Genomic DNA, 72089 nt, shown 5'->3' with positions numbered 1-72089 from the left:
TGTAGTAAAGAAAAAATATTTTTGACCCCCCTGTCAGAGTCTGTAGGTGGATGCTAGGGTGGTTAATTGACTGGCAGCAACTTAGGGCAGCAGAGTTATTGAAAAGCCAAAGGAGAGATGGGAAACATTTGCATATTGTGAGGGTGTGTATGGTTCTGTATGGAGGAAGTAAAGCAGTGCAGCTTAACTGCCTGAAGTAGCTCAACATTTGTGACATCCTTGAATTGCTTGTTTCTTGTCTTTGCATTTACTTTGTACGTAATCTCGAGGCACAACATTTTTTTTTTGCAGCATTACTCTTACATTTTATCCCAGCTGGTCATTTACAAGCAGAATTTTAAAAGCACAAGTGTCTTCATATTAGTCATATAGAAATAGTGTTAAGCTCCTTCATCTGTCATTGGGACACTTGTGTCAGTGTGACTGAGTGTATGTTTACTGTATATCAGTATATTCAGTATATCACTCTGTGTTATGCATGTTTAATTCATGCTTTCAAATACGTGACAGAACGTTTTCAGGAATATTCTTGCGCCTCATTTGCAGGTTCCATAGTCTACAATGAGACAGACCATGATGGCCACTGTTACCTGGGGTACTGCGATGAGAACTGTCATGTAGTGCAGAAACACTACAAGTGTGCTGCATCTGGGAGAGATTGCAATGATGAAACTCCCCCAAGAGAGGTGATTCTTTATTTCCACTTTGTTCATGCACATACTTTTTTTAATGCATTTGTTGAACTGCTATAAGCATCAATAAATAATTTTGTATTCTATGGGAATACCACCCCCTCCTTTTTTCTTTAATTCCAACCTATGATTCTCCTCACAGAATGGCGAAACTTGGAAGGGAAAGAACTGTAGTGTAGGAATATGTGATAATGGCTCTGTGACCTATAAACACACACAATGTCCAACTCTGGAGCCTCTAGTATGTGCAAATACCTTCCCTGCTATCGAAGTGAAGAATGATGATGAATGTTGCTCCCACTACGAATGCCAATGTAAGTCTGTCCTACTTCACTTTGTTCCCAGTTCGCAACATTTTTAAGTTCAATATATGGTAGATTTTGAACTAGTGACGTAGTTATTTGATTTGACTTACACTATCTTATAATCTTATTTTTAACAATGGATGTTGTGTATTAGATCATTTCAGATGACTTGAAATCTTATTTTTAAAATGTAATATCTTCATCCTATTCAGGTATATGCTATGGTTGGGGAGACCCCCATTATGTCACCTTCGATGGAACATACTATGCTTTTCAAGGCAACTGCTCCTACTGGCTGGTGAAAGAGATCCTGCCTAAATACAACTTCAGCGTTATGATCGATAACGTCTACTGCAATTCACTTGATGACTTGTCCTGTCCTCAATCCATCACTGTCTTCTACAAAAGCTTCAAGATCTTTATTACACAGAAGGATATTAAGGGCATTTTCACAAACCAGGTAATCAAATGGCACCATTAACATAAAAAATGTATTATTCAAACCTTCAGTGCAAATGCAACCATAGGTTTGGACTTGCTAAGTTGCCATAACTGACCTGATCCTAATTTTTAAAAGCGTCCAAAGAGGGGATTTCATACAATATAGAGTAAATGCATCGAAAAAATGGGTGGGTTATAGAAGGGTTATTTGTGACATTCACTTCTTTATGCATTTGTTTTAGATTTCTGTGAATGACAAGCCTGTAAGTCCTGCATATCAGAAGGATGACTTCCGCATAGTCACCACCGGTATTGATACAGTGCTCGTCATCCCGAAAATTCATGCCAAGGTCACCTTCTCAGGGCTCATATTCAGCATCTCCCTGCCCTACAGTGAATTTGGTGGCAACACTCAGGGACAATGTGGTAAGTCTAAATTAAACGAGATGACAGTTGTAGTTTTGTGATAATTTCAACAAACCGATTCTACCTATTTGACACATCTTCAGTATGATTCATTGTTGGGGGAAAAAAGAGCTCATATAATTTTTTTTATTACATAATCCTTGTGATTCAGCAAGAAGACAACACTTGAGTTTGAGTTGTATCAATGTTTTACCAATTACTAATGATGAGGATTTCTCTAGGCACATGTGACAACAACCGGACAGATGACTGCATGTTGCCCAGTGGGAAAATCGATCCTTCGTGTCCTCATATGGCGCACAAGTGGCACAGTAACAACAGTCACTGTGAACCTCCAGTTCAGCCCCTACCAACACCAACGCCAAATACCTGTAATACCACCATCTGTGAGATAATCAAGAGCAGGTAGGAAGAAAATGGAAACAAGTGTCAGAAATGCACCAGTCATCTCTAACATCTGGTTAAATCATCAGTTAATGTTAATTCTCTGTTGTAAATTTTATAATTTACATATTCTTTAATTTACATGTTTTTGTATTGGTGTATTATACGAGTAATTACACACACCTCTGGATGGAAATATAAATGTCCTGTGTAAAGCCTTACAAGCAAATATAAATTAAATGAATGTCCAAACTTTTACATCTTGGCATGCCTGTGTAATGCCAAGAGGTGATGCATTCAGTTTGTGTCCTCTTTCTATAAATCTCCAGTGTGTTTGAAGCTTGCCACAAGATCATCGACTACAGTCCATTTGTTGAGGGCTGTGAGTTTGATGTTTGCCACATGCACATTCATCACATTGGCTGCAGTAGCTTAAAATCCTACGCTGAAGCCTGTGCCGATGTTGGACTATGTATTGACTGGAGGAATGCCACGAAAGGACTCTGTGGTATGCAAATCAAATATGCAATATTTATTTCAAGCACAATTACACACAAAAAAGAAAATCACCAATGACATCACAGCAATGACCTCTTCTTAAAAAAATCTTGTCTTGCCTTCTCCTCATAGAATTTAAATGTCCAAGTCCCAAAGTGTATAAGGCATGTGGCCCTCTGGTGGAGCCTACCTGTGATTCCTGGTATATCAGTTTACTTCCAATTTATTTTTGCCCATTGCAATAATCACTTTTTATTGATTTATGAATGTGCTGCCTCACACTGTATACTGTTGTGTCTGCCAGGTACAACAAGAAATTCATAGACACTGTCAATGAGTTCAGTGCCATGACAGACGGGAAGCTGGAGGGTTGTTACTGCACAAGTGGCAGCTTACTCCTCTCTTCCAACTCACAAGAATGTGTGCCAGACTGCGGTAGGAAGAGATGGCACGGCTGTACAGCGAAAAGCTGTGTTGCACTTATGAATGTTGTGATCTGCTTGATGGCTTTTTGTGACTAAATCAAAACCTCATTAGTTTTTCATCAAAATCACTGGTTTGTAGATACAGTCATTTAACTAACAAAAGAGAATTTGGACATGTACTTTAAAACATGAGCTCAATGCTAACCAAATGTTTTTCAATATGAAGAGGCAGTATAGTAGGTAATATTATTTTTAAAATCACAATAAATGAATTCAAACTTGATTCCAGAGAGGATATATTGACTATTAACGTATTAACCTGAGCCCTTGAGGTCTATGATGGAAATAACTGTATACTTACTTATTTTCCTCCAAACAGAAATTTGTCGGCTGCCAAACAAAAAATGGGTGAAGGTAAATAATTTTTCTACACTCAATTATTACATAATCTTTTGACCGGCCTGTGATTGTGCCATGGTCCCTGCCAGAATAGTTAAATAAACACTGTGTTCTCAGGCCAATGCAACATGGATAGAAGGCTGTGAGGAGTGTATATGTGAGGAGGACTCCAAGCAGGTCACCTGCCGAAATGTGTCCTGTCCAACGCAGCCACCACTCACCTGTGACCAAGAAGGTCAGGTCAAGGTCACTGACACTACCGGCTGCTGTCAGAAGGAGAAATGTGGTAAGTGAGAACCAAGAAGGAAGCATCTCTTAACACTGTAGTCACAGCTTTCCTGCTCAATTCACAGTGATTCTACTTATTTAACATATACATTTGTATTTGTGTTTAGCCTCTCTCAGTATATTCTGAGGGAAACATCCTGAGCAGCACTTTATTCTGGATTGATTTTGTATTTATCAGATGTCCACTAACTTGTACTACAGTGGGACAGACCTCTGATGCAGCTGTTGTAAATTAATGTTCCACCAGTAGACTCTTTCCTGCTGTTGATTGTGAAGTAGAAAAAACTAAAAGAATAGGGTCCATGTGATAGTATGAAGTATGAATGTGATAGTATGAAGATGACTGATGACATACATATTGTAATTGTAATGGACCACAAAAGTGCAGCAAATGACAAATGACCACATCGTCCTGTTTTCATGCCTGTATGAATTTTATAAGCACTTGTTTTTTAGTGTCAGATCTCCTGGATTGTTATTTGATGGTGTGAACAGTCCTTTCTGAACTCATCTATCTGTGTCTTTGAACAGAGTGTGATGTGAGGCACTGCCCTGATTCTGTGCCGCCCTGTCCTGCTGGTCACACTCTAAAAACCGTTAAGGGAGTCTGCTGTGTCAAATACTCCTGCGGTGAGTGTGCTCATGTGTGTGAATGTTATTTTGCCACTGTGATTGTTGCAGCACATTCAAAAGGAATTCAATGATTGGTCCTTTTCCTTTACAGAGCTTAAACCAAATGTGTGTGTTGTCAACAACCAAGAATATGAGGTGAGACATATCACATCTACATCTGTTTTTTTTGTGTCCGTCTGTGTGTGTGTGTCTTGAAATTACCACTATGTTTTTAACATATCATAACAAATGATATTTGCTACTTAAATGTTCAGTGTGGAGGATTTAGTGGCATCCAGTGGTCATGTTGCAGACTTACCCTCCCTTTCCAAGTGTGTAGGAGCAGCTACAGTTGCCTTTGGGTATCAGAAAAACACAAAAGAAGCAGCACTAAAGCCAGCATTTGGTTTGTCTCTTCTGGGCTGTAGCTACTGCCATTCCATGGAACAGAACCCAGTCCTGAGCTGTGTCCAAAATCATCCACTCACTCACCATCCCCTACTCCACTATATAGGGACTTCTATGTAAAGGACTATATAGTGAACTCATTGGCAAAAGGAAAAAATGCGTTCGAACACTACTTAGTGCATTTTCTTTCCACTGATAAGTACATGATTGTCACAGGATTAATTATTTATTGTGGGAAATCCCACAATAAATTTGTTAATGTTAATTTTACACTACCCTATCATCTCTCTGACATGAGTGCATTGTATGATGGTATATATGGCTTGGTTAGTGACCATTGTGTACACTATTTTTCCCGATGCATTCTGGTAAGAAATAATCCACTATATAGTGTATTAAATGTTTTACTTAAATTCAGACAGCACTACAAAATGGTGAACTCACTATATAATGAACTATATATAGATTAGTAAGTGCTTTAGGACACAGATGTCAGGTCATTATAAACTAATTAAAACATAATTTTGAATATTATATTCCATTTCCGCCAAAAAGATTTCCCTAAATCCTTCACTCATAGATACACCTGCTACATATAGTGCAATCTAATGCGACTGCTCAGCGACAAATTCTCCTTTTACAAAGATCAGTTTTAGACTGACACTGTGATTTTAACCATATGTTTATAATTGAAGCTGTAGTTTACAGTGGTGTTGTATTGGACTGTACTATACTGCATAGTGTTTCTAATGTTCTACCCACCCCATTTACAAACATATGTATCTGTAACCATGCCGACTCTCTGTCCATCCAGGTTGGAGAACCAGTGCTCATGAACCCATGTGATAACTGCACCTGTAGTGATCAGATAGACACCAGCAGCCGTCTGCACTCGATAAAATGTCAGCCTCTACCATGTGACAAACACTGCCCTCTGGTAAGACTGCTCTCTTCCCCCCCCTCTATCAGTTCATTCTTACATATGAACGCTCTGTGAATTTATGGATGAGCAGATTCACTGACCGCATTCTCTTCTAGTAGTTTTTTTAAACCTTTCAACAGTAATGAACCATGTCTTCTAGTTGCTGTTTAAATCCATTCTGCCATTATTGAATGAGTAAATCCATCGATAACTTCAATTAAATTTCTTACATATATGGAAGTGCACCAATAACAGAAAATCTGTTGATAGAGCCATACTGTGAATCCACTGAATACTAAGCACAACATTAAATTCAATTATTCTCATTTAGACTTGATCTTTTTGCTGTTTTTACATTTTGCTGTTTTCTTTGTATGGTGAGTTTTTTTGTCTGTGTGTCTCTCCTCAGGGTTATGACTACCAGAGCGTCCCTGGTCGGTGCTGTGGAAAGTGTGTCCAAACAGGCTGCTTTGTGACGCTGTCGAACAATGAAACACACACCTTAAAGGTTTGTGTATATGAGTGCACATGCAATGTATGTGTGTTTGGAGAGAGAAGAGTAGAAAAAGAGATACAATTTTATTTTTAGATACAATGATAAGGCTGCCAGATCACATTGTGTTAATTTGTGCAGGTGCACCTTTATTAATTCCTCCGCACTGGTGATAGCCAGTGGTCAGAGGCATTATGTTTTCAGGTTGTCCCTCCGTCACATTCTTATGAACAAAATATCTCAAGAACGCCTTGAGGGAATCTTTTCAAATTTGGTACAAACATTTTGTTTGACTGAAGGATGAACTGGTGAGATTTTGGTGGTCAAGGTTCAAGATTGCTGGGACCTCACAGAGGAACTTTTTTGCCTTGTGAACACGATATCTCAAGAACACCTCCAAGAAATCCTTTCAAATTTGGTATAAATGTTTGCTTGAACTCACAAATGAACTAATTTGATTTTATTGGTCAAGGGTCAAATGTAAAGGTCAGGGTGCCCTCATATAAGTCCAGAAAGAAATGTATGTAGGCTGAAACTGCACTGGTTGGTGAGGGCATACAACCACAGGGCGGTAATTCTAGTTTCTGTGATTTCAGTATAAAATAATATACAGTATAATGGCAGATTGAAATAGAACAAGCCTATGGATGTGGAGTTTAAAAAGGTCACTCTTGGTATAGTTCCAGGGATTGTGCGCTTTTCACAGGATAAATAAGAGAAGAGAATCAGTATCATATTTTAGATTGAAAATCTGCAAGTTGATACATGATTATCAAACAAACGCTGTCTGAAATAGAGGCAAACATAATAATAAAAAACTCCACTATGCTGCATTTTGGAAAGTGATTAACAATTAACTAGTTGGAAGTGACGTTGTTTCTTCATATTAAAATGTTTTTGGCTCAGAGTCAGTGCCTTGATGTCTGAACAACATCAGTCCACAGAGTAGATATGAAGATGGTAGTGAAACTGATGCAGTGCTGCCTGATATTGTGCACTAACATTCTGTTATGTTATTCCTCAGCCTGGAACCACTTGGATCCCCACTGGGAACCCCTGTGTGAAGTTTGAGTGTGTAAAGATCGGTAATCAGTTCATCACCGTTGAGGCCAGGACTGTGTGTCCTTCCTACGACCCCAATGAATGCATACCGGTAGACTGAACACACACACACACACACACACACGCACACAAACACACCCCATCATCATTATGACATTGCTTCTTAAATATGCGAACAAACTGCCTCCTATTGTCTAATGTGAATCTTTACAGAATGAAACATTCCCCAACAGAATGCTGATGTGAATCTGTTTATCTCCACACAGGGAACAGAGACCATAGCTCCAAATGGATGCTGTCATGTCTGTATGTATTGCTTCCATTAGGTTTTCATAGCTGCATAAACAATGACATGGCCACACTGTTCTTACATTCTGGTTACACTAAGCCTCAGGATGAACATTAGAGCATTTAACCTTTCATACAAAAAACGACAGTCACACTGCTGGCCTTACAAGCATGTGTCTTCATGACTGAGGATTAATGCCTTATTACATTTTAAAGCAACTCTTAGAATGCATTTAAAAGGTATAGATAAGCATAATATTGAGCCTCCTCTTATTTTCACAAATCTGCCCATGCGTTTTTATACAGTTTAGTGTTGATCGAGAGCAATTAACAGACAACTCAGAGAGGTTCTTACTGCTTAGTTCCATTAAACTGTAGCATTATTTGTTTTACTTGTAACAGCAAATACAAATACACCAAAATAAGTCCAGAGCAAAAGCAAAAACAAAAGCCAAAGAAGTTATCATAGTGCTCTACCATAATCTTCACTGTCCACACATGTAAAGATAAAACATGAGTAGAACAGGATAATTGAGATGTTATTCCCTTACAATATATGTCTCCTGGCTGCCTCAGGTGTGAAGAAGGTTCGTCCATGCAACGTGTCCACCACTGCTGTGCAGCTGGAGAGCAAGGGCTGTCAGTCCAAACACCTGGTGAATGTCACATCGTGCAGTGGAGCGTGTGGTACCTTCAGCTTGTGAGTCCCCTTTGCATCAATTTTCTTGTTTTCAGTGTCATGCAGAACCCTTAATACAATGGAAACCACTCCGGGCCAAATTGATCACTATAAGAGGTAGATTATTGTAACCAAGTTGTGTAGCATCTGTATGATCATCCCAGAACCTGAGAGAAAGGTAACTGCACTTTTTAAAATAAGGGCAATGTCAAATATCACATTTCAGATTAATACAAATAATAATAATAACTTTATTCGTACAGCCCTTATCTAAACAAGGTTACAAAGTGCTTCACAAAAACAACCATGGCAAAAAGAAGAATAAATTATAGTAAAAGGTATTCCATTGAGTTAAATTTGAAGGGCCAAATCTTAACATAATAAGGTCAAGACCTTATCAGGGTTATTTTCTCTCTCTTTATTATTTTCTCACTCTTCCGGAATACAACTCATTTCACCGGCTCAGTGGTACTAACCATGAACTGCTTTTTATGAGTGAAAGTGCCAGAAAACTGAAATTACAGATTGAAAAAGAATTAGCTAAATTCCTGTATGAATATAAGATGAACTGTCTAAACAGCTCTGAATTCTCAAATTTAAATTTAAATTGATTTCATTACACCCGTCCTTCCACTTTCCTCACACCAGCATTTCTCTCTTCTCTCAGCTACTCCACCAAAATGAGATCCTTGCAACACATGTGTTCCTGCTGCCAGGAGTTGGCCACGTCTGAGAGGCAGGTCCAGCTCTTCTGCCGTGACAACACTGAGATCACCTACACCTACATCCACATTGACACCTGTGGGTGCCTCAAGACGGAATGCTCTGTGCTTGGCCGCAGTGAAATGGCGAACACTCCCTCCAGCACCAGGTCCCGTCGACGCAGGAGATGAGGCAAATATGAGGACTCAGCCCCTCGTAGTGCTCATGAATACGTAGGAGCGTGAATGAACAATCAGCTTTATTTGCATACCTGATTCCTCTATTTATGTTTTATGCATTAGCATACTAAGCTTATGTTTGACAAAATTGTAAACTTACACAATTTTCATTAATAAAGATCATACTGTAGCTGCAGGCTAATCAAATCTGTTTCTGCCCTGGTTTCCTACTGAATGTACAGTGTGTGTGAGTCTGTACATGTGAGTATGTAACTATTTAAATTTCACTATTAGTCATGCATTTCCTCTCAGGCTGTGTAACAACTAGCTAGCTGCCACAAATTCAATTTAATGTGTGTTTACTGTGAATTTCATTACTGTTCTAAATGAAAGTTCATTAAACACACTATAATGGCATCTTGGTTTCATTTTTCTATCCATTAAGAATGCCATCAATCTCATTCACCTGGTAGGATACATAGCTGCGCTGGCCAAAGCCGGGCTAATCACCAGCACTGTCGAAGAGAACCACTCCTGTGGTTTTGGAACTTCTTGACATCAAGCAGACAGTATGTCCTCTCTTCCTGGAAGGTGACAGGAAATTACGCCTATTGCCTTAGCCGACCTGCGTAGGAGTGATCTTTATTTTATAAGTCAATGTCAAAGTGAGTGTTTGTGTTTAGCTGCCTCCACCTTGATCTTTGTTAACACTCAGCTGTGGCCACATCCTGCTCTCAGTTTACTCCCAAACCCAACATGTAAGATAAAGGTCTCACAGAAACATCATGGAAAAGCTGAGATGACAGAGCAGCCAAACACAACACATGGGAGCAGACAACCGCACACAGTCCCATACAAATACTATCAGTGTGACACAGTGCCTTTGGGAAAGGCGGTGCCACACAGTACACATCCCCAAGTCAGAGCACAGAACAAGGGGTGGAGAAAACAGGTATTCATAGGAGTCTTGGTAAACAAGGATGTTTACTTTATTTAACATTTGTATAACTCAATACGTCAATGAAAGCAATTTTTTGTGACTGACCAATCAACAACACTCTGATTTAAAGACCAAGCACTTAGAGAGTAGAGGCAACAGTGTATCTTGTGAAAGACGCAATCAGGACATCTGAACAATTCCCACACTGACTGAAAAGGAGTCTGATAACAAGTTAGCAAACTGGAATGACACTCTGTAGGCTTGTACCTCTGCAAAGGCCTAATTGTCTCCTTAAATTAAATCAAGCTACACCAAACTGCACACAATCATAGATATCATACCTTAAATATGCCTAATTTTTTCACCAAAGTCCATGCTCTATTCCCATGGGACACTGGTGAAAATTGTCAAAAAAAATGTTCCATATTGCAATGTTAAAGAAAATGATTTAGAAAATAACTGTATCTGTCCCTTTGTCTGAATCCATGCAAAAATGTAATAGGTTCTGTCTTAGCACATGTCCTGTCCTTCTACCAAGTTTCTTGGTAATCTGTTTAGTAGTTTTGTGTGATTCTACTGATAGACCAACAAACCGATGGACAGGGGTGGAAACCATCTTTAAGAAAACAATCAAGGTTCTGTGGCTGTTCAACTTTTAGACCCACAGACAAAATATTCAACATCTAAACACTAAGTTGACTTAAAAATCAAAAAGCCTTGAAAAGATATAAACTTTTAAAAATGAAAATATAAATCACTTTAAAAGAAGATATCAAATTCAAATTCACACAGAATGGGCCACCAGAGCAGAGCAGCGAAAACACAGGTATATCATCATCTGTCATTATATCCTGGCGATGTTTTATTGTATATTGACAACCAGTGCAATGCTTTCCACAGAAATTATTTTTGAGCAATACAGCAAGGAGGCTATCTGGTTTTAAAGTAAACTGGCAGACATCGGCTTTGTTACACTGAAACATGGGATGAGACCTACCCCGGCCTCCATTCCAGTTACTAAAACGTATTCACTTATTTGAGGATAGAAATTTCCCCTCAATTCAGACAATAAACTAAATGTTTGCAATACACTTGACAAAGTTGATTCAGGATTAGAAATGTATTGTCCAAACAGCTGAACTCACTGTGAAGCCATGATAATTAAAATAAACATCCTGCCCAGGGCAAATTTTGGAAGCTCAATGCTTCCTCCCTCACCATCAGCAGGGACAAAAATCCAACAGGAGGAGGCTGTTATTAGCAGCAGAGCTGTTATTTTGCTCCTGACTATTTAATAATGTCAAACTATTGATATAGATGGTTGCCAAACAAAAAACAAGAGCCTTCAAGCAGCTTCAGTCTTCTGTGACCAAGTTACTAATATTATTAAGATGTTTAAAGTCCTTTGGCCTGTAGCCAACCTCCATTTCTCCGACCACAAGAAGGAAATGGTCCTCAGATTGAACAGAGAAATAGTTCAAATGTAAAAAGAAAACTTGAAACTAGAAACAAACTGACATCAAATGTCAAGATACAACAGTGTCCAATCAAACCATATATTGCTGTCTGAACTGAAGTGGCCTCCATAGAAAAACACCCAGATGATAGTTTTCTAAAATACTTCATGGAGACCGTCCTTTGGACAGATCAAGCACAATGAGAGCTTTTTTGTAAAGTCATATCAGATCTGTGTTCACAGAAGAAAAATGAAGTTTTCAAAGAAAACAGTCTACCTATTCTGTGAAACATTTGCTGCAAAATCTGTACAGGACGCAATGAAATCATTCTGTGTCAGGGACCTCCAACAGGATAATGACTATATAGAATATACTGTACTTCTAAAAGCAGCTGAGACTGGAAGGGGCCTGATCTTAGTCCTGTCCTTAGTCCAACTGAACATTCATGGGACGAGCTGAAACCCGTTGCTGGGAGAGGACCCATCAAGATTCTTACAAAATGGAAAGATGACAGAACAGACCACCCCTTCTGATCACTGTACTAATTAGTCACAACATTAAAACCAGTAACTAGATGTATTGTTGTGTCTTATCAGTGTGTTTTAGTTTAATTCAAGCCATGAAAACATGCAAGATCACCGACTGAGCTCTTTCTTAACAGACCACAGGCACATAGTTTAGCGTGGCTGATTAGTGTAGGCTAATGCATGTGCAAGAATTCAAACTATACATTTGAATTGTTTTGTAAAAACTTGCAAGACTACGTGACATTTTATGCATAGGCACAATTGAATGAATGGCATTTGGAAGAAACCTTAGTAACACAACACAAACACTCTAGTTGGTAAACAGAGTAGGGTTATTAAAGATGCACTACAGGATGCATATCCTGGACTTAGGGAGCTTAGTCATTCATCAACACAAGCCTAACAAACCTTCTCCTCCTTAGAGCAACACAGCATCATGTTAACCTTTGAACAATACTGTGTGCAATACTATCGCTGATTGAGTGGTGGGTGTGGGCCGCTGATAATTAAGTTGTCTTGAATACTCAAAAAGCCATTGATATAGATATAGCCATAGATATTATATCTATATTATAGATATTATTTATTATATTTGGGTAAATTAACCAAGACAAATTTGGGGACAGGAGAATTATACAAACATGTAGCTGCTACAGATGATGTTCAGATTTGTCTGGTCTGTACATGAACAAGTCCCTGCCAAAATTAATTTGTAACAGGTTTTTAGGTTTCTAAATTGAATCTGTTTTTTCTTAGTAGTAAAGCAAGAGTTAAAGCAATGTGCATCATTATCCTCTATAAGTGAAGCTCTAGGATATGAAAACTGAAAACTATGGTGGCCCTGAGGGTCTAAACATGACATTTCATAAAATACAATACAAAACATTGCACAAATCACACAAATTCTGAAAACACATATTGCGAAAGACAATATGACAACACACCTGAAAACATTTCCCAAAATACATAATTTCTGAATAGACAACAGCTTTGTTGTGTTTTTGTGTGTCATCAGACAGGACTGCCTGTAGTTTGTGTTGTTTGCAGTTGCTCAAATCTCTCAAAGTGAGAAACCACAACCAAATGTTTTACAGTGTGAAAACTTATTCCTACAAGTGTCTAAGTACGAGTTCTTATTAGGCTGCCCTAGTGTTTAGAATGTTGAGTTTGTAGCCTGGGCTCCGGCATGTTGCTTGAAAGCATCTTCAGTTGGGGGGATTTGCGCTGTTGATGCACTGCTTGTGGATGCCAAAATAAAGTGCTGTTATAGGAGTTCCGTTACCTTTTGTGTTGTCTATACAGATGGAAGGCAATTTTAAATGCAATGCTTCTTCCAAGCTGTGAAATAATCCAGTTAACGAGGTGGGTCCTTATCTGATAAAAGCTAAATGTGGTGTCACTGCCTTTGAGTGTGTGGCATGCAGGTCGCCCATCACAGAGCTGAACTTGAACAGTGCTGAGCCAGGTACATGTGTCCTATGGGCTTTCAATATAAACACAAAACACACACAGGATCACATACCGTGACCTATGGCAACATTAAATTGTATCCATCTGAAGTGATCCAATCAGAAGTGGACTGTTTGAGGTTGAAGTGTGAACACGCCCATGAATCATTGAGGACACAATTGAAATATGTTTATTTGCAAAAACATTGTCAAAGGAGATCTGATCACAAGTGGTCACAGGACACAACACATTCAGGACAAATTCTAATACCAGGTGTGAACAGACCAACTTAAAGATGTTCACTTGGGATCGAATCTGTCAGATATTAATACTGGGTCTGAGCAGCTCCTTAGTGCCTACCCCTATTCTTAACAATGTTTCTTCTTAAGTCTAATTTGACCTGACACAGTTTCAAAATGAACCAATACACCTAACATAATGTTTTGTCCTGTTGCTCTATTGTAGATGCCCCACTCTCTCTCTCTCTCTCTCTCTCTCTCTCTCTCTCTCTCTCTCTCTCTCTCTCTCTCTCTCTCTCTCTCTCTCTCACACACACACACACACACACACACACACACACACACACACACACAACCAGAAGCACTGGGAAAATTCCACACACATCAGTGGCTCAGTGGACCATCAGACAAAATCCCTAAAGTTCATACTGTCCACAGCAGGCAGGCGGAAGTCGACATTAACAGTCCTCCTCTCTGTGTACTTGTCAATCAGGTGCACATCAGTGTGTTGTATGTGTGTGGCACTCAGCTGCATCTCGTCCAACTGGGGAAAAACTTGGCTGTCTAACTGGGCGCTTCAAACTGAGCAATAATAATTCCTCATTACTATATAAAGATAGTTATTGTTATTGCACCCAACACTTAGTAATACTGAATACCATTTGGGGAAATACAGTAACTCAGGATATTATTTTGCGTTTGGGCAGATCCAGAAGCATGTTTTCCAGATGTGGATCAGATTTTTTTTTTAACCAACATTCACAGTCTGTATCATCTTTCTCTAATAAATGAAGTTTTTGATCCATGCACACTGTTGCCAAAGATCTTTCAAATCATTCAGATGGCTTAAGATTTTGTTTGAAGAATTTCTTCTAAATTGAAATTTGAAGCATCCCATGTCAGTGTAAATTCTCAATTTTTGGGATTAAACACAATTTGCCATCCAGATAAAACTCATCTCCAACTCATCCTAGCATCTAGCAGATGTGGCATCCTTATAGTGCATAATGCATATAAAAAATGCCATTCTTTTACTCTTTAATTATTCTATCTCTTTTTATTCTCAAATTCTACAATACCCATGCATGGTAAATGAAGTATACAGTTAGGGGCAAGGGACAAAAAAGACAGGACTCAGGATAGTGGTTGTGGATAAATACTGAAAAACCTTTTAAACGTCAGCATTGATTATTCTTAATAACGTGAACAAAGATATGAAGATTAGACAATGAATTGAGAAAAGCTCCATCACCAACATATCATGCCAAACATTTTGTGCAGTTAATCAGAGACCTGAACAATCTGCTTGGTGCGGTGATGGAGTTGATGACATGTTTGATGAAAAAACAAATAGTAACCTTTTGCACATTTCTATATTTATTTAAGAGGTGAGTCTCTCTCTCTCTCTCTCTCTCTCTCTCTCTCTCTCTCTCTCTCTCTCTCTCTCTCTCTCCCTCTCTCTCTCTCTCTGTCTCTCTTCCCTGAAGGAAGCGGTGTAGCTCCACCTTGACTGACAGGCTATAAATGGATCCATCCTTCAGGTGAGTCCTATCATACTGGGTCAGTCATTGGGATCAACATGGGGACTACAGGACTCCAATGCGCATTAGGGCTCATATACCTAAAGCTGCTGGTCGGCTCCCTCACTCAGACTGGTGAGTGATTGAAATTTAAAAGACGATTGGAGCTAATCATTGAGAAAACAAGCGACTGATTCTATTGATGTATATTTTGTTGAATGGTGAAAAAAGAGAAGTTAGTTATCCCATTTAAACCTGTAGCTGTAATTGAACCTTGTTTGGATAACTTCTACATTTACTTTGTATTTGTCTATTAAATAGTATGAGAAACTTTAGAAATATTTATATAAAATACATTATGGTATTTTCTCATTTATTTCAAATATCAACAATAACTTTTCGATATGGAATATTAATGAATTGAAGATATCAACAATAGAACCAGTTTATTGAATAATATGTAATCTCTGGGTTGATTATAATATTCAGTATAAGTTTTAATGGAGTGTCAGAACAAGCAGATTCAGAATATCAGATAATAACTGTGGTAAAATTCAAAATGAGTATCTCTTCTGTTCCCTACAGTTAACATCATTGATTCTGCAAACAAGATAAGCGTGGATTCAGGTAACTGTGCAAATACCCAAAATTGATGTCTTTGTAATTCTTCAAAATGATGTTCTAATATTAATGTTGTTGTAGCTAATGCATCTCACATCGACCGAGTCTGTTCGACATGGGGACACTATCACTTCAAGACCTTCGATGGACATTTCTTCCAATTGGCCTCCACCTGTAACCATGTCCTGGCCTCGCAGTGTGGGGACAACTTTGAAAATTTCAACATCCAGATGAGGCGCAAGATAGACGGCACATCAGTCACCATCAGCAACATCATCCTGAAGCTGGAGGGCACAGTGGTGGAGCTCTCTAAAAAGGCAGTGATTGTCAATGGCAAGATGTAAGTTCAGTCCAGACAAATGAAATGCATCCATCCGGGACACTCGGTACCCAATATGTTCAGTCATACTTTGTGTTGAATTTCTGCTACAATTCTAGTGTTGCTCAAAAATTCTGGTGAAATTCATCATTCAAATTAAATGCACATGATGTATTAGTGTTTAAGAGGACAATATTTGAAGTGGGATTCTAATGTCTAGTTATTGATTATCACAGTAATCAATCAGAGTCAGTTAAAAGGAAAAAAACTCAGTATTCCATTGGGGAGTAAAACGGAGCAGAATAGCCCGAAGAGGAGTAATAGAGACCAATTTGAAATATCAACAATCAGCATGTCTTGTATAAATTATGTTGTATTGATGTCAATTTTTATATTATAAAAATAAACCATCTTGTTTATAAAGGGCGAAGAAGCACGTCAAGAGAGGACATTTGGAAACCACTAAACTCAATCACTTGAATAATAATCATAGATCACTTCAAAGTAAAATTTTTGCCAAACAATTGTTTTTTATCGTCATTGATCATCAAGAGTTACAACCCACACGTCACTTGGACAAGTATTTTATGCGATTGACAGGATTTCAGTGTCTGCCAGTGGCACAGAAGCAACAGCAGTAGACTGTGGCACTGTCACTACTCAAACTCATTTCAACCTACAGGCGGATTTTCACACTGTGATAAAGTAAAGTGTGCATAGAACTTCTCAGTTACTCTTCATTTGTCATCATTTCAACCTGATTTGATGACTATTTTAGTAGTAACATTGAACTAAATGATCTGAAGTCATTTAATGGGCATTGGCATTAATGACAGTTTACGACCTAGAACTTTTTTAACATTTTACATTTACTGATATCTGCAATCATTAATACTGTGAGACTATTCGCTGCATGCAACAGCAAATAGAAGTAAGAAAGACAAAGTTGTGTAGGTTTCTAACATTTGTTTCTGACCTGAAGGATGGAGACCACTGTAGTGTTCAGTGATCATTGAAAAAATCTTTTAATGATTTGTTCTCACCCACAGTTGAAACGAGAGAGGTTTGCCTCTATGTGTCAGCTGCTGCTCATTGTCACACTAACTCTGTGCGTTTTGCTGCAGAGTGTCTCTGCCGTTCGTCACGTTCGGGGTGACTGTGAAGGGAACCATGTCTAGTATCACTGTCGAAGCCAAGCTGGGAATCATGGCCATCTGGAACTTGGATGACTCCCTGGATGTATGGAGAACACCCTCGCACTTGCACACATGAACTTTTGCGCTCACGTGTATTTTGATAACATTTTAAACACAGAGGTTACACACTGTGACCCTGCTGTAAACAGCTTAGCAGGATCTGAATGTTTTGAACTGCATACGCCTGGGGCATAAGTCAAGACGTATGCATAGAAAAGAACATATTTGGCCTCAAATCAATTTACTTGTTAGAGGAATAAAGCTGATGTTTTCTTTTCATGACCAATCTATCTCTCTAACAAGTGTTATCTGGACTACCACAGTCTGATAAAGCTTATCTTTGCAACAGAAACTCTACTCTTATCCAAAGCTTTTAAAACCATATATAAGAGCCATTCAGCTCATTGAGCCATTGAGAGCCACCGCAGTTGTTCACAGACCAAGTTGATAAAAGTAGACAATTAGATTAGGTGTGCACAGCAGCCTGCACTTTAAAAGAGTCTGAATGTTTGCTTTATGTCAGTAGGTTAGAACCTGTATTTACCACTGTAGTGCTGTTTTATGAATGTAAAGACATATGAGAGCCATGACTGAGTCTTGAAGAATAATGTTTTATATGAAACAGTCTCCAGGGCTCAGAGAAATATTTTACACATGACAGTTTTGTTTGAGGTAATCAGTCACTCGCCCCTGTGGCAGGGCTCACTAAGGTCTGTTTTAACACAGACAAAGTTGGCTGAAAAAAACAACAACCCCGGTAGCTGAGGTAGCAGTGAAAGGTCTGACAAATATTGATCAAGGCTCACTCAGAGAGTCACTAGGTGAGTTTATGGAATACACATTGTCCTCGGCAGATCCACAAACAACATGAAAAACTTGAACCTGAAAACCACAATGCAAATAGCTGCTTTAAGTTAACATGTGGCTGAGTGCATTACCTCATGAGGACATCGGCGATTAAAGGATTTTCTGATAAAGAAATGAGAGATTTTTCCGAAAAATAGAATTATTTCACGATGGTTACATTGGAGTCAATTATCATTGCTTAATTGTTCTTGGTATTGTTGGGATTGGAAATTAGTGAAATTTACAGCTGACTCCTTTTATTTGCAGAGTAAATGACGCACTAGCTACAAACTAAATGTGTCTCTCCTCTATGACAGACACCACACACTGCTAACCAAGAAGGTGCTGTGTGATATATACCAGTTTCCCTTCTTTTTCTGGTACATGAGCTGTTTGTTTAATTCCCAAATGGATTACACAGAAAAAATTACACAATTCAAACTTTTCTACATACTATGTTGCGATCCTAAAAGACATCCATGAATCATAAATGTGTAAGTCTAAACTTGTGATCTTGGCAATCACTACTATATGTTTGGGCTCTGTTCACAGATCGAGATTGACGACAAATACAAGAACCAGGTCTGTGGACTCTGTGGAAACTTTGACGGCTCATCCAATGATCTTGAGAAGGAGGGTAAGATTCTTTGCAGGCTTATGGAGGGGAGCTATATTTTCCATTCTGTTTGTGTGTGTCTCTCTTGCCATGGCTGGGCTGTCACTTTCCTGTCCTTCTCCTCTGTCTGTCTTACAGCCACAAAATAAAGTGGACATCTGTGTGTAATGTTAAAAACGTTAATGTTAAAACATATGTGACTTGAGGGCTGCGTCATCATCTGAATTGTCACAGCAGTTAGACACAGCATTGTGTTAATTAGTGGAGACCATTGGAGACATATATACTTGAAATTGGTATTTTAATGAGTGAAAAACAAACAAAGACATATTTCTTACTAATATATATTTCAGGGACTCCATTATAGAGAAAAGTCTGTCGCTTGTTTCAGACCTCTGCCTGCAAATCTCAAATTATGCTTTCAGTGGAGCCTAGCTTCTCTTAACCCCCTTGTAATTCAAACCATAAATATACACTGTAGCTTGACTTCATGTTTCCAACTCTAAGAAGAGAAAAACTAATTTCACATTGACACTACTCAGCGGAAAAACAACAACAACTTGCTTTTCATATAGAAAACTGTTCTTCCTGGAATTTAAAAACAAGTTGCAATTCTCATAAAAATGGCAACAAATTGAGTGAGATGGATACAATTAGTGACTGACTCTACTGTACTGTACTGTAGGATCTAGTCAGTCTTTGGAAGACTTTGCTGAAACCTTCAAGGTGGATGAACCATCAGAGACGTGTGAGGAGCCTGAGCTGAGTGACGTGCAGAGCTGTGGAGATAAGGTATCATCCTGGATAGATGAGATGAGATAGATGAGAACTTTGACTGGATGGAGCATGCTTTACAAAATATAACATGTTAATATTTAACTTGTCCAGTGAGACAGGTTCTTCATTTCCACAAAATGTTCTTATTTATAATTCAAACTTGTTCCTTCTTGCAAGCAAGATCAGTCATTACACCTCCCATCAGTGCATTACCTGTTGTTCAACTTGTTATGTGTTCTCAGCTATCAGGAGCAGTACAAGAGCAAGTCATCTATATCTAAAGAAGGGTTATAAAGAAGTTTTATTAAAAACATAATCTTTTTTTCCCCAGCGTTTTTGTAGCAAGGTGTTCGTCGGTGCTTCGTTCCTCGACTGCAAGGACCGTCTGGATGTGGAATCTTTCAATAAAATCTGTATGGCCGACTTCTGCAACTCAAATGCAAATGACAGCTACTCCCTCCTCTGCAAAACCGTCTCAGAGTACTCCAGAGAGTGTATCCACGCTGGTGGCAAGCCCCAGCAATGGAGGAATGAACGTTTTTGCTGTAAGGGTGCTTATTTCTAATCTGCTAATTTGCTAACAGCTTGATTGTCTCTGGTACAGCAAGATTTACGTGTTTGTCTCTACAGACAAGGAATGTCCATATAACATGACATTCTTGGAGTGTAGCAGTGCATGTCCCGACACCTGCTCCACCCCTCAGGCCAGCCAGACATGTGACAGCCACTGCCATGATGGCTGCAGCTGCCCTGCCGGTATCCACACACATTTCATACATACATGATAATACCATATGTAAGAAAATGCAATCTAACATGTCACACACAAAATAAGCCTGACAATGAAGATTGTCATGTCCCTCCTCCCCCTCAGGAAAAGTGTTTGATGACATCAGTAACACTGGCTGTATTGTACAGTCTCAGTGTGCATGTCTGCACAACAACAAAGTGTACCAGTCAGGAGAGTCGTACAATCACAGCTGCAGATCCTGGTGAGAGGAGAACTACATTTAACTTCATTGAGTCAATTCAATTTTCAATTCAATTTTCATTGAATCGCTTTCACTTCAAAATGCTGATCCCTCAATTGACCAAAGATTGATATGAACAAAATGTTGACAATGAGTACAATTAGGGTCTTTTCCTTTATTTCCTTTAATATAGATAAGCAAGAACCAAACATTTATTAAAAGTAGGCCGCACCATAAAACCTGCTGGACGTTCAATGGTCCTTCATTCGTAAGACAACATTTAAGTGATGTACAACATGAATTTGGTCAAATGTGAGAGGCGGAACCTTATTTGGACACTGAACGTGTGAAGAAGAGGAATTAATTTCGGAATGTTTTGAAATATATGACTTACAACTAAAGTAAATAATAGCACTCTGCCGATATCTAGAGTTTGTTCAAAGCATTAATGTCACACCTTTGTCGACTTACACCAACTGTTACTTTAATATAAAGTAAGGCCCTACATTTCCTCCCTATTCACCGTTGATGTGGATAAATGTTAATTTTAGGTTTCGGTCATTGTTAATTTGTTTGTTTTGTTTCTCTAACCATTCCATAATTAGTTTTGGCTGTAATGAAGCCGGCTTAACTCTGATTACTGAAAAAAAGTGGAGCATTGTAAAATAGTTCTCCATATATTTAAAAAACTGTTGCTTAATCATGTTGAGATTACTTTAGGGAATTTAATTCTGATGACATGATAACACTGCTGAAATAATACTGTGTGTGTGTGTGTGTACTGACAGTGAGTGTCAGGGTGGTAAGTGGAAATGCAGTGAAGAGAACTGCCCAGGAACCTGCTCTGTGGAGGGAGGAGCTCACATCAACACCTTTGATGGAAAAGTCTACACCTTCCATGGGGACTGCTCCTACATTCTGGCTAAGGTAGACACTGTCATCAGGAACACTGCTTCTCTACTGCCACATACACAACAGGGTTACACCTTATACACACAACCCTCTCTACATGGCATGCACCATGCTATACAGTAACAACAGAGAAATCTCAGTGTGTCCTGAACCAGATTGGTGTTTGTTGTTGGTGATGAGCTTTGTTTCTTATGTGTGTTGCAGCACGCTGATGGCTCCCTATTCACTTTGCTGGTGGACCTGCTCAAGTGTGGTAAATCTGAAAAACATACCTGCCTCAAGGCTGTGACACTGTCCTTATACAACAATTCTGTGGTAAGCTCCAGGCACAAGAACACGTGCACATACACACAGTCGTGTCTCCATGACTCCTGAAGACAATACATTGACTTACATTGATTTCCTGGAGACTTTCTCCAACCATAACCATAGTTACCCTCAACTTTATCGTAAGCTTGACCTAAACTTAACCTTAAAACCTTAAAAATGTCTTCAATGATTTTTATAATGTGGCTTGCTTCTCCAGAAAGAGGAAAAGACAAGTCCCCATAATGTGACTGTGTAAACAGATTTAGGTCCCCACAACATAAGTAATACCTGGAACACACAAGCACACAAGCACACACACACACACACACACACACACACACACACACACACTGCCCACTTACCCACTTACCCACTTACCCTAAACCCTAAACTTAACTATCACAAGTAAATGTATAACCCCAAGTCTTACTTAACCCTAACCTAGAGTTCAGTCAGACAACTCATGTTTACTTTTTTTTTGCAACAGTAGAACAGGTTAGTGTTTGGCGTCTATGCTCCAACTTAATCACTCCCCCAGATATGATTACACAGATACGATGGGAGTGATGAGCAAATACTTGTAACCCCCCTCATCGGAGCCTACAGGTGGATGTAGCAATACTGCAGCAGCAGTGCAAGCTAAGGGGGTGTAGAGAAAATTCTCTCTGCTTAAATAGACCACCTAATAAGGTGGGTGTGTATTATAGATGGTTGTGGAGAGTGGGGTATGTCACGTGGTGTGTGTCACATGATTGGAGCAGCGCAGCTCGAGTTGGCTGCCTGAACTAGCTCACAGGCGTCGCTCCACTGTGTACACACCCTTCCACACACGCTAGTAATTATGCAGTCAGGAAACACACTGGTGAACAGATCCAGGTCGAATGCAGGTACTTCAATATTATCTATACACAGTCTGAAAAGAGAGTGGGATCACAGTTTTGCAAGTGATGGCTTAACTGATATATCTCAGTTGTCCAATCCTCACCTACAAGGTACACCAAGCAAGTTTAACTTAGCAAAGCTTTAAACAGACACCATCATTACCGTTGGACTAATGTTTGATGTAAACTCAAATGTGTCTTTCCACAAACAGGTTGTTAAAATTCAGGAGTCCGGGCAGGTCTTTGTAAACAACATCCCTTCTCAGCTTCCACTTTTCACACGTGAGTTACTTTAAATCATACCAGAGTTGTTGTTTTTTAAGAGTCATTTGTGGGGGCTCTATTCTACTTTCTTGAGTGCGGAAAAAAGATTATACCACGCTTTAAGAGTCTATGAATTAAGGAGACACAGTAATTATATTCAAATATCTTTGAATGACTGGACAAGTTGCTGTAAAACTGAGATTTTCAATGTCTCTCGACTACTGCAGCGGATCTGGGTGTCTTCAAGCCATCATCCTTCTACATGGTTATAAGCACTAAATTGGGCTTACAAATAATGGTCCAGCTGGTGCCTCTGATGCAGGTCTTCATTACAGCTAATCCTTCGCTCAAAGGAACAACCTCTGGTAGGACTTCATTTTATTATAAAAAGCTTCCTCCACATTTTTCTTTAAGGTTTAATGGGTACTTATAATGCCTCTCTTCGTTTTTGTCATACATATATATATATATATTATGTTACAATGTCAGATGTCCACATTACATTTTCATACAATGAGGAAAACAATAGTAATGTGTGTAATAAATCCTCAGCCATCACATTTGGTCATACACTCAATGCAAAGGTTGTTCTCCCATAACAGTCTACTGAAGTATTAAGAAAGGTGTTTAATGCACTGAGGGCACAGATGACATCTGATCACTCACATCACTTTCTGGGGTGGCCACATTCTTCTTTCTGATTAAACACTAATGTGTTGTTAGCCACACTGAAGGCCCACTTACTCAGCTGATGTCTCTGACCTGCTACGGTTTTATAATCAACCAAATGTATTTTTACACTTGGCCACCAACACACTTTCTAAATTAACATGTATTGATTTTCTTTTTCTTTCTAAATGAGTGAATCTTATTTTGGCGAGCTGCATGCAGCACCTTAATGTATCCAGAATAAGTATAACCCCCTTAATCTGCTTTTTTACCAGTATTTACAAATGTCAATCAACCACTTAAATTTAGAAACTAACAGTGGAAAAGTGTATATGTTTGTTATACTTCACCCATATTTTCATATGGGTAAATGTTTGTGTTTGTGTAAATCTGTGATTTTATCCATTAGGATTGTGTGGGAACTTCAATGACAAGGTGACTGATGACTTCAAGGTGATGAGCGGGCTGGTGGAGGGCACCGCTGCAGCCTTTGCCAACACGTGGAAAACCAGAGCCAGCTGCAAAGACATGAAAACAACTTTTGGACACCCCTGTAGCAATGGCATCAACAAGGGTATAGCTCTCTTTACATGCTTTGTCATGGCACATCATATATTGGTTATCACATCATATTTTATTAAGCCATGCCATGCCATACAATGCTATATTTTAGAGTTACTCATGTCATTTTCAGGAATATGATGTTATTTAACAACTTCATTTCTGGATGTTTCTGTGTCTCAGAGAGTTATGCCCGGTACAGTTGCTCCAAACTGACGGATCCTATGGGAGTGTTTGCTCCTTGCCACTCTGTCATTAGCCCCACCCCGTACAAAGATGTAAGTCTGCACACACAAAGCTGGAATGACAAATAAACTAAACAACCGTACCCTTGTTCATGTGTCTGTGCCCACAATGTCTCCTCACAGAACTGCATGTATGACAGCTGTAACTGTGACCAAAGTGAGGTCTGCATGTGTGCTGCAATCTCCTCATACGTCTATGCCTGTTCAGCAGCAGGAATCCACCTGACTGGCTGGAGGTCGACCATCTGTGGTGAGCGAAACCACGAGGGCTCCTTTGTTTTACTGTGGCAATTACTTTTGTAATAATCTTTTGTGATGATCATTTAATGTAGGGTCCATCTGAGACCTGGAGGACTCACCTGCACTTTATACTCTATGGGCCTGTGCTTTTGCCTATTTGCAACAATGAATTTGAACTACATGAAAAATATAATTAATCTCTGAACTCTTTTTCTCTCCTACCAGGCAAATTCAGTGAATCTTGTCCAGCAGGAACAGTGTATGCCTATAATATGACCAGCTGCATGCGTATGTGCCGCTCCCTGAGCCAGACTGATTACTCCTGCCAGGTCAGCGTCCCCACAGTGGACGGCTGTGGCTGTAATGAGGGAACCTACTTGAATGAGGAGAGGAAGTGTGTGACCAGGTCACACTGTCCCTGTTATGATAAAGATTCCATTATTCCTGCTAAACAGACTATCACCATAGAGGAACACACATGGTAAGTACAGAGGGCAGTGGTGCCAACAGTTGAGCTTTAAGCAGTCACTAACAACAGTGTGTTTTATAGGTAACAATTACCAGAGGCAGCTGGTCAATAGGGGGCGTTAGGGCGCTGCCCCACCATTCTTATCATGAGGAAGAATCACATACAGCCAAATTTTATAACGGCTAAGACTGAAAATAATATATGTGTGTATATGAAATGAACGATATATTTAGTGTGTAACATGTATAATGTGAAATAAAAAAATAAAAAAGGTTGTACATTGTCTAAAGTAAGGGATGGGTGACGTATTGCAGTTCGCTCCTCTTCAATACAAGAGATAGGAGCCTTTGGGGTGCAGGAGAAATGCGCCCAGAGGGAAATAAAAAGAACTCTGAAAGTTTGTGCTGGGATGTGCTCAGTTTTACACTATTTGTCACGATGCGCTGTGGAATACAATAAGTCGCCCATGTAGGGTAAAAAATATGTAATTTCACATTCGAACAGCAATACAAAATGTATTATATAGTGGACTATATAGTGATTAGTGAGTGATTTCAGACACTAACTCTGTTTTCCACGTCCTCTCATACCTGTACTAACAGCTTCTGCAGACAAGGAATTCTCAGCTGCCCAGGAGGAGCACCTCTATGTAGGTTTGCACATGTGGACCCTTCAATCCCTGTAATTCAGATCACAGATATTAGCATTTATTGAATTCAGCGATTGACTCCTACAATCTATTTGTGAATGAAATAATGACCGATAGCTAAAAAGGCATTCTTTTCAAGATCATGAAATCTCCATGCAATAATGAAGCTATTTATGCTGAATTAGAGGAAATTGTTGAAGGAATTACACACAAGACAACTGGAAATTTTGACATGATCATAAGTCTGTTATAATGCAAATAAAGCTCATTTGAATTTGTTATTTACTACACAGCCATATGTACTTCCCCCATGGTATATTTCAACTGCTCCGAGGCTCAACCCGGGACTCCTGGTATTGAGTGTCAAAAGAGCTGCAGCACTCTGGACATGGCTTGTGTAAGTACAGCTCAACACATATACACACTCACACACGTCAAACATTTAGACACACATGGACATATGCAGATCCTGTTTGCTGACTCCCTCTTTTTGCTCTCTCATCTAAATATAGATCAGTACAGGCTGTCTGTCAGGCTGCATGTGCCCTGATGGCCAGGTGTCAGATGGATTAGGTGGCTGTATCAAGGAATCCAAATGTCCATGTGTGCACAACGGAAAGATCTACCAGCCTCAAGACACACTGACGGTCGACTGCAACACCTGGTCTGTACAGTGCTTTACATACATACCATAATACTATGTACCTGTATGGGAATACACACATTAAATATCTCTCTCCCAGAGCTTATGAACTACAGGGATTTGAGATTCAGAAGAAATGACACCAGTCAAGATATAAAATACATTACATATATTATTCATATAGAAAATATGTGTCTGTAAAAAACAACAGACATAATATTGCAAAAGAAAAGTGTGTAATCTAACACATACATAGATCTCCTGTATTATGTAAGACTCATGAGTCATGTTAGGTTTTTCGTAATAAAACCATGACTTTTCTCCTTGGTTCAAACTTTCATTATTACTTAGTATAATAATAAAGCCTATAATATAACTAAATATATACTTCTTATACAGAACTTGGTATTTTACTTAACAATACACATTCAAAAAATTGGAGGCTTTGTGACAAAATTTCAATTACTGTAATTATTTTTCCCAGTGTATCTAAGATAGTAAAAAAAATTGATTAAAAAAGAAATTCATCACACCCTCTCTTAACATTGATGTCACTTATATTTAACATTTAGCTTCTTAATTTGGATTGATAAAATAACACACCTGTATAATATTGATGGTGTAATTGTTTACTAAATAATTACTGATAATTTACTGTAGATGTATTACTGTATCTTCTTCCCATCCTTTTTATCTTGGATATTTTCAGTTTTTACCCAGTTCTAAAACGTTATGTATTCCTTTAATTACATTAGTTCATGGTTTGTACGTGGAGACATGTAACCCATGTGAGTCTGGTTGTCCATATTTAAACTGTACACCCTAAAAGAAGTTAATATTTTGAATTTATTAACCACAAAATAGTATTTGAATTCTTTCAGACCATTTTTTGTCTTGAAACCAAATTGATTTATCAGATCATTGTTCTTTTCTGGGGACCATGTGATGCATCAATTTTGTGAGGTAAAGAATGGTACAACATAGAGTGACAGGTTCCCTCTGGTGTGTTGTGATGGTGAGCTGATAACCTAGTTCTGGTTTGGTGCCATGCAGACCTCATCTTAGTGAAATGTGTTGTTGTCCAGCATTAGTTGTCCTGTGAGGGAGATCTACTTAGAAAGGCAGCCCTATCTTTTTTTAACTGACTCCCCCTACAACCAGTTAGGAAGAACCTTGCTCAAAGGTATGTGACAAAATAAGGACACCACACATAGTCTTTAAATAACAAAAAAAAGTTTTAATGAACTAAATAGCATTAATGCAGTAAGTGTGTGCGTGTGTCAGTCTGTCAGTGAAAGAGTGACAGAAACTTGCAGGTCTTCTTCATGGCCTTCTGAGGCCAGCATGGTCAGTTGTGTTGAGCCCTAAAACAAAGAACACACAATTTAAACAAAGGGCCAAGTTAGGGTTACTGTACCTCTGAGGCCGAAAACTGTGCTCAAACAGACAATGGAAAATAGTTTTGTAAATACTGTAAAATTATTTAGATTTTTAAATAAATAGTCAATAGGTCTAAACATATTTTCCACAATCTAATGTTCACATATATCAAAATAGTTGCTTGATTTGGTGCGATCGAGAGGTGGTGAGAGTGCATTTGTTGTCATTGTACTCAAATCTGCACCAAGATTGTTGTATTCTTAACTCAAGAAAAATGAACTATGGTAATGACAGATACTTGCTGATGATTCCTTGTAAAATAAGTTCTCCTAAAACATGCCCTACATTGCTGTAAAAAAATGCAGTTTCTGTAATTTTCCTCTGCAGGTTTACATGACTGAACGTTTGTCTCTGTTGTTTGTTTGTCTCCACAGCTATTGCACTGAAAGGAAGTTCAAATGTACCGAAAAATTGTGTGATTCTGTATGTGGGATCTATGGAGATGGCCACTACGTCACATTTGATGATAAGAGGTTTGACTTCAGTGGACAGTGTGGATACACACTCCTCCAGGTAAAGTGGCAGACGGGTAGATAAGCAGAAGTTAAAGTTGAAATCCTTTAGATGTTAGCTCTGTTGAATTTAGCAGCAAACCTAATCACGGTAGCAGCAAAATATAATTTAATACAGCAGCAACATTTTCATGGGCAACTACTTTCTCTCAAACATACAACATATGAGCTGCTCAGTCCTTTTCGTCAGTACCTGCAATACTTTAAATGGATGTGCCACTACCAATAACAGCTACTATTTAGACAGATATGTAGAGAATCTAAATACACTGAGTAGCTTTTGTAACTTAAACAATGGTTTCCAGTAATTGTATTACACATCTGTGCTTTACTCAGGACTTCTGTGGTACTGGTCAGAGCAACGGAAGCTTCAGAATCATCACTGAGAATGTTCCATGTGGATCCACAGGAACTACCTGTTCCAAGACCATCAAGATCTTCCTGGGGGTAAACAACCTTAACACACGTGTGCATGTGCATGTTCTGCCTCAAACACTAGATCACAACCTTAACCACTAGGGTTAAGCTAGGACTATGGATGAAATTCTAGCAGGCAGTTTCTTCCCAGGTTTCAGGAACATGGGTCAGAGTTACAGGGAAACATTTTTTTTAATTATCTATTAAGATATGATTACATCTTGAACGTCAACTTACTGTTGCAGTAATAACTGCATGTTTGATACCCACAGGATAATGAATTCCAACTTAAAGATGAGAACTTCCAGGTGATAAAGGGCAGCAGCAAAGTGTTCCCTGCTCAGATACACAAGATGGGTATTTACCTAGTGGTAACGATCAAGGCAGGACTCGTGCTCATGTGGGACCAGAAGACCAGTCTTTTCATTAAACTCAGCCCAGATTTCAAGGTAAGTCAACAAGTCTATGTTACAACTAGCTTTTGCAAAAGTTAAAGTTACTTAAACAAATTCTATTCAGTCTGGCTTATTGTCAGGATACATGAAAATCTTCATGGACCTATCGGGTCATGTGATTTAAAAAAGCAACTTTTGTAATATTTTTGACAGTGCATTTTAAGAGGACAGTATGGTAAGTAATGCAGAAATATCTTCAGAGCAGGATATTTGTTTGAAACAAAAGAGCTAAAAGGAAAATGAAATTTGGACTTGACAAACTGCTCAGAAAAACATATTTAAAGTTGTACGTTTTTAATATGTACCTAGCCTCAAGAGAAAATTGACCACTTCAACTTTGAATGAGCTTAAATCATTTTTTTATTAAGAATTGGGCTTAAATTCTCTGTGTACATTTTATAACGTTTTTACACAGATGATCCATGGGGTTGAAGAATATTATGCACAAGAGTTCCAGCCCTTTATAAAGTGGACAGTAATGGCACCAAATGAAAATGTCACACACAGTGACAACAAACAGATCACATTCTATCATATAGCAGTAAATGTCATTGGTTCCTCCCTCCCAGGGTCAAGTCTGCGGTTTGTGTGGAAACTATGATGGCAACAGCAGGAATGACTTCACCACAAGCTCTCAGGGGACCGTGGCCGATGTTCTCGAATTTGGTAACAGTTGGAGGGTTTCCTCCAGCTGCCCCAGCGCCCAACTAATCAGTGATCCCTGTTCCTCAAACGGCTACCGGGCAACCTGGTCCCAGAAAAAATGTAGCATCATCACCAGTGTCACCTTCCAGAACTGTCATTCACAGGTAACCAGGGTGATAACAAACATACTTTATAGTATAGATTTGCACATACACAAAACTATTATAATGTATGGGACAGTTTGAGTGGTCATCAAGACTAGAAAGAGTTAAATAAAAAACAGAACCTTTACCATTTTACAAATTGTATTGTTCCTTTGCAATATTGGGTCTAAATACTCTTTGCTTATTGTGTTGGTCAGGCAGGTGGTCTGCCAATCTAGCTGCAATATAAAAAATAAAAAAATTGGTCCATAGCACGGTATCTTAGAAACTATATGCTTGACTGTCAAGTATTTGGACTGGACATTTACTGTCCCTAGTAGATGATTCCATATGATTTTGGTGATTTCTGACATTCTACACCACCATCACCCCAGTATTTCTACTGGTAAGATACTGGTGACACTGCTGCTAATAATAATGTTAGCATATTTTAACATTTAACGTTTTTGTTACCCTGCACTTTTTTTGCTTAACATTAAAGTATTGTGTATTCAAGGTTGACCCTGGACCATACTTTGATTCTTGTGTGAGAGACTCTTGTGCTTGTGACACCGGTGGGGACTGTGAATGTCTCTGCACTGCTGTGGCTGCCTATGCCAAAGCTTGTAATGAAGCTGGAGCGTGTGTTAAATGGAGAACTCCAAAAATGTGCCGTAAGTTTGGTCACCATTACACCAGAACATTTTGAACTACAGGATTTAAGGATTTAGGGGCACTCTTGGGTGCTAAAAAGAAACCTTAAATTGTGTGTTTATCCAAAAAATAAATAAATATATTTGTCATATTAAGTGTCACAAGCTAAGCTAATGCTCATTTTGTCTTACAGCTATTTTCTGTGACTACTATAATGCTCCTGATGGTTGTGAGTGGCACTACAGGCCTTGTGGAGCTGCCTGCATGAAGACATGCCGAAATCCATCAGGAAACTGTTCGAACCTCATCACTGCCCTGGAAGGTGCATTAGACAGATCTCTTGGCATAAATCTTGACTTGACACTTCTTGATTAGATTTGTTTGACTCTTTGATTGGGCAACTGTGGCTCAAGAGGACAGGCAAGTTTCATACTCAGAGGGTTGGTGGTGTGATCCCCAGCTCCTACTGTAATTACAGTATATCCTAAGGGTAAGGTGTCCTTAGTCAAGAGACTGGGCCTACAGCTGTTCCCAACGGGTAAAGGGAGCACTTTAGATGGCGCCTCCAATTAGGTTTGAATAGATTTATATGTTATACAATGGAAAGCGTTTAGAGTGATCACGTTTGCCAAATTGATCACTATAAGCAGGTGACTACTAAAACCGAATGGCATAGCTTCTGTATGAAGCTTCTGCAGAACTTGAGGGAAATATCACATTGGGTACTGCTGTATTTGTGCATGCGCACACACACACAAACACTCAATTTTCTCTCTCTCTCTCTCTCTCGCTGACTCGCCAACATACACACACCGACATCATCTCAGCTGTCCCAAGCTTTTTGATCCATATAAATGGTTGATCACTGTATCCGTCATCCCTATATCTACTGTAATTGCTTTGCAGGCTGCTATCCACATTGTCCTCCAAACCAGCCATACTTTGATGAAGACACCATGAAGTGTGTTAAATGGAACCAGTGTGGTTGCTATGATGATAGAGGTACCCATTACAGCGTTGGAGATGAGGCTCCATCAAACAACTGTTACACTTGGTACGTCTCATACACTTGGAATGATTAATCTCAGTTGATGACGCTTCTACGCAAAAATGAAAAACTAAAAGAAAACGAATATCTCCCGGTGAAAAACATCATACAGTTTTGCCACAAATCTCTGTGTGAAAGGGAGACTCTGGGTAAACTCCATAGCTAATTGTTGAGATTTTACCTGGAGATCATGCCTGAGTAAGGCAATGATGGGTGTGCAAGAGGCCACTATCTCACTTCAAATCATTCAGGTCAGATTTTACTGACGGAAAGAACACATAGAAAAAACAACCTGGAATGGCTATCAAGGATAAAATAAATATACTTTCTACCTTCTTTCATTACACAGTTTAACAAAAATGTTGGAGGATATGAATAGAAAATTACCAAGAATTGTCCAAGTGGACAAATATGACAGATGCATTGCAGACCTGTTGTAAAGAAATTTCGTGGAACATGACTGAATTTTAATGGTGACTTTATGATCACTGTTTAAATGGCCCGCAGATTCATACAATTTTGCAATTGTGGACACCAAGTGCATTTTCCAGTTGCCTAAAGGTCATTATATCATGCTGTGAAAAGTTGTCTTTATCAGCCATGGTATAATAACTTGAATTGTGTGTCTCCACTGAGTTCGCTTTTGATAGAGAGAAATAATAATCAATTTTTGATGAACGTGAGAAAGCTGAAGAGCTGTTAACTATGACAATACAGTACACATGTAACCTGCGACTTTAAGTAGTATTTACAATTGTTTTCATATTGTTTTGTTCTGTCACAATTTTTCGTATTTTATAATCTGGATAACTTTCCTCCAAAATGACACATAAACCCATTACACCAACAAATAGGAGTGGCTTGAGCAGTATTTAGAGGGTCAATTGAACATCAACCAATTTATGCTAAAAATTTACATTTTGAGATATGCAGGTCTTGTTAATGAAATGGTATGATTTATAATTTGGACCCAAAAGTTTGCAGTTTATGCATGATATGTCAAAAAGCAATGAAATGGCATCTGTTTCCCTCTGTTCCAAAGCTCCTGTAAGGTTTCCGGAATGTCATGCAGCTACAACATGAGCTGTAAGTACACATTTTTTGACACATACACACATGCACATACACAGAGACACATTGATATTTGCCTTAATAAGATGATACTCTTGTTTTGCAGCCTGTAAATGCTTCGTAAACGGAAAATACTACGGATATGGGGAAACCATCTACAGCATGACGGATGGGCTAGGAAACTGCATTACAGCTATGTGTGGGGCCAACGGGACTGTAAATAGGAAAGTCAACCCTTGCTTAACGACCACCACACCTGGCCCTACATCAACGCCCTTTACGTTCAGCACAGGTGGAACAACGACAGGTATTACTATCTACGCAGCTTAGCGAATACATTTAACTGCTATTTAATTGTTTTGTTTTAGTATGTACAAGAAAAATAAACATATAAAGAAAAAAGTATATATAGTATTTAACATTCTTTAATAGTCATACAATAGGTGTGCATATAAATATACATTGTAAAAAAAAATAACTTCCACTTAAAAAATGTCTTATTCTATCACAGTTGGACCAACAATATCAACAACAGAAAAAGTTGAGACAACATCAATTAAATCCACCACCGGTCCAGTGACAACTGCTACCACAAGTGTTGTTGAGACTACAACCGCAGTGCCTGTTGTCACAACACCAGGCCCAGCAACAACACCAGGCCCAGAAACAACAGTTGTAACATCAACACCAACTGTAAGTAGCACTACAACCAAAGCAGCTACAACAACAACGGAAGGAACTACAATCACACCTGCAGAAACAACTACTTCAAAGGAAACAACACAAGGAACAGCTGAGACAACAGAAGCACCTAAATCCACCACCGGTCCAGTGACAACTGCTACCACAAGTGTTGTTGAGACTACAACCGCAGTGCCTGTTGTCACAACACCAGGCCCAGCAACAACACCAGGCCCAGAAACAACAGTTGTAACATCAACACCAACTGTAAGTACCACTACCACTAAAGCAGCTACAACAACAACGGAAGGAACTACAATCACACCTGCAGAAACAACTACTTCAAAGGAAACAACACAAGGAACAGCTGAGACAACAGAAGCACCTAAATCCACCACCGGTCCAGTGACAACTGCTACCACAAGTGTTGTTGAGACTACAACCGCAGTGCCTGTTGTCACAACACCAGGCCCAGCAACAACACCAGGCCCAGAAACAACAGTTGTAACATCAACACCAACTGTAAGTACCACTACCACTAAAGCAGCTACAACAACAACGGAAGGAACTACAATCACACCTGCAGAAACAACTACTTCAAAGGAAACAACACAAGGAACAGCTGAGACAACAAAAGCACCTAAATCCACCACCGGTCCAGTGACAACTGCTACCACAAGTGTTGTTGAGACTACAACCGCAGTGCCTGTTGTCACAACACCAGGACCAGCAACAACACCAGGCCCAGAAACAACAGTTGTAACATCAACACCAACTGTAAGTACCACTACCACTAAAGCAGCTACAACAACAACGGAAGGAACTACAATCACACCTGCAGAAACAACTACTTCAAAGGAAACAACACAAGGAACAGCTGAGACAACAAAAGCACCTAAATCCACCACCGGTCCAGTGACAACTGCTACCACAAGTGTTGTTGAGACTACAACCGCAGTGCCTGTTGTCACAACACCAGGCCCAGCAACAACACCAGGCCCAGAAACAACAGTTGTAACATCAACACCAACTGTAAGTACCACTACCTCTAAAGCAGCTACAACAACAACGGAAGGAACTACAATCACACCTGCAGAAACAACTACTTCAAAGGAAACAACACAAGGAACAGCTGAGACAACAGAAGCACCTAAATCCACCACCGGTCCAGTGACAACTGCTACCACAAGTGTTGTTGAGACTACAACCACAGTGCCTGTTGTCACAACACCAGGCCCAGAAACAACAGTTGTAACATCAACACCAACTGTAAGTACCACTACCACTAAAGCAGCTACAACAACAACGGAAGGAACTACAATCACACCTGCAGAAACAACTACTTCAAAGGAAACAACACAAGGAACAGCTGAGACAACAGAAGCACCTAAATCCACCACCGGTCCAGTGACAACTGCTACCACAAGTGTTGTTGAGACTACAACTGCAGTGCCTGTTGTCACAACACCAGGCCCAGCAACAACACCAGGCCCAGAAACAACAGTTGTAACATCAACACCAACTGTAAGTACCACTACCACTAAAGCAGCTACAACAACAACGGAAGGAACTACAATCACACCTGCAGAAACAACTACTTCAAAGGAAACAACACAAGGAACAGCTGAGACAACAGAAGCACCTAAATCCACCACCGGTCCAGTGACAACTGCTACCACAAGTGTTGTTGAGACTACAACCGCAGTGCCTGTTGTCACAACACCAGGCCCAGCAACAACACCAGGCCCAGAAACAACAGTTGTAACATCAACACCAACTGTAAGTACCACTACCACTAAAGCAGCTACAACAACAACGGAAGGAACTACAATCACACTTGCAGAAACAACTACTTCAAAGGAAACAACACAAGGAACAGCTGAGACAACAGAAGCACCTAAATCCACCACCGGTCCAGTGACAACTGCTACCACAAGTGTTGTTGAGACTACAACCGCAGTGCCTGTTGTCACAACACCAGGCCCAGCAACAACACCAGGCCCAGAAACAACAGTTGTAACGTCAACACCAACTGTAAGTACCACTACCACTAAAGCAGCTACAACAACAACGGAAGGAACTACAATCACACCTGCAGAAACAACTACTTCAAAGGAAACAACACAAGGAACAGCTGAGACAACAAAAGCACCTAAATCCACCACCGGTCCAGTGACAACTGCTACCACAAGTGTTGTTGAGACTACAACCGCAGTGCCTGTTGTCACAACACCAGGCCCAGAAACAACAGTTGTAACATCAACACCAACTGTAAGTACCACTACCACTAAAGCAGCTACAACAACAACGGAAGGAACTACAATCACACCTGCAGAAACAACTACTTCAAAGGAAACAACACAAGGAACAGCTGAGACAACAGAAGCACCTAAATCCACCACCGGTCCAGTGACAACTGCTACCACAAGTGTTGTTGAGACTACAACCGCAGTGCCTGTTGTCACAACACCAGGCCCAGCAACAACACCAGGCCCAGAAACAACAGTTGTAACATCAACACCAACTGTAAGTACCACTACCACTAAAGCAGCTACAACAACAACGGAAGGAACTACAATCACACCTGCAGAAACAACTACTTCAAAGGAAACAACACAAGGAACAGCTGAGACAACACAAGCACCTAAATCCACCACCGGTCCAGTGACAACTGCTACCACAAGTGTTGTTGAGACTACAACCGCAGTGCCTGTTGTCACAACACCAGGCCCAGAAACAACAGTTGTAACATCAACACCAACTGTAAGTACCACTACCACTAAAGCAGCTACAACAACAACGGAAGGAACTACAATCACACCTGCAGAAACAACTACTTCAAAGGAAACAACACAAGGAACAGCTGAGACAACAGAAGCACCTAAATCCACCACCGGTCCAGTGACAACTGCTACCACAAGTGTTGTTGAGACTACAACCGCAGTGCCTGTTGTCACAACACCAGGCCCAGCAACAACACCAGGCCCAGAAACAACAGTTGTAACATCAACACCAACTGTAAGTACCACTACCACTAAAGCAGCTACAACAACAACGGAAGGAACTACAATCACACCTGCAGAAACAACTACTTCAAAGGAAACAACACAAGGAACAGCTGAGACAACAGAAGCACCTAAATCCACCACCGGTCCAGTGACAACTGCTACCACAAGTGTTGTTGAGACTACAACCGCAGTGCCTGTTGTCACAACACCAGGCCCAGCAACAACACCAGGCCCAGAAACAACAGTTGTAACATCAACACCAACTGTAAGTACCACTACCACTAAAGCAGCTACAACAACGGAAGGAACTACAATCACACCTGCAGAAACAACTACTTCAAAGGAAACAACACAAGGAACAGCTGAGACAACAGAAGCACCTAAATCCACCACCGGTCCAGTGACAACTGCTACCACAAGTGTTGTTGAGACTACAACCGCAGTGCCTGTTGTCACAACACCAGGCCCAGCAACAACACCAGGCCCAGAAACAACAGTTGTAACGTCAACACCAACTGTAAGTACCACTACCACTAAAGCAGCTACAACAACAACGGAAGGAACTACAATCACACCTGCAGAAACAACTACTTCAAAGGAAACAACACAAGGAACAGCTGAGACAACAGAAGCACCTAAATCCACCACCGGTCCAGTGACAACTGCTACCACAAGTGTTGTTGAGACTACAACCGCAGTGCCTGTTGTCACAACACCAGGCCCAGCAACAACACCAGGCCCAGAAACAACAGTTGTAACATCAACACCAACTGTAAGTACCACTACCTCTAAAGCAGCTACAACAACAACGGAAGGAACTACAATCACACCTGCAGAAACAACTACTTCAAAGGAAACAACACAAGGAACAGCTGAGACAACAGAAGCACCTAAATCCACCACCGGTCCAGTGACAACTGCTACCACAAGTGTTGTTGAGACTACAACCAGCAGTGCCTGTTGTCACAACACCAGGCCCAGAAACAACAGTTGTAACATCAACACCAACTGTAAGTACCACTACCACTAAAGCAGCTACAACAACAACGGAAGGAACTACAATCACACCTGCAGAAACAACTACTTCAAAGGAAACAACACAAGGAACAGCTGAGACAACAGAAGCACCTAAATCCACCACCGGTCCAGTGACAACTGCTACCACAAGTGTTGTTGAGACTACAACCGCAGTGCCTGTTGTCACAACACCAGGCCCAGCAACACCAGGCCCAGAAACAACAGTTGTAACATCAACACCAACTGTAAGTACCACTACCACTAAAGCAGCTACAACAACAACAGAAGGAACTACAATCACACCTGCAGAAACAACTACTTCAAAGGAAACAACACAAGGAACAGCTGAGACAACAGAAGCACCTAAATCCACCACCGGTCCAGTGACAACTGCTACCACAAGTGTTGTTGAGACTACAACCGCAGTGCCTGTTGTCACAACACCAGGCCCAGCAACAACACCAGGCCCAGAAACAACAGTTGTAACATCAACACCAACTGTAAGTACCACTACCACTAAAGCAGCTACAACAACAACGGAAGGAACTACAATCACACCTGCAGAAACAACTACTTCAAAGGAAACAACACAAGGAACAGCTGAGACAACAGAAGCACCTAAATCCACCACCGGTCCAGTGACAACTGCTACCACAAGTGTTGTTGAGACTACAACCGCAGTGCCTGTTGTCACAACACCAGGCCCAGCAACAACACCAGGCCCAGAAACAACAGTTGTAACATCAACACCAACTGTAAGTACCACTACCACTAAAGCAGCTACAACAACAACGGAAGGAACTACAATCACACCTGCAGAAACAACTACTTCAAAGGAAACAACACAAGGAACAGCTGAGACAACAAAAGCACCTAAATCCACCACCGGTCCAGTGACAACTGCTACCACAAGTGTTGTTGAGACTACAACCGCAGTGCCTGTTGTCACAACACCAGGCCCAGCAACAACACCAGGCCCAGAAACAACAGTTGTAACATCAACACCAACTGTAAGTACCACTACCACTAAAGCAGCTACAACAACAACGGAAGGAACTACAATCACACCTGCAGAAACAACTACTTCAAAGGAAACAACACCAGGAACAGCTGAGACAACAGAAGCACCTAAATCCACCACCGGTCCAGTGACAACTGCTACCACAAGTGTTGTTGAGACTACAACCGCAGTGCCTGTTGTCACAACACCAGGCCCAGCAACAACACCAGGCCCAGAAACAACAGTTGTAACATCAACACCAACTGTAAGTACCACTACCTCTAAAGCAGCTACAACAACAACGGAAGGAACTACAATCACACCTGCAGAAACAACTACTTCAAAGGAAACAACACAAGGAACAGCTGAGACAACAGAAGCACCTAAATCCACCACCGGTCCAGTGACAACTGCTACCACAAGTGTTGTTGAGACTACAACCACAGTGCCTGTTGTCACAACACCAGGCCCAGAAACAACAGTTGTAACATCAACACCAACTGTAAGTACCACTACCACTAAAGCAGCTACAACAACAACGGAAGGAACTACAATCACACCTGCAGAAACAACTACTTCAAAGGAAACAACACCAGGAACAGCTGAGACAACAGAAGCACCTAAATCCACCACCGGTCCAGTGACAACTGCTACCACAAGTGTTGTTGAGACTACAACCGCAGTGCCTGTTGTCACAACACCAGGCCCAGCAACAACACCAGGCCCAGAAACAACAGTTGTAACATCAACACCAACTGTAAGTACCACTACCACTAAAGCAGCTACAACAACAACGGAAGGAACTACAATCACACCTGCAGAAACAACTACTTCAAAGGAAACAACACAAGGAACAGCTGAGACAACAGAAGCACCTAAATCCACCACCGGTCCAGTGACAACTGCTACCACAAGTGTTGTTGAGACTACAACCGCAGTGCCTGTTGTCACAACACCAGGCCCAGAAACAACAGTTGTAACATCAACACCAACTGTAAGTACCACTACCACTAAAGCAGCTACAACAACAACGGAAGGAACTACAATCACACCTGCAGAAACAACTACTTCAAAGGAAACAACACAAGGAACAGCTGAGACAACAGAAGCACCTAAATCCACCACCGGTCCAGTGACAACTGCTACCACAAGTGTTGTTGAGACTACAACCGCAGTGCCTGTTGTCACAACACCAGGCCAGCAACAACACCAGGCCCAGAAACAACAGTTGTAACATCAACACCAACTGTAAGTACCACTACCACTAAAGCAGCTACAACAACAACGGAAGGAACTACAATCACACCTGCAGAAACAACTACTTCAAAGGAAACAACACAAGGAACAGCTGAGACAACAGAAGCACCTAAATCCACCACCGGTCCAGTGACAACTGCTACCACAAGTGTTGTTGAGACTACAACCGCAGTGCCTGTTGTCACAACACCAGGCCCAGCAACAACACCAGGCCCAGAAACAACAGTTGTAACAGTCAACACCAACTGTAAGTACCACTACCACTAAAGCAGCTACAACAACAACGGAAGGAACTACAATCACACCTGCAGAAACAACTACTTCAAAGGAAACAACACAAGGAACAGCTGAGACAACAAAAGCACCTAAATCCACCACCGGTCCAGTGACAACTGCTACCACAAGTGTTGTTGAGACTACAACCGCAGTGCCTGTTGTCACAACACCAGGCCCAGCAACAACACCAGGCCCAGAAACAACAGTTGTAACATCAACACCAACTGTAAGTACCACTACCACTAAAGCAGCTACAACAACAACGGAAGGAACTACAATCACACCTGCAGAAACAACTACTTCAAAGGAAACAACACAAGGAACAGCTGAGACAACAGAAGCACCTAAATCCACCACCGGTCCAGTGACAACTGCTACCACAAGTGTTGTTGAGACTACAACCGCAGTGCCTGTTGTCACAACACCAGGCCCAGCAACAACACCAGGCCCAGAAACAACAGTTGTAACATCAACACCAACTGTAAGTACCACTACCACTAAAGCAGCTACAACAACAACGGAAGGAACTACAATCACACCTGCAGAAACAACTACTTCAAAGGAAACAACACAAGGAACAGCTGAGACAACAAAAGCACCTAAATCCACCACCGGTCCAGTGACAACTGCTACCACAAGTGTTGTTGAGACTACAACCGCAGTGCCTGTTGTCACAACACCAGGCCCAGCAACAACACCAGGCCCAGAAACAACAGTTGTAACATCAACACCAACTGTAAGTACCACTACCACTAAAGCAGCTACAACAACAACGGAAGGAACTACAATCACACCTGCAGAAACAACTACTTCAAAGGAAACAACACAAGGAACAGCTGAGACAACAGAAGCACCTAAATCCACCACCGGTCCAGTGACAACTGCTACCACAAGTGTTGTTGAGACTACAACCGCAGTGCCTGTTGTCACAACACCAGGCCCAGCAACAACACCAGGCCCAGAAACAACAGTTGTAACATCAACACCAACTGTAAGTACCACTACCACTAAAGCAGCTACAACAACAACGGAAGGAACTACAATCACACCTGCAGAAACAACTACTTCAAAGGAAACAACACAAGGAACAGCTGAGACAACAGAAAGCACCTAAATCCACCACCGGTCCAGTGACAACTGCTACCACAAGTGTTGTTGAGACTACAACCGCAGTGCCTGTTGTCACAACACCAGGCCCAGCAACAACACCAGGCCCAGAAACAACAGTTGTAACATCAACACCAACTGTAAGTACCACTACCACTAAAGCAGCTACAACAACAACGGAAGGAACTACAATCACACCTGCAGAAACAACTACTTCAAAGGAAACAACACAAGGAACAGCTGAGACAACAGAAGCACCTAAATCCACCACCGGTCCAGTGACAACTGCTACCACAAGTGTTGTTGAGACTACAACCGCAGTGCCTGTTGTCACAACACCAGGCCCAGACAACAACAGTTGTAACATCAACACCAACTGTAAGTACCACTACCACTAAAGCAGTTACAACAACAACGGAAGGAACTACAATCACACCTGCAGAAACAACTACTTCAAAGGAAACAACACAAGGAACAGCTGAGACAACAGAAGCACCTAAATCCACCACCGGTCCAGTGACAACTGCTACCACAAGTGTTGTTGAGACTACAACCGCAGTGCCTGTTGTCACAACACCAGGCCCAGCAACAACACCAGGCCCAGAAACAACAGTTGTAACATCAACACCAACTGTAAGTACCACTACCACTAAAGCAGCTACAACAACAACGGAAGGAACTACAATCACACCTGCAGAAACAACTACTTCAAAGGAAACAACACAAGGAACAGCTGAGACAACAGAAGCACCTAAATCCACCACCGGTCCAGTGACAACTGCTACCACAAGTGTTGTTGAGACTACAACCGCAGTGCCTGTTGTCACAACACCAGGCCCAGCAACAACACCAGGCCCAGAAACAACAGTTGTAACATCAACACCAACTGTAAGTACCACTACCACTAAAGCAGCTACAACAACAACGGAAGGAACTACAATCACACCTGCAGAAACAACTACTTCAAAGGAAACAACACAAGGAACAGCTGAGACAACAGAAGCACCTAAATCCACCACCGGTCCAGTGACAACTGCTACCACAAGTGTTGTTGAGACTACAACCGCAGTGCCTGTTGTCACAACACCAGGCCCAGCAACAACACCAGGCCCAGAAACAACAGTTGTAACATCAACACCAACTGTAAGTACCACTACCACTAAAGCAGCTACAACAACAACGGAAGGAACTACAATCACACCTGCAGAAACAACTACTTCAAAGGAAACAACACAAGGAACAGCTGAGACAACAGAAGCACCTAAATCCACCACCGGTCCAGTGACAACTGCTACCACAAGTGTTGTTGAGACTACAACCGCAGTGCCTGTTGTCACAACACCAGGCCCAGCAACAACACCAGGCCCAGAAACAACAGTTGTAACATCAACACCAACTGTAAGTACCACTACCACTAAAGCAGCTACAACAACAACGGAAGGAACTACAATCACACCTGCAGAAACAACTACTTCAAAGGAAACAACACAAGGAACAGCTGAGACAACAGAAGCACCTAAATCCACCACCGGTCCAGTGACAACTGCTACCACAAGTGTTGTTGAGACTACAACCGCAGTGCCTGTTGTCACAACACCAGGCCCAGCAACAACACCAGGCCCAGAAACAACAGTTGTAACATCAACACCAACTGTAAGTACCACTACCACTAAAGCAGCTACAACAACAACGGAAGGAACTACAATCACACCTGCAGAAACAACTACTTCAAAGGAAACAACACAAGGAACAGCTGAGACAACAGAAGCACCTAAATCCACCACCGGTCCAGTGACAACTGCTACCACAAGTGTTGTTGAGACTACAACCAGCAGTGCCTGTTGTCACAACACCAGGCCCAGAAACAACAGTTGTAACATCAACACCAACTGTAAGTACCACTACCACTAAAGCAGCTACAACAACAACGGAAGGAACTACAATCACACCTGCAGAAACAACTACTTCAAAGGAAACAACACAAGGAACAGCTGAGACAACAGAAGCACCTAAATCCACCACCGGTCCAGTGACAACTGCTACCACAAGTGTTGTTGAGACTACAACCGCAGTGCCTGTTGTCACAACACCAGGCCCAGCAACAACACCAGGCCCAGAAACAACAGTTGTAACATCAACACCAACTGTAAGTACCACTACCACTAAAGCAGCTACAACAACAACGGAAGGAACTACAATCACACCTGCAGAAACAACTACTTCAAAGGAAACAACACAAGGAACAGCTGAGACAACAGAAGCACCTAAATCCACCACCGGTCCAGTGACAACTGCTACCACAAGTGTTGTTGAGACTACAACCGCAGTGCCTGTTGTCACAACACCAGGCCCAGAAACAACAGTTGTAACATCAACACCAACTGTAAGTACCACTACCACTAAAGCAGCTACAACAACAACGGAAGGAACTACAATCACACCTGCAGAAACAACTACTTCAAAGGAAACAACACAAGGAACAGCTGAGACAACAGAAGCACCTAAATCCACCACCGGTCCAGTGACAACTGCTACCACAAGTGTTGTTGAGACTACAACTGCAGTGCCTGTTGTCACAACACCAGGCCCAGCAACAACACCAGGCCCAGAAACAACAGTTGTAACATCAACACCAACTGTAAGTACCACTACCACTAAAGCAGCTACAACAACAACGGAAGGAACTACAATCACACCTGCAGAAACAACTACTTCAAAGGAAACAACACAAGGAACAGCTGAGACAACAGAAGCACCTAAATCCACCACCGGTCCAGTGACAACTGCTACCACAAGTGTTGTTGAGACTACAACCGCAGTGCCTGTTGTCACAACACAGGCCCAGCAACAACACCACGCCCAGAAACAACAGTTGTAACATCAACACCAACTGTAAGTACCACAACCACTAAAGCAGCAACAACAACAACGGAAGGAACTACAAACACACCTGCAGAAACAACTACTTCAAAGGAAACAACACAAGGAACAGCTGAGACAACAAAGCACCTAAATCCACCACCGGTCCAGTGACAACTGCTACCACAAGTGTTGTTGAGACTACAACCGCAGTGCCTGTTGTCACAACACCAGGCCCAGCAACAACACCAGGCCCAGAAACAACAGTTGTAACATCAACACCAACTGTAAGTACCACTACCACTAAAGCAGCTACAACAACAACGGAAGGAACTACAATCACACCTGCAGAAACAACTACTTCAAAGGAAACAACACAAGGAACAGCTGAGACAACAGAAGCACCTAAATCCACCACCGGTCCAGTGACAACTGCTACCACAAGTGTTGTTGAGACTACAACCGCAGTGCCTGTTGTCACAACACCAGGCCCAGCAACAACACCAGGCCCAGAAACAACAGTTGTAACATCAACACCAACTGTAAGTACCACTACCACTAAGCAGCTACAACAACAACGGAAGGAACTACAATCACACCTGCAGAAACAACTACTTCAAAGGAAACAACACAAGGAACAGCTGAGACAACAGAAGCACCTAAATCCACCACCGGTCCAGTGACAACTGCTACCACAAGTGTTGTTGAGACTACAACCGCAGTGCCTGTTGTCACAACACCAGGCCCAGCAACAACACCAGGCCCAGAAAACAACAGTTGTAACATCAACACCAACTGTAAGTACCACTACCACTAAAGCAGCTACAACAACAACGGAAGGAACTACAATCACACCTGCAGAAACAACTACTTCAAAGGAAACAACACAAGGAACAGCTGAGACAACAGAAGCACCTACATCCACCACTGTTCAAGTGATCACTCAACCGAAAGAAACGACAACAATAATTACAAAACCTGTTATTGTCAACACTACAGCTCACCTGGCACTACAAAAACAACAGGCAAAGGTACAACCTCTAAGATCCCAATAACACAGACACTTCCACCCAGCACAACTGTCTACACAACTGTTCCAACCACTGCCCGACCAACAACTACAGTTGTTACCACTACTTCCCCCTTTACCACAACTACAACAGTATGTGTCTGCAATGTCAATGGAACTTCACGAAATCCTGGTAGGTGAATCTCCTTGTTAAGTTTTATACATGTTTTTATTTGGTCCTAATGCAATATAGCAGAATGCAATGGTCCTTTTTCATTTGGTTTCTCTTTATTGAATTCCATATGTAATCTCCGTCCTACTATTTTCACACTACTTCGACATTCAATGGTCTTACATTTAGTCTACGATCATTTTTACAGTTTTGAACAGAAACAGAGTTTGAATGTAATTTTGATTCAGTCCTCCAAAAATGCTGGGTTTGGAAAGGTTTTCAAGTCAAAATGCTTTAAGCATGGTTTTTAAAGAACATTTACAATTTGTTCATATAATCCATTGCTCTACTCTTATCAATTAAACATGCAGGTTTAATTGCATTCATACAAATCGTATTTTCATCAAAAGATTTAGTTTTCACAAAGGGCACCTTGCTTGTGATTCATTACAGTAAAAGCAACATAGCCTACAGGAGACATTGTCAACACACATCTGCACTAAATGATCACACTCAAAAGTACTTAAGGTGATCAACCTTACAATGCAGTACTCAACAAAGTGAGTATTTACTAAAGAAAGACTGTAATCACAAATGAAACAATCAATAATCAGTCATCAATGAGTATTTCCTGAACAAGTGTATAATGTAGGACAATGTAATAGATAATGAACTAAGAGGGAACTTAATAGGACATTCTATTTTAATGAGTCATTAAATACATATTTGTTCATAAATATCTATGCGTAAAAGTTAGAGGCGGTACATTCAACCACACAGACCATCTGCAAAATTACAGAATACTCTTGTGTGTTCAGTTTAACATTGTAAAGAATATATAAAGGACAGTGCAAACTTATTGGGATGGGAAGGAGCACTGAATCTCATATTTCATCTATATGAAAAAGTAACATTCTCGCAAGGCAGTGTCTTTAATACAACAAAATAGCAAACTTACAATTGAACAATTGAATGATGCTGTGAGGAGCTGCTAAGTCAACATGATTACACATACTGATCGAGTGAACTTGCAAAAGGCTCCAGCTCTTTGGCTACTAAATGGCTAAAGCCATGTTTGTCACTGCACCTTGAATTTAATTAAAACCAATCAATACACCTTGAGCACTTTATTAAGAACACCAGTACACCTGTTTATTCATGTTATTGGCCAATTAGAAATAACATTTGGCAGCTGTACAATTAATATAAATCATGCAGTTATAATCATTAGAATGTGTAGAATAACTATACAAAATATTTTGCCAAATATAACTAAAATGTATACATTTGACTGAAAGACAACAGTCCCCTCATCTCCCTATATAATATAATATCCATGATATGGATTAAAATGAGAATACTTTTTTTTTTATTTGATCAAGAAGGTTGTTTGTGATTCCTTTGCTAACCATGCAATTTGTTAAAACGGCTAAAATCACTAATCCACACTCATGAGAGCAGTAATGGGAGTATTGGAAAGGTTCGTGTTGTTATAGTGGACTGAACAAATGAAGAAAACATCCCCTGAATGATTTTTTAAACATCTGACCTGTTTCCCAAGTTGCGGGATCATGGTTTTTAAATCCATGATGATGAGTCACTTCACAGATAGATATTGTATTCATAAATTATTAGTTCATTATGAATTTATACGTATCTGAGAATCCTAGTAGATCGTTCCTGATTAACTCTGAAGTAGCCAATGAGCATAATCCTTAGTTAGTACTACATTACATCATGAAGTAGTACATTATACTCTCTTTATAAATAGATTTGTTAATGACATAGTATTCCTTTAATTTTGTTCACTAAATGTTTATCTGCACTCTTTTTTACAGGGGACATGGTGTATAATGTCACTGATGGCAATGGGTGGTGTTTTTATGGATATTGTAATGCATCTTGTAAAATTGAGGCACGTCCATGCCGTGTGCCACAACACACTACCAACCACAACTCCCGGGTTGAGCACCCCTACAACGGCCCCACTTTCAACCTCAACTAGTCCTCCCTCTACTACCACTCCATCAACAACCCCATCTACAACAACCTTGGACTGCACTGATGTGTATCCAACAAGAAAGGTGTGATATTTATAAAATCTGCATTTTATCATCATTGTATAATGACATTTAACCAGTTGTTGCTTTTGTGCCGAACACACCAGTGAGGACTTAGGAATCTGCAGGCTCCATTTTGATTTCGGCGCACAGAGCTAAATGCAGCAAAATAAACTGCCATTTGTCCTGGTGCAACCTGAGCTTATTTCCTCAATGTGCCATTTTCATATCTTGGTGATTCACCAAGTGGCCAAGGGGAGGAGAGGTGTGGTAGAGGGTGAGGGAATGCTGAATGTCTGTTAAACCAAAGAAACCTCTGTGCTTATATGCACCTGAAACCAACACATTGAAAACAGTTCACACAGATCCATGAAAACTTTTAGATCAAATAATTAGGGCTGTACTTGACTCAGAGCTGTGTCTGTCAAAAGTAATTTTGCCTCTTCAATACGATTGTTAAAAGAATTGCTCTTTTTCTACATCGAGCAAGCAATTTAAGTTTTGTTGAACTGACAGGTTTTTGAATGGGGCTCAGCGGGATGTTCCTAGTGACAGCAACATTCACATAATATAGTAAAAAAAATGTTCTATCCTTCAGAGCTAATGCATTCAAACTGTGCGAAATGTGCAACGTTTCTGTCAATATTAGAGCAAACAAAAGCCAACAGAGACTATAATCTCATTCCTCTCTCAGACCCTGAGATTAGGTCTGCAGCTGCTTTTACCGCCGTAGACATCCCTGAGCAGCACTTGACATAGTGGAATGATTTTACTCCACACAGAAGCATGAAAGTGAAGAACTTTCACTCTGCAGCTTCTCTGAGGGGGCAAAAATGTCCTCAGGAAAAAAAAGGAAACATTGATATCGACTGCAAGGAGACAGCCCTACGATAAAAGTTTTTGTCTTCGCTAAATATTACTATGTTATTGTCATTTTAGGTTGAAATCTGTCTAGTTGTTGGAAAGGTGGCCCTTGATGATGCAAAATACAAAAATAACAGATAATTCCCCTCAAATGCATTAAAGGTTCAGTGTGTAGAATTTAGTGACATCTAGTGGTTAAATTGCATGCTGCACCCTCACCTCACCCTCCCCTTCCAAACATGAAAGAGAACCTGTGGTAGCCTTCAGTTGTCATAAAACACAAAAGGTGTTGAGTTTGTCCAGTTTTGACTACTGTAAAAAACATGGCACCCTCTGTAGAGAGGACCTGCTCCTGATATAAATATGTATTTAAATATAAAGGGCCCATTGTAGATTAAAGAAAACAACAATTTGTACAATTTACATGAAACACATGGTGGAAACATCACTGGAATTATTTTATATTAAATTTCTGCAAATATGGCCTTTCAGCTAAATCTTACACAATGGTCGTTTAAAACAAAAGTAGCAAGCCTGTTTGAAAGTGAGTCCAAAGCATAAATATTTGTGTTAAAATATAGGGAGTTAAAGTAACAAGTTGTGAGAAAAATTACTACTTAAGTAAAGTACAGATACCTGAAAAATCTACTAGTAATGTAATTAAGTATTTGTACTTTGTTACTTCCCAACTCTACCTATAATGTATGATGTATTTAAAGATCACAGAACTAGAGTGTGTGACTTATTGCTTCTTAATCTCCTTCTAGAATGGAGATACCTGGGATGTTGGCAACTGCAACCACAGCTGAATGCATTAATGGTGTAGTGAAAACGAAGCCTACTCCCTGTTCCACAGTACAAAAACCCATCTGTGCTAATGGACGCAAACCTGTTAAAATGGATAACAAAGATGGTTGCTGCTTCCACTACGAATGTGAATGTAAGTTGAAAACGTAGCCTTTCAATACAGGTTGTCTCTTTTAACTATTACATTACATTTCATTTTCATTCATATTACATGCAGCAGAAAATCTTGTCGGCACAAAACAGTAAAATATATGTACCAAGAAAGTTTTGATTTGAAGCCACAGTCGGCATTACTCACCCGCTGATTTACGAAAGGCCACTTTATAGTTTACACATCTGTGTGGCTGCAAGAGTCAGTGTGGTGGGTGTATTATAAGGAGTGGATACTAACCTTTGATAGGGGCTACTGACGTGAATCAAAATTGGCTCATCTGGCCCACAAACCAAAATGTTCTTATGTTTCACAGTTTGCCTTAATGCTGTGCAACCTATTGCAGTTTGAACTGTTTTAAAAACACAATCTGACCTTTGGTGGCACAGCAGTTACTATGATTGAAATATTGATACATTGCTTATTAATATTGGGTTTCTGGATCTCCTGAATTGTTCAGTAATGAACTAAGCTCAGATCAAACCACAGAGAATTGACAGGCCTTTTTGCTTGGTAAAACATGCTGGCAGATGCACTTACCAGGTTTGTTACAAAACACTAAGTCTCTAGCATCATTAGCCGTGTAGTTTAGGTGGTGCAGATTAATACAGCGCCATCTCAAGTGTTACAGTGGTTAATGCTGCTCCGCCCATGCATATTGCTAGAATTTATTTGTCCACTGTAATGTGAATCCAAATAGTAGATTAATGGGGTCTGTGTGAACCCATGTGGGGACGTTTTCCTGTGTACTTTTCAAGCGAATGCACCAATAGTACTGTAGTACAATCAGTGCACACGGACCTGATGACCAAATTAACTTCACACAGACCCTCGCAGCCCTCCAGGCAAGCCCTCAAATATTCATGAAATTCTATTATAGTCTTTGGCCAACATCTCATTACTTATACATTAGAAAGAAGTAAACAAGTTGGATTTTATAATTGATTGATGGCCAAGTTCAACTTCTCTTCATCCATAATTTGTTTGTATCACAGAGAAGTACCTGAAAACCCTTCTCAAGCCAAATTGCTGTTAATTACAAAAGATTTATTCAAGTAGAAATTAAATGACAAAAATTGAAAAGAAATTAAATCAGGTAATTGCAACTAAACATTAGTGATTCTGTAGTAGACAAACTCCTAATAAACACAGCACTCTTGGTGGAGATGATTACGTTTTGTGCCTGTTACTGTTCTTACATATAACTTCCATACATGGCTCTTCCCCCTTCAGGTGTGTGCAGTGTCTGGAGTGGAACCCACTACACGACATTTGATGGAAAAACCTACGATTTCAACAAGAACTGCACTTACTACCTGGTCAAAGAGATGATCAATAAAAATAACCTGACGATAACAGTGAACAACCATGTCTGTGAGCCTTCAGAGGATACATTCTGCCCACAGGATCTCACTGTTATGTACCAATCCTACAAGGTCGTCTTCACGCAAATAAAGACTTCAGAATCTACAGTTAATGCAGTAAGCAACAATTCAACTTGTCATTTGTTATTTTAGTGCCAGTATATCACCTTATCAATTCTTTTCAGAGCTGGGACTGTTCTGGTGCTCAATCTGTCAGTGGTGTGAGAGTTGAAATAAGAAATAATGCTGTGCTTGGTTCAAAGTCCTGTTTGTCGCTTTGTCCCACAGGTGTATTTGAATGACGAACGAATCTATCCCGCCTACAAAAACTCTGACCTGCTCTTCACCAGCACAGATATGGCGGTCACACTGGAGATACCAGGGATCAGCACAGAAGTGGTCTACAGGGGCTCCTCAATCACCATTGAGCTTGCCGCTTCCCTCTTTGAGGGGAACACTGAGGGACAGTGTGGTGAGTTACAACAACACGTGACCCCTGATCCTCAACCTAACATGTTCAGTGGCGTTGTGTATGAGAAATCATGGGGTGAAAGAACTTTCGATGTCACTTAAAACCAGAGTGCACCTGAGAGAGATGCCCTGTTGTGCCAACTGACGCCGCACCGTCACTGCAAGACTGCATTTAAGATATGACACCAAGTAACACTTCTGAAAATATTTAAAATGTGAGGTACAGAAAGTTCGATATGATGAGGGGTTGAGGTCTTGAGACATCAAATAAGAGCTTCTTCGTTTCTAATTTATTTTCCAATAACTCTTTAACTTTTTTCTTTGAGGTTTTCTTGCACTTTTCCAGTCATATTCATCAGACTTTCTTAAATGCATAAAAATGCTCATTTCAGCCTGATAAGTGCCACCAGTTCATGTGTATATTCAGGAGATTTGAAGATTAGAATAATTGACAGATAATATAAGGTTATCTGATCTGTTCCATGTGAAACCAAGTTTAATTTTCTAAATGGTAAAAAGGACATTTTGATTGTATGCAAATCAGAAGACATGTTAAGCAACAAGCTGGTTGTGTTTGAAGACAACTTTGTTGTTTTGAAGAGTTCTCAACAAGCATTGATGGTATAGTTGTCTTTGTAAAGCAAAGTTGTCTATGAGCATTATGAGAGGCTGTCATGAGGACGACACTCATGGAGATATATGAGAATATCAAAGCCTGTGAGAAGTGATGTTACACTGTATGAGGATTATACTTAAAACCCTGAGCTCGCTGTTTATAAGATCTTCAACAACACTGAACTGTATTAGTTGCAGTGTCAAAATATCTAAGCAAAGTAAATTGATACGACATGATTATGATAATTTTGATAGTACTATGTCAAATACAGTACTAGAAAAATGGTGATTGAGACAAACTCTTTATGTTGGTGCAACTACTTGTTGCTAATGCTGGGAATTCATCCTGCTCGCTCTACTTGCAGGGACCTGTGACAACTCCCGGAACAACGACTGCCGTTCTCCCAACGGTCAGGTGGAAAGCTGCTCAGACTCTGCAGACCAGTGGCATGTCCCAAACAAACCATGTACCGGCCCCCTTACTACTACTGTACCCCCTGTGACAACACCACAGACAACAACACAGCCTCCTTGCAATTCCGCCATCTGTGAACTCCTAAAATCCAGGTAAGGGGACAAAAAGTGGAAGTAAAGGGTATCTGAGCATATGTATGAACAAAATCGAGCATCTGTGATCACTGCAATTAAAAGACATATGATGTCCAATCAAGACTAAGTGTAAGAATACAGTTCTAAACAAAAAAACTGAGACCACAGCTTCTTCAATCATTGAGTTGGTTGTGAGATAGTGAGACTTCATAAAGATGGAGTGGATACAACAACATCAATAGACTACTGATACAGTTGCAGCAGTGGTAAGGAGGTGTAGAAAGCCATACTAAAATGTGTACATCTGACTTGGCCCGAGGGTTTTCAGTTACAAATCTGATGGAGACTTTGATGCATTTTATTTAATCTGTGTGACCAGAAAAGTAACTATGATACATTGTTATTCAGTCCAATTCAAAACCGCTACAAAATCCGATCTGAGTCACACCACAGAACTGAATCAGACAACTGTAACAAACCCAAACATTTTATAAAAATCAGTGTTTCTAGCAGGTTCTTAGCATTACATCTTATAGTTGATGTTATTCTGCACATGTGGCAAAGGCAAAATCGTCTGATAAAGCTCTCCTGTAACACAATCCTGTCTTGTATGTCCCCTCTAGTGTATTTGACCCATGCCACTCAGTCATACCGCCAGGATCATACGTGAAAACCTGTATTTCTGACATTTGTATCAATGGAAATAACACCTGCACCAGCCTGGAGGCCTATGCCGCAGAGTGCTCTAATGCAGGAGTCTGTATCAACTGGAGGAATGCCACCAACGGGCAGTGTGGTAAGATAAATAATCAACAGTGAAGAGTGTCACAGCTGCTGTGTGGAGTTCTTTAAAAATGGGTATGTGAGCATGTTCTCATCTTTCAGAGCACAAGTGTCCAAGCAACCAAGTGTACAGAGCTTGTGGCCCCAAAGTGGAGCCAACATGTAATGAAAGGTAAAAATTACTGTACATCAACCTACTGCATTTATTTTTATGTGTGTTAACATTTACACACCACTCACCCCATTCATTTGCTCAAATGTGTGAGCTGCCTGCCTGAAAAACCATTGACTTTTGTGATCAACTAGTTTCTGATATATAAGTGAAATGTAATTGAAATGAAACCCTTCACAGATGGAAACCTTCCATTCCCAGAGCCTTGTTGTGTGTCATTCTTTGAAACATTTCACGACACTGTTATAACTGGTATTTCCATTTCTGACATCAGATACAATGAGAAGTTTGACGCCAGTAAGACGGCATCCACCAACAGCTCTCAGGAGGGTTGTTTCTGTACTGATGGCACCACCGTATTCAACACAGTCTATGGCACATGTGTTGCCTACTGCTGTAAGAGGAGATACAAAACTCTGACTGAGTAAAGGACTTTTCACAAAATCATTAGCTGTAATACTTATAAATTCACAAACATTTGAATTTCAGATTGTGTTGGACCTGATGGAGGACCCAAACAGGTGAGAACTCTGCCTAAAACAGACATATATGTGCTTTAGCCAAACATGAACTGTGAGAGTTAACTGGCTCCTCTCTCTCACTCAGCCTGGTGACAAATGGACGACCAACTGCAAAAACTGTATGTGCAACAAGGATTCCATGAGCGTCGTGTGTGAGCCTGTTAATTGCCCATCAGTTCCCACGCCCGTCTGCAATCCACCTTACAAGCCGGTCAACAAGACCGAGGGCTGCTGCTACAACCAGTCATGTGGTAAGTGTCACTGAGCTAGATGTGATTCGGTCACTTAGTTCATAGCCTTAACACAGTTTTTGAACAAATTCAAGCAGACGTCATGTTCACGTTTCAAAGCTCAGCATGGCAATGTTAGAAAGCAACGGTTTTCAAAAAAGATAACTCCGACACGTAAAACAGTGTGCTTTTAAAATGGTCAGCAATGACGTAAAGGCTTAAAGAGTGAGAGCCCCTCTCTCATTAACATCACTGAAAAGCCCATGAGCAAAGCATTACCTGCTCCAGTGAAATCAGACGTGTGTGAATGTGGGGATCTGTGTAAGTGCTTGCAGGGTCTTTCTGACAAAGAAAGCCTGGGCAAACTTTCCTGCTTACTTGTGGTGAATCACCTAAAAATGAAGAACTGCTGTTATGGTTCAAATCTCGACATTAACATGCTTTGTCTGTAACAGAATGTGATAAGAACCTGTGTCCTGCTCCCATGAAATGCTCGCTGGGCTTCGAACTCAATGTCACCGGAAGTACCTGCTGCAAATCCTACAAGTGTGGTATGTGACTCTATTTTAACATCACGTTATGCTGGTGAATAATATGGCATGCAGACATAAAGAAACTGCTCATAAGATGTTTGTTGGAACAGAACGCCATAGCAGCTGAAACATAGAGGGTCAAATACATTCAACTAGTATCTGGCATTGCATTATATTATATTATATTTGCAAGCGGCAAAAAAAGAAAAAGAAAGTTTAAATATGGGAAGATCATTAGGTTACTCCGGAGAAAATATTTACACCATATTCTTCCCTCCTGCATAATCCAGTATCCTACCGAAAGCTTCATATTTCTCATCAAGATTTTCTTATGAGGATTCTCATGCTTGACAATATTGAAGAGCTATAGTAGACTATAAAGGAAATATAACATGTAACACTTTATTTCAATGATAAATATTTATGCAATATCATATATCTTCATCTCAAGAATTATTTTTTAAGTCAAGTCTTAAGTCTTAAGTCTTGAGTGTGTGTGTGTGTGTGTGTGTGTGTGTTTGTGTGTGTGTGTGTGATAGGATAATGATAAGATTAGAAATGCTGCCGAAGTACATTCCATTTTCCACATATCTGCTTTACTTATCTAATACTGACTTGTCTCTACAGTTCCTAAAGGTGTATGTGTCTACAACATGACTGAGTACAAGGTAAGCACACTGTCTACACTCCAGATATAGACAGGCAGAGCAGAGCAGAGCATTTACTTTACCAAAATATAAGTCAACAAGCAGACTATGCAGTTAGTAGAGGCAAACCATTCCAGCAGGGCAGGAAATAGGGAGGAGGCTGACAAGTGCTTTCATATATAATCCCAAAACACACAGATTAATACACAACTCACAGTTTGAACTCTTTTTCACAAACATCCATATCCACTTTACCATGGTGCAAAATTATGGAGGAATCGGTTTTCTTGACAGATGACAGCACATTTTGTACATCACAGTCCTGACTTTACTGAGATGTAATTCTGTATTTGTTCAGTTGCACAGAACCTACCATAGATTATCCGAACTGCATGAAACATTGAGTGAAACTAATAGAGGGCAGACAGCCCCCAGCAAAACTAACATTTCATATACATGTTCAAACAAAGCATGGTACATTGGTTTTGCTCGTTTGTGTCGATGTGAGCGTTGCCATTTGAACTCTGGTGTGGACCTAAACAACTCCACCGAGACCAGGTGAAAAGGTGGCTTCTGAGCAAAAAAGTTAAACTCCTAATAGGTTTATGGTAGCACTTTCCCATGTATCCAAAAGTAAAGAGTGCTCTTTCAAGCTGTTTGTCCTTATTTTTGATACATGAAGTTCAGTTGTCCTTTATACTAACAACTAACCACCTATTTCTTCATCAGCTCTTTGTGACCCCAATAAAACACATAAGGTGGGGTGAAATGCAATATGTGCTGCTATCAGATACCAGAATAATCTTTGTATTACCATTTGCGTCACAAAAGCAATAGACACCATATTACAGTCACCAAAACTTTACAACTCTTGGTTAGATTGTACTAAAATAGTGAAAACAGGAAACTGGACAGAATTTAAAGAAAACAATGTGTTTTTTTTCTTAGTCCAGAGCTAATTCACTGAAATAGAGGTGTGAAAGCTTCCTTAATTGTTTGAGAATAAAGCATTGATCAATTTGTGTTTTATAGCCTGGTCAGAAGATTCCAACACCAAAACCAGAACCACCATAGAAAACCATCACTGACAGAAAAAACATCAGCAACAACAGCAACACCATCAGGACCAGTACAAACCTCTGGAACAACAGCGCCACTATCTGGACCAGTACAAACATCAGCAACATCAGCATCATCATCAGAACCAGAACAAACCTCTGGAACAACAGTGCCAACATCTGGACCAGAACAAACTTCAGGAACAGGAGAAACATCAGCAACATCAGCATCACCATCAGGACCAGTACAAACCTCTGGAACAACAGCGCCACTATCTGGACCAGTACAACATCAGCAACATCAGCATCATCATCAGAACCAGAACAAACCTCTGGAACAACAGCGCCAACATCTGACCAGAACAAACATCAGGAACAGGAGAAACATCAGCAACATCAGCATCACCATCAGGACCAGTACAAACCTCTGGAACAACAGCGCCACTATCTGGACCAGTACAAACATCAGCAACATCAGCATCATCATCAGAACAGAACAAACCTCTGGAACAACAGTGCCAACATCTGGACCAGAACAAACATCAGGAACAGGAGAAACATCAGCAACATCAGCAACACCATCAGGACCAGTACAAACCTCTGGAACAACAGCGCCACTATCTGGACCAGTACAAACATCAGCAACAAACATCAGCATCATCATCAGAACCAGAACAAACCTCTGGAACAACAGCGCCAACATCTGGACCAGAACAAACTTCAGGAACAGGAGAAACATCAGCAACATCAGCAACACCATCAGGACCAGTACAAACCTCTGGAACAACAGCGCCACTATCTGGACCAGTACAAACATCAGCAACATCAGCATCATCATCAGAACCAGAACAAGTAGCGACAACATCTGCAGGATCCACTCAGGCACCTATATCAGAAGTGATTATCAATCCAGGGTCATGCCAGGAGTGTTACTGTGGTCCCAATATGAATCCCAACACAAGTATAAACATCGTTACCTGCAAACCTATTGTCTGCAACACAAACTGCTCCGAGGTAAGTTCATTCTTACTCCCACTTACTCTTACTGTCACTCCCACTTGAACTATCTTGGATGACACCATATTTTGTAAACCTGTGCAAGCTAACACATAATGTTGTAACATATAATGGGCTCGTATATGTAAATGCGGAGGACTAAACAAAAACCTCTTGGTATAATGAAATCCATTACAAACTGGCCACATAATAAACATTAACTTTTTAACTTAACTGCACTTTCTGAATGCAAAAGCTGTTGTAATGAATTGCATTAGTTTGTGCAAGTGTACTTAATAAAGTGAATTGTTAGACTATATTAACTGAAATAATCCGATAACTAAAAACGACTCAAATGTCTTTGGTTTTCTTTGACTAAGACAAGAGGAAAAGCCCAGACTTTTAGTCAACAAAAAGAAACACTACAAAATGAGTTTGCTATGACAACTTACAAGGACACCTTTATGTTCAAGCTTTTCATAAAGTTCCATAAATGCTCTATCCATCGATGGGCACCCTGTCTCCCTGTCCCTCACTCTCTCACTCTGTCTCCAGGGTTCTGAATATAAGACCATGCCTGAGAAGTGCTGCGGGACCTGTGTTCAGACGAAGTGTACTTTACTCACAGCTGACAACCCAAAGGTTTACATTGAGGTCAGTACTGCAGCTGTGTGAGTGTTAACTCACATTCCCATTATCCAAGTATACAAGAAAGAGGATGTAAGTTGTGAGAAGAGAGTTCTTCTTACCAATGAAAAATGGGGATATTTATTGATTGTAAAATAAGAGTAACTGTATTTCAGAACATGAAAGTTGTAAACATTATCTAACTGACCAGGAACATCATTTTATATGTTAATATCAGTCATCATCTTTGATGGGGACAGTTTGTGATTTTAATTTTCTCCTCTCTTAACGTGGTGGCATGTACGGTAAGTTGTCTTATTAAATGTGTAAAAAGAATAAAAGTTAATGTCTTAGTTGAACATTTTACTAATCTCTGCTCTTTTGGTGCAGATCAACAAGACGTATGTGTCGCCTGAAGACAAGTGTGTGCACTATACCTGTAAGAAGATCAATGGACAGCTTAGTACCATCCAGATGACCGTAATTTGTCCTTACTTTAACCCCCTGGATTGTGAACCTGTGAGTTTATCAAACCTCTGCAGATGATATCCCTCCAACTGCCTCACCACATACTGTCCATGTCTAACACACACCTTCCTCTTCCCAGGGCACCGAGACAACTCACGCCAATGGATGTTGCAAAACCTGTAAGTTAGCGTAGTCCCAGTATTTGAAAGATAAAGGATGAAAAGTTGACTTTGGAGGAGAACGCTGTGTGTCTGTATTATCGTGATAGTCTAACGGTTTGCTACGTGTTCCAGGCAAACCCAGGAGTGTCTGTGAGGTCCTGAGTAATAAGGAAGTCATCAAGGTGGGAAAATGTGAGAGCCCACAGCCTGTCAACATGACGTACTGCGGCGGGCACTGTGGAAGCATGTCAAAGTGAGTCTATTGACGTACAGAGTTAAAGGTTCAGTGTGTAGAATTTAGTGACATCTAATGGTTCAATTGCTTGTTGCAGCTGATTACCCCTCACCTCAACCTCCCCTTCCAAACATGACCTGTGGTAGCCTTCAGTTGTCATTAAAACTCAAAGGGTGTTTAGTTTGTCCAGTTTGGACTACTGTAAAAAACATGGCGGCCTCCGTAGAGAGGAACCTCTCCTGATGTAAATATAACGTATTTAAATAAAAAGGACTCATTCTAGAGAAAAGAACAAAAAAAATTACACACTAGCGAAAACATCACTATGATTATTTAATATTCAATTTCTACCAATAGATCCCTTTCACCCAAATCTCACACAATATACCTTTCAAGGTGTCTGAAGCACAGCACTGCTGCACAACACCTGTGGTTTCATCATCAGCATCAGAGCCGGGCAACAATCTTTACTTACAACAAAGAGCAGATGTTGACTAAACTAAACTGACATCATTAAACAATAACTGTGACAAAATGTAAACATATCAGTGGATAAAGGAGACTAAACAGGAGTAGGAAAAAGTAGAACTTAAACTTTAAACATTTATTTCTGTGTTTTCATTTCCAAAGGAGACGTAATTAAATAATTTCGACACAATAAGACATAATCTTTGAAAAGCTGCCAATTTCTCTTCCATTTTACTGGGCTAATATGGAGGCTCTGGGCCTGAACCGAATGATTTTTGTTGAATGTAGTTTAAGACGTTTTTTCTTCACTATTTTTCCTCACTGGCAATTGTAGTCTGCAACCTACTATAACCAATTAGTGTATCACTGAGAATACCACGGTCTAGTAGTACAACACTAACACTAAAGCCACAAAATGGTCAAATCTGTTATTATATGTTTTTGAATGACACAAAAAAAAATGTTGCCAAAAAAAGTACAAAAAATGTAATATGACTAAAACCAACATGGGTGTAAGATCTGAGGATTTAAGATTTAAATTAACAGGGCCACATGATTTGAGTAAAATGCAGAACCGTTTATATTCAAATGACTGTTGAATAAGCTGTAATCACTGGATGTGTGTGTGTCTGTGCAGGTATTCTGCAGAAGCCAACAAGATGATGCACAAGTGTGAGTGTTGCCAAGAGTTCAAAACCAGTCAGAAAAAGGTGGAACTGACCTGCGACAACGGCTCTAAGGTCCAGCACCTCTACGTGCATGTGGAAGCGTGTCGGTGCAAACCAGCAGAGTGTGTGCCTGGGACGACTACCAAACCACAGCGCCGCAGGAGGCGCTGATCACTTACTGGATCCTGCCGGACACTGGACAACTGACAAATATTAAGCAAATCTTAACCTTAAATCTTCTCCATCTTTTTGTCACACTTTTTTGTATTTATAGCCTAAGAGGCTACTTTGCTGTTCACTTTCTTCATCTGAGGATTTCTTGGATGAGTTATTAAAATTATATTCCTGCAATATGACCACTCGTTTCGACATTCTCATTAACCCTTGTCAAATGAGAAACAACAAAGAGCACACAAAACATCTGCATGTTCAAAGCAAATAGAAACATTGAGGGTACAAGTCAGGCTCAAGCTAACATCAACCTAAGGAAACATCTGAGAAAGACTTTCAACTCCCACAGCTGACGACATGATATCATCCAGCTTCACACTGTTCTCAAAACTATTTCAGTCTGTCAAGTAAAGACTAAACAACTGCACTACATGCTCTTATTGTATGTCTTAAATAAATGGTTTTAAATATGCAGTTTAAATGTGTCTTGAAAATAAACAGAATGACAAGACACAAAACAATGACTGTGACACCTTTAAGAATCTCAGCAGCGATCGTTTTGGAACCACACGTGAAAAGTCACAAGGATGAAAACTTTGGCAGACAACACATCAACAACAAGACCTTGAAACCCACAAGTGTTAATAGAAAGCTTTAAGAACACATACAAATACTGTGATGAAACTAAGCATTTGAAGCATGAGGCGTTACAAACTGCTGTTGTTCTTTAGTCGTGCAAGCTTTTACATGAGGGTGGTGTGGGAGGGGGGTCATCAAAAACATCTAGGGTCAGGGTCTGTGGACCATGAAAATTGGGGGCACACTTCATGGAAGTCTGGTCACATCATCTTAGTCCACAATGGTTTGAATCCTTTCAGGTCTCTGAATCCTGCTGAGCTTCAAAGTGATGTCATTCTTCTCATCATGCTCACACAGCATCTTTACACTGACTTTAAAAAAGTGACTCCACAGGATATTAGTTTATAATATCAAGTGTTCCACACTTCACTGACAGAAAATGGGTGACACCTGTAATGGCAATTTCTATTTAATAAGTCATAAACATCTCAGTTCCTAAAGCAACACCCATAACTGTTAAGTTACCTCATAGAAACGCATTTGTTCATACTTCTTCTACATACATGTCTGTTCTTACATTAAACATCACCCAAATACAGAAATTGCCATCACACACCCAAACTTTACAAGGGAACCTTAAAAGATGACTCAGATTGATGTGGCGTTCAGTGGTTATATTCTTCGGTTCCTCAAATTCCTTAGGTCATCTGTTCATTTTTGATTCTCTCGTCACCATGGAGAATTCTAAATAATTAAATACTTTCATAATAATTTATCAGATTTTAAATGCACCAAACATTTTACAGGTAAATATGAAACAGAAGCATTTTTCTTAAGGTTACTACAAGCATGTTCTCCACACAGTATTAGCGACAAAATCAACATAACAAAAGATGGAATCTGTGCAAATCAACTGGGTTACTCTGGATACAGTGAGAGATTGTGACACTGAAACAAATGAGAAATACAAAATGATTTGGGTTGGTGGGATTTTCAATACCCATCAATTCACACTACTGCTGTTAGGACTGTAATCCGTGGCATACAATACACTGTACTTAAACTTGTTCTCATACCTAACATATATATTACAGTATTCCCTTAGCTTTATTCAACATCACATATACATGAATGCACTGTGCTCATTAAGAAACTGTGACCTACGCCTTAGAAAGAATTCAAGCAGCTGCCCCAGCTTCTGAAGGGCAGATAGGAAAGGCGTTGTCTTGTCTGGAAAATGCGCATGCTTACACACAGAACATACAGCCGATAAAGCAGGAACACAATGTTCTCACTCCAATGAACAAAAACACCGTATCTGCAAAACTACTGAAGACTCACAAGGCTTCAGCCGGGTCAAAGCTTGTTTTTAAAACACAAAACCAAACACTGTCAGAAATGAAGATTTGCCCACAATGTGGGCAAATCTGGTCGAAACGGCGGGAAACTGGGTGCGGCTCCTCATCATTGGCGGATTCCAGTACCAAGAGGCTGGGACCACGCCTGCGCACCATCAAGGGAGAGCCAAGTCTAAACCACGGCGACTCCCCCTCGTTATTGACCAATGAAGTTCTACCTACTATTATAATTATTGCACCTGTCGTCTGTTCGGGGCAACTCTTGACTACCCCGTGCTACTGACTTAGCCGAGGCTGTGTATTGAGTGCCCATAGCTATGTGCACATAGCTATGCTGTACCCTTTTCATTGCTTCTGAATAAATACTTGTTGAACCAAACCGAGACCGGCTCTTCTCATATCTCGGGATTAAAGAACACAACAAAAATTGGTGACCCCGACGTGATCCTGAAGAGACGTTTTGACCAGAAAGACCGGAGACCCAAAGGTTGAGGCCGCTCCGATCGATTCACACATACTCACGGGCGCCAAACTAAAAGGTAAGCAGAAACCTGTTAAAACAAATTCTGCATTAGTTATATAGGCATTGATATAGATTGTGAGTGTGCGGAGAGGAGAAAGAAGGTAAAATAATAAAGTTCTGTGTTTTTTGGAAGCAATGAAAGGCTATGTGAAATAAAGGGAATGACCTGTGGGAGGTCTGGGACCCTATGAAAGGGAATGACCTGTGAGAGGTCTGTGCGGGGTTTGGGACCCTGTCTTGGCGCAACAGAAACGAGGTAAAAAGCGAGGTCTAGGACCTGCGCGGGACGGGCGCCACACTTAAAGTCTGTGACGCACGAACCCTTAAAAGTAATTCAGATTGGAGAAAAGACAGACGATTCATGCAATAGATTGCATCCGTGCAACCTAATCTAGGATTAGGGTGTGTTCCTGGAGGAAGGGGCTACCGGCACTGACGAGTGAGGAGCTTAACTAGCCAGACACACCGTTGCTTGAATGGGGCACAAATTAAAAGACGCCAAGGCCATAACATGTTACGAAGACTGACTATGATAAAAAAGACTGACAGAGACCAAAAAAATGACAATATAAAAAATATAAGATTTAAGAGGTCTGAATGTGTGGATATTACTAAATTTCCTATTTTCTCCTTACAATAGTGTTTTGGAGATTGATTGAAGAACTTAAGGTAACTAATATTTAAAATAAAAAATTTAAATTCTTTACATAGGTAAATGAAAAACGTGATGATTTGGGTAATGGAACTGATCTGAGTAGTCCTAATATGAACTCATGTGAAGGAACTATGGTGACACAGCACTAAGTCTGATACAAGTGTGAATGAAAAAGTGTGTGTGGAAAACGAGAGAGAAGGGAATTAGGAAAAGATAAAAAGAGGAAAGTCACCCGGCTGACAGAGACAGAATAAATAAGGAAAAAAGAAAAATAGAGCGAGGCCGCCATCTGGTGGCGGATAAAAGGAAGTACAACTAGAGGCGGAGTACGCCTGCCATCTGGGGGCTGATAAAGGGTATTACAGCTAGGGATAAAACAAGGTCCACCTGGGGGAGACCAAAGGACATTACAGCTCGGGTTACAACTGGTTTGACATCATTGGATTGGCTTGTGTTTTTATTTTTATTTTTTTTTAACATTTTTTAAAATTATTTAATTTTTTCCACTAAGAGACAAATGATGACGGGAACTTTTTACAGTTAGAGATACACACCCCTGACATACCAACACGACCAACCCCGACCCACACAGATACACACACATTACAGCAACGTGTCATAGCACTAGCATGTCACAACACCTCACTCGTCGTGGGTTGAAGCACTGCCCTTGGCGCTCATGTCAATAAGAAGTTCATCCAATGGTGTCACCCATCCATCCCCACATGAGCTCTCACAGGACGGCCCATGCCAGGGCCTCCTCGAGACCCTGGGTATGGACCCGGGTTGGATGTATGTCAGGAGAAATTGACTGACTACATGAAAGCCTTAACTAACTTTACTGAAGTTGTCTGCACAGGTCCAGGCGGCTGCCGGACGTTCTGACGAGACCCCCACGGAGAAAGTGGCCCGACCCTAGGTGGACAGGACCTTGGGAGGTAACAGAGTGTACCTCACATGCAATCCGAGTAAAAAAAAAACAGGAGCAATTTGGCACCACCTCACACATTGTGTACCCGCTGACCCACCTTCTCGGTCTTTACGAGAAGTAGCCACTGATTTGGCCGACTCCTCCTCAAAATCTTAAAGTAATACGTTGACCACAAAAGGAGGGTCTATCTGTATGTCTTGTCTTGATTATTTCCAAATATAAGCTTGTATACTGTACTTTAAACTCAGCTACGCACCTCTGAGTTCCATATGAGCAAAGAGAAACATGCAGATAATGTAAATGACGATGGAGATAGCAGGACTTCACCCCTGTGGGTGAGGCCATCAATTTATTTTTTTTTTCTACCTGAGACAAATCCCTACTGCTTTCCATGATTTCTGTTACAAGTGTGATTTCTAGTAATCAGACAGTGAATTCTTATAATTCTAATAAATGTGTTTCCGTTGCTTTAACTCCATAGATAATTAAGACATTCTAAATGATTTACAAGACTGTTGATTTTTTTGTGACGAATTCTATATAATACTTTGTAATGAATTCAAATATTTAATTCCCAGTTTAACTTTATGTTTGAGCACATCTTTTGTTTAATCAATTTTAGTGCTCCTATTTGACATGATTATTAAACTGTTCTTATCCCAAGGTTGTGAAGGTAAAAAGTTCAGTTAGTAATTGTCCCAATAATTTTGGAATTGTACAATATGAATGTTTGGTATTTTAACAATTCAATTGGAGAAGCAGTTTACTGAGCTGGTAACATATATCCTGTGTCAAATGTTTTTATGTATTCAAGAGCAATTCTCGTTAATGGGACTAGAGAGTCCATCTTATCTGGTATTTTAGTTGGAGTTGTTTATTTTATTTATGTTTTTTTTATTGTTTTATTAGATGTTTGTTTTATTTGTTTTGTTTATGTTTTATTCAAACAAGGATATTTTAATATTTCAAAATTCAAATTCAAATGTCAGACTGAATAATGTTCATTGCTCTTTGAAAAGGTGAACTTGCATGATTATGTTATAATATAATTTTTCCTAAAATGGTTTTAGAGTTATGACAATATATAATCCAACAAAATTTGCTATTGAGACCACCAACCATAATATTTTTTATAGTGCACAAAATTAGAGGGTTCCTTGCACTGTTACACATATCCAAGCAAAATTGGTTACTGTGAAATGATATATCCTTAACTGATATATCCTTAACTGAATAGAGATCGAATTTGGAGTGAAACATTAAGAAAAGCTGCTGAACACTCAGAGTTCAGAGGGATGGAGGTCAGGTACTCATCTATTGTGCAGGTTCTACTACATATTTCTATCTTCAGGGAGCCTGTTTACTGGTTTCCTAGATATTCATGATCCAAATGTAAAATGACACTTTTCTTTGCATGAGCCCTCTGACATGAACAGATTAACGGCTCTCAATGACTGGCACATGACAGTTTTATGCTCAAAGCACCTTCACCACCAGATCCCCAGACACTGGAGATGGTACCGAAATGGTCGGATGTTGGCCTGCTTCAGAGTACCTGAGCCATGGTGCAGAGTAAAGAAGACCGACTGAATCCATCTGTCTGTTAACAAGAGTGAAGCAATTTCCACACAGAAATTCTTTATTTATTTAATTTTCTTTATTTTTAGAATTGGAAGATAAAGACTACTTAAGAATTTTACTTGAGATTTTCACCCTTAGATATAATATGTGCTGACATTTTGCAAATAAATTTTGTATCTGATGTTGTGATCATTTTATGATCAAAAGGTAGGAATGTAATGGAAACATTTTACCATTATACCACACTAAATATTATCTCTGCTTATGCATACTATTTCTACTTGTGTAACTGCCAAAATGACATCAGAGCCACAAATCTGAGACTGTGCTCGTCTCCCCCAACAAGACCCCGAAGAGGCCTTCAGCATGTGTCTGTGTCTTATCTTCTGGATTTTAATATTCACTCAGTCCACACACGTAGTTCTCACAACACATAGTTCACACACACACACACTCACACAGTTCAACTCTTCACACACACACACATCTCTTCATTGCATCTACATAAAAAGCATACGCCTGCAACTGTTGCTTTGTCATTACAAATGCAGTGTGCTACCCAAGGGAATGAATGTGATAAAATGGCCAATGAATGTGAACGAACAGATAAATCTGCACAGAAAAAGTTTTCTTTGTATCCTACAGTGCCTCAGTGTGTCAGAGTGGACCACGATCTCGACTGTGCCCTTCTTCAGAGACCTGAAGTGGCTTCAGCCCCAGCCGTTGACCTCCGCCCTGTATTCCTCCATGAACAGAACAGCAGAACGAGGTGCAGCTGCTCAGGCAGATTTGAGGAGGGGGGCCAGGAGAGAGCGGTGGAAACTCTGATTCTTTCAACGCCTGAGATACATGGTATCGCACCCACACCACACATACATGAAAGTGACACACCAAATGTCACTGACACACACACATTGATATTAGAAGCAATCACATGCTTAGAAATGAAAAATGACTTTTCTGCATTGTACATCACATGTTCATATGGTTCCTGATATCATATATAAAAAACAATGGTTTAGAGATGAATGCAAAATGATAAACCTTTGATAACACGTTTTGTGGAACACAGGCCCCAGAGGTTACACCCACAGATACAATGCACAAACCCCCTTAGGACAGCTCCAAAGAAACATCACCCTCACCCGGAGGATCACGTCTGCCGGCTCCCCCGACAATAGACTCTTAGACATCTCCACTATAACAAATTGACTAAAAAAAGCGGCACTGACAATCCTTATTATTTTGTTTTAGGAGTAGAAATGACAGGAGCTGACCCCATGGGCATCGTTGGGGTAGACGTCCGTTCCTCCTCCCCTAGAACTCAGCCTTCCCCTTCCCCGTCTGATAACTCTACTACTAGCTCCACAAACTCTCCCCCTGAATCCACCTCACCACTACCATCCCCACCCAGCTCCCCTGCGGTACAGTATTAGGACGCAAGTACCGTTGAAGATGTGGTAGAAATAGAGACTGGATACACTGATGAAAACATATGGCTAAAATGGGTCCATTTTACTGCCCGTTCCCAAAACCTCACTAATTATATAGGTCTGCAGTCAGCCCCGGCCCACCTTAACCACCACCCCGGCCCCCCCTACTGATAGACTCGGATTGACCCGGTTTTGATTGCATGTATGGCTTACACATGGAAGCCAGTCCCGCCAAATGTTCTACTCTCAGTCATCTCTTTCCCCCGGCGCCAAACAACACGCTGCCCCCTATATTTACTCCAGTAAAGGGAAATTACACGTGTCTGACTAAACAAGGTAACTCATCTCACAGAGAGGTGGGTTTCAATGCGCCCTCCTGGTGTTCTAGAAACATCAATGTTACCGACTGGCACAACGCCACACAGCTGGAGTGGGCCCGCAGTGACCTCTTCTGGTACTGTGGAGGGAAACGCTTGAGGAACCGCCTTCCTTCAAACTGGAAGGGTTCCTGCACACTTGTTCAATTGGCCATGCCCTTGACTATCCTCTCTCCCCGCCCAGGACAACCCACTAGCACCCGCCGACGAAGAACAACGCATTTTGACTTAAATAGGGACAAATTGCAGCGGGATTTGAGTCTATCTGGATATGGGTAACTCCCAACAAAAACGTGGATCGCATTAACTACGTCCATTTCAATCTCCAACGCCTCACCAACCTTACTCGAGACGCCATAACAGGCCTATCCGAACAGCTCGCCCCTACTTCCCTTATGGTCACACAGAACCGAATGGCCCTAGACCTCGTACTGGCAGAAAAAGGTGGTGTGTGCACTATGATAGGAAGTTCTTGTTGTACATTTATCCCCAGCAATACCGCCCCTGATGGCTCGGTGACCAGGGCCCTCTCTGCCTTACACACCATGGCACAGGACATGGCCGCAGACTCTGGAATTAACAAGCCCCTAGATAGCTGGATGAACACTGCATTCGGCAAATGGAAAGGGCTAATTGCATCCTGCCTCCTCTCCCTAGCTATCTTTGCAGCTATCCTAGTCACCTGTGGCTGCTGCTGCATCCCTTGCTTTAGGACCTTGCTCAGCAGACTCATCACCATGGCTCTGACCAAGGAAAACATGCCCCATCCCCCACCCTATCAGTTGCCTTTGATGATGATGATGATGATGATGGGTTTGCATTGGATGAGATGGAGGTTGAGGAGTTCGTGGATGATCCCCAGTAAGTTGTTCACACCATAAAATGGTGTGAAAGGAGGGATTTGTTAGGACTGTAATCCGTGGCATACAATACACTGTACTTAAACTTGTTCTCATACCTAAAATATATATATATATTACAGTATTGCCTTAGCTTTATTCAACATCACACATACATGAATGCACTGTGCTCATTAAGACACTGTGACCTATGCCTTAGAAAGAAATCAAGCAGCTACCCCAGCTTCTGAAGGGCAGATAGGAAAGGCGTTGTCTTGTCTGGAAAATGCGCATGCTTACGCACACAGAACATACAGCCGATAAAGCAGAAACACAATGTTTCTCACTCCAATGAACAACAACACTGTATCTGCAAAACTACTGAAGACTCACAAAGCTTCAGCCGGATAAAGGCTTGTTTTTAATACACAAAACCAAACACTGTCAGAATGTGAAGATTTGCCCAGCTACTATCAAAGGAGGGACGAACCTGGGAGCGGCTCCTCATCATAGGTGGATTCCAGTTCCAAGATGCTGGGACCACGCCTGTGCACCAGCAAGGGCGAGCCAGGGCTAAGCCACGGTGACTCCCCCTCATTATTGACCAATGAAGTTCTACCTACTATTATAAATATTGCACCTGTCGTCCGTTCGGGGCGACTCTTGACTACCCCATGCTACTGACTTAGCCGAGGCTGTGTATTGAGTGCCCATAGCTATGTGCACATAGCTATGCTGTACCCTTTTCATTGCTTCTGAATAAATACTTGTTGAACCAAACCGAGACCGGCTCTTCTCATATCTCGGGATAAAAGAACACAACACTGCCGGTTCAATATTTAGTTCTCTGCTGTAATACAATCCTGACATTTCCCAAATACACTGAATCTGCTATATCACTTTAAAATTTGACTTTTTCAAAGTAAAGGTGAAAACAGTTGTGATGGTTTGAGGATCCAGTGACTCAGCGGTGCATTAGCAGAGACAGCCCAGGCTTCATGTACTCTCAGGCCTAGAAGGAGTCAACGGAGGGAGAAACAGATCTCTGTGGCTACCAGCTGGTGGGAATTCAGATATGGCTGCGGTTTGTGGGTGAGCCTACGGGGTGGGTGGGTGTGTGTGTGTGGGTGGGTGTGTGTGTGTGGGTGTGTGTGTGTGTGTGTGTGTGTGTTTACTTGTGTGTGAGGGCTGCATGCATGTATACGTGTATGTGTGTGTGGGATGTCCGTCGTGAGCTTGTGTTCTACTGTTAGAGTTCCTCAGCCATCTGCAGCAGGGAGTTGATGGCAGCGTCCTTGTTGCCCTGCTGTGCGTCAAGCACTGTGCGAACCACCTCCTTATCCAGGTTGGGAAACATGTCCTGCAGAGCCTTCAGGTCCTCCTCACTGCAAACCGGCCCCTGGCCCCCAACGGCTGGCATGGCCCCTGGCATTGCCATGGGCACCATACCCTGGTTGTAGGCACTCCTAGCAACACAGGACACACACTGCAGGTTTAAGAGTGTGGCAGATGAAAGGTTTAGAAATCATTTATTAATTGTATTATATTATTATGTTATGTCAGTGTAATTAATTAACTAAGTAGAAGTATTGTAACATGGTCTTTCTGTTTACAATTATAACCTTTTCATATTACAGCCTACCTCCCTTAGCTTTATTCAACATCACACATTAGAAAGAATTCAAGCAGCTGCCCCAGCTTCTGAAGGACAGATAGGAAAGGCATTGTCTTGTCTGGAAAATGCGCATGCTTACGCACACAGAACATACAGCCGATAAAGCAGGAACACAATGTTCCTCACTCCAATGAACAAAAACACTGTATCTGCAAAACTACTGAAGACTCACAAGGCTTCGGGTCAAAGCTTGTTTTTAATACACAAAACCAAACACTGTCAGAAATGTGAAGATTTGCCCACAAAAGGAGGGGCGAAACTGGGTGCGGCTCCTCATCATTGGCGGATTCCAGTACCAAGAGGCTGGGACCACGCCTGCGCACCATCAAGGGAGAGCCAAGTCTAAACCACGGCGACTCCCCCTCGTTATTGACCAATGAAGTTCTACCTACTATTATAAGTATTGCACCCGCCGTCGGTTCGGCGCGACTCTTGACTACCCCGTGCTACTAGATGGCCGAGGCTGTGCATTGAGTGCCCATAGCTATGCTGTACCTTTTCATAACTATGCTGTACCTTTTCATTGCTTCTAAATAAATACTTGTTGAACCAAACCGAGACCGGCTCTTCTCATACCTCGGGATAAAAGAACACGACACAGTTGACAAATAATAGATTAGAACAATGTTTTGAAAATCTGAAAAAGTTCTTACCTTTTTTGTCTTTTGTAGCATGCCATTAAAAAACTGAACTCAGGTCTTTTTCATTTTGTATTTGTGAATACAAAGCTGCATAGTACCATCTATAAATGTCCTCTCCCCAACACCCTTTTATTCTTTCCAAGCAAAACAGGCTGGACCCTATCTGATCAAACTTATTCATTTTGTTTTAATTTGACCACAGAAGGTGCTGCAAAGCTTCTATTTTGTGAGTAATGTTTTTTTGCACACCATCCATTGAGTTTGACTTCATGCAATGACCATCACACTGTCTGATCAATAATTTAAACACGATTTGTATGATAATCTTCTAAATAAATCAGAATCACTAAGCCCTTTTTTATCCGTTTGCATAAATAGTGAATCTGTCATTGGAAGGATGCCACTTCCTATTCCTTCGAACCAGGGCTGCACGATATTAGGAAAACAGGCAATATGTGATAACCTTGTTGAATATCGCGATGATGATATGACTTGTGATAAATAAACATCAGTCCACTTAGTCTTTTAATACATATTTTGACCGTGAAGTTATTTTTTTTACAGTTTTTAGCAGCTCTGTCAGTAACGTCAGCAGAGTCAGAGAGAGAGAGAGAGATGAAACGATATCGATAATTATTGCGATATAACTTTTCCTCGATAGAAATTTAAGAGACGTCGATATAACATTGATAGAACTCATCACGTCCATGTTTTGACGGACAACACGAACAGCCAATGATAATGCGAATGGCGCCGAACCAACGTTTTTCCCACAGATTACGACGAAACGTGGTATTTTAACTTCATTGTTGCAGAAGAAGCGACGCCCCGTTTATCCAGGAACATAAATATGAATTCATCAGTGTGACACAGTGCCTTTGGGCAAGGCGGGGCCACACTACACATCCCCAAGTCAGGAGTCTTGGTAAACAAGGATGTTTACTTTATTTAACATTTGTATAACTCAATACGTCAATGAAAGCAATTTTTGTGACTGACCAATCAATAACACTCTGATTTATAGACCATCGTGGAAACCATCTTTAAGAAACAATCAAGGTTCTGTGGCTGTTCAACTTTTAGACCCACAGACAAAATATTCAACATCTAAACACTAAGTTGACTTAAAAATCAAAAAGCCTTGAAAAGATATAAACTTTTAAAAATGAAAATATAAATCACTTTAAAAGAAGATATCAAATTCAAATTCACACAGAATGGGCCACCAGAGCAGAGCAGCGAAAACACAGGTATATCATCATCTGTCATTAATATCCTGGCGATGTTTTATTGTATATTGACAACCAGTGCAATGCTTTCCACAGAAATTATTTTTGAGCAATACAGCAAGGAGGCTATCTGGTTTTAAAAGTAAACTGGCAGACATCGGCTTTGTTACACTGAAACATGGGATGAGACCTACCCCGGCCTCCATTCCAGTTACTAAAATGTATTCACTTATTTGAGGATAGAAATTTCCCCTCAATTCAGACAATAAACTAAATGTTTGCAATACACTTGACAAAGTTGATTCAGGATTAGAAATGTATTGTCCAAACAGCTGAACTCACTGTGAAGCCATGA

General features: G+C 40.6%; 4 protein-coding genes and 1 long non-coding RNA gene across 5 annotated transcripts in view; 4 read left to right on the top strand and 1 right to left on the bottom strand.

The window, feature by feature from the left end:
* Positions 1-9592, top strand: part of LOC117759501 (intestinal mucin-like protein) — a 10609-nt gene extending 1017 nt beyond the window's left edge. Inside the window, exons 2-19 of the mRNA XM_034581656.1 lie at positions 547-686; positions 835-1006; positions 1210-1457; positions 1681-1864; positions 2086-2269; positions 2578-2756; positions 2879-2948; positions 3051-3181; positions 3551-3585; positions 3688-3856; positions 4390-4488; positions 4583-4626; positions 5693-5815; positions 6210-6308; positions 7318-7446; positions 7622-7661; positions 8220-8343; positions 8990-9592. Coding sequence (XP_034437547.1) covers positions 547-686; positions 835-1006; positions 1210-1457; positions 1681-1864; positions 2086-2269; positions 2578-2756; positions 2879-2948; positions 3051-3181; positions 3551-3585; positions 3688-3856; positions 4390-4488; positions 4583-4626; positions 5693-5815; positions 6210-6308; positions 7318-7446; positions 7622-7661; positions 8220-8343; positions 8990-9215 — 2396 coding nt within the window. The 3' untranslated portion in view covers positions 9216-9592. The remainder of the gene's footprint in view (positions 1-546; positions 687-834; positions 1007-1209; positions 1458-1680; positions 1865-2085; positions 2270-2577; positions 2757-2878; positions 2949-3050; positions 3182-3550; positions 3586-3687; positions 3857-4389; positions 4489-4582; positions 4627-5692; positions 5816-6209; positions 6309-7317; positions 7447-7621; positions 7662-8219; positions 8344-8989) is intronic.
* A 5789-nt stretch (positions 9593-15381) lies between these two features.
* Positions 15382-19991, top strand: LOC117759375 (mucin-2-like). Its single transcript, XM_034581459.1, has 7 exons — positions 15382-15470; positions 15921-15962; positions 16038-16296; positions 17400-17514; positions 18870-18954; positions 19619-19725; positions 19953-19991. Exons 1-7 carry the CDS (start codon positions 15395-15397, stop codon positions 19989-19991), a joined length of 723 nt encoding a protein of 240 aa, XP_034437350.1. The 5' UTR covers positions 15382-15394.
* A 54-nt stretch (positions 19992-20045) lies between these two features.
* On the top strand, positions 20046-33255 carry LOC117759374 (mucin-5B-like). Its single transcript, XM_034581458.1, has 23 exons — positions 20046-20255; positions 20341-20466; positions 20585-20702; positions 21470-21608; positions 21798-21908; positions 22996-23065; positions 23275-23412; positions 24126-24290; positions 24461-24555; positions 24646-24772; positions 24958-25243; positions 25834-25880; positions 26174-26277; positions 26393-26544; positions 28338-28476; positions 28812-28922; positions 29165-29341; positions 29917-30156; positions 30653-30809; positions 30983-31111; positions 31696-31843; positions 32880-32923; positions 33015-33255. The coding sequence occupies exons 1-23, from the start codon at positions 20126-20128 to the stop codon at positions 33236-33238; spliced, it is 3177 nt and encodes a 1058-aa protein (XP_034437349.1). The 5' UTR covers positions 20046-20125; the 3' UTR covers positions 33239-33255.
* A 145-nt stretch (positions 33256-33400) lies between these two features.
* LOC117759373 (intestinal mucin-like protein) lies at positions 33401-59988 on the top strand. The gene is given in 24 exon segments (XM_034581457.1): positions 33401-33418; positions 45174-45315; positions 47133-47209; positions 47247-47378; positions 48986-49015; positions 49017-49158; positions 50410-50657; positions 50829-51012; positions 51992-52193; positions 52799-52971; positions 53061-53130; positions 53405-53526; positions 53620-53651; positions 53737-53902; positions 54337-54432; positions 55042-55082; positions 56094-56403; positions 56493-56949; positions 56983-57133; positions 57671-57769; positions 58133-58261; positions 58350-58389; positions 58504-58624; positions 59712-59988. Coding segments are annotated over 24 exon segments (3384 nt in total). The 3' UTR covers positions 59914-59988.
* A 548-nt stretch (positions 59989-60536) lies between these two features.
* LOC117759536 lies at positions 60537-61506 on the bottom strand. Its single transcript, XR_004613500.1, has 2 exons — positions 61109-61506; positions 60537-60942 (listed from the first exon to the last, which is right to left on the bottom strand). It is a non-coding gene; the product is annotated as an uncharacterized LOC117759536 (long non-coding RNA).
* Between the last annotated feature and the right edge of the window lie 10583 nt (positions 61507-72089).

Source organism: Hippoglossus hippoglossus, chromosome 3 (genome assembly GCF_009819705.1).
Source record: "Hippoglossus hippoglossus isolate fHipHip1 chromosome 3, fHipHip1.pri, whole genome shotgun sequence".
In the NCBI taxonomy this organism is placed as follows: Eukaryota; Metazoa; Chordata; class Actinopteri; order Pleuronectiformes; family Pleuronectidae; genus Hippoglossus; species Hippoglossus hippoglossus.
Note: the sequence above shows the minus strand (reverse complement) of the source record. Positions and strands in the feature narration are given on the sequence as shown.

Bases quoted from the DNA above. Each gene is read 5' to 3' on its own strand.
- LOC117759375 (XM_034581459.1), top strand. From the start codon at position 15,395: ATGGGGACTACAGGACTCCAATGCGCATTAGGGCTCATATACCTAAAG. The intron at 17,515-18,869 runs GTATGGAGAACA...CTCTGTTCACAG, and splicing joins ACTTGGATGACTCCCTGGAT to ATCGAGATTGACGACAAATA. The intron at 19,726-19,952 runs GTATCATCCTGG...ATGTGTTCTCAG, and splicing joins TGCAGAGCTGTGGAGATAAG to CTATCAGGAGCAGTACAAGA.
- LOC117759374 (XM_034581458.1), top strand. From the start codon at position 20,126: ATGGCCGACTTCTGCAACTCAAATGCAAATGACAGCTACTCCCTCCTC. The intron at 25,244-25,833 runs GTAAGTACAGAG...CTGTACTAACAG, and splicing joins ACCATAGAGGAACACACATG to CTTCTGCAGACAAGGAATTC. The intron at 28,477-28,811 runs GTAAAGTGGCAG...TGCTTTACTCAG, and splicing joins GTGGATACACACTCCTCCAG to GACTTCTGTGGTACTGGTCA.